The 72,089-nt window shown below is 35.3% G+C and overlaps 3 protein-coding genes across 3 annotated transcripts in view; 1 reads left to right on the forward strand and 2 right to left on the reverse strand.

Moving 5' to 3' along the window:
• ddx19a (DEAD-box helicase 19a) overlaps window positions 1-4,364 on the reverse strand; it is an 8,608-nt gene extending 4,244 nt beyond the window's left edge. The window contains exons 1-8 of the mRNA XM_079402536.1: window positions 4,198-4,364; window positions 3,640-3,694; window positions 3,057-3,089; window positions 2,695-2,830; window positions 2,098-2,190; window positions 1,690-1,792; window positions 902-1,016; window positions 642-819 (exon numbers count right to left, since the gene is read on the reverse strand). Coding sequence (XP_079258662.1) covers window positions 642-819; window positions 902-1,016; window positions 1,690-1,792; window positions 2,098-2,190; window positions 2,695-2,830; window positions 3,057-3,089; window positions 3,640-3,694; window positions 4,198-4,254 — 770 coding nt within the window. The 5' untranslated portion in view covers window positions 4,255-4,364. The remainder of the gene's footprint in view (window positions 1-641; window positions 820-901; window positions 1,017-1,689; window positions 1,793-2,097; window positions 2,191-2,694; window positions 2,831-3,056; window positions 3,090-3,639; window positions 3,695-4,197) is intronic.
• A 7,422-nt stretch (window positions 4,365-11,786) lies between these two features.
• LOC306860828 (von Willebrand factor A domain-containing protein 5B1-like) lies at window positions 11,787-46,270 on the forward strand (the record flags this gene model as incomplete). Its single annotated transcript, XM_079402774.1, has 21 exons — window positions 11,787-11,925; window positions 12,550-12,708; window positions 13,591-13,810; window positions 15,103-15,251; window positions 15,608-15,739; window positions 17,886-18,010; window positions 20,676-20,852; window positions 25,835-25,945; window positions 26,560-26,762; window positions 30,300-30,414; window positions 30,731-30,916; window positions 32,122-32,323; window positions 32,505-32,704; window positions 37,487-37,676; window positions 39,733-40,023; window positions 40,101-40,238; window positions 40,426-40,557; window positions 41,547-41,621; window positions 41,872-41,941; window positions 42,997-43,123; window positions 45,587-46,270. 21 exons carry the CDS (start codon window positions 11,787-11,789, stop codon window positions 46,268-46,270), a joined length of 3,825 nt encoding a protein of 1,274 aa, XP_079258900.1.
• Window positions 46,271-70,303: 24,033 nt separating this feature from the next.
• The window catches only part of LOC306860494 (calcium/calmodulin-dependent protein kinase II inhibitor 2-like), a 2,598-nt gene continuing 812 nt past the window's right edge, over window positions 70,304-72,089 (reverse strand). Inside the window, exon 3 of the mRNA XM_079402229.1 lies at window positions 70,304-71,388. Within this exon, the coding sequence (XP_079258355.1) occupies window positions 71,318-71,388 (71 nt within the window). The 3' untranslated portion in view covers window positions 70,304-71,317. The remainder of the gene's footprint in view (window positions 71,389-72,089) is intronic.

The raw sequence follows: 72,089 nt of genomic DNA on the forward strand, positions 1-72,089 counted from the left end.
TTCAATTGTTTTAGTTCAATGAAAGGCAAGATTTTTGTGATTAAAAAAAAAAAAAAATCTAAAGGATTAATAATGCAGGTTTATTTTCTGAGCCTTCTTTGATCATATTTACCAAGGGTGCCAATACTTCTGACCACGACTGTATATACACATATCAAATCTTTTAATCATGACTTTTCTTTTAAAAACTTTCGTATTTTTCAAGAATTGAAGTATTAGAACAAAAAATGTTTTTTTTAAAATATGAAATAATACACGTTCATCTTTGAAGAGGAGTTTTCATGTCATTGTACATTTCTGCCAAGGAGTAATTTTAGTAATTGCCACTTTTTCTCTCACAATTCAGACTTTTTCCCCCTCTCATAACTCAGTAATGTGAGATAAAAACGCAGAATTACAAGATACTGTATAAAATTCTGAAAAATAATTGCAAGATATAAACTGTCTTATAGAATTATAAAGATATAATTCTATCTTTTTCTTGCAATTCTGACTTTATATCTCACATTTCTGAAAAAAGTCTGAATTCTGATCTTGCAACAAAATGGCCAAAAGTTTTTATTTATTTATTTTAAATATCAACAGTACTATTAAAGAAAATAAAGCCTGTCTTTGTGTATTTGCTTGCAGGCTAAATTCACCTCTGAATGCGGATGCTCTGGTCCTGGTGTCCCTGTGTGGCGATCATCACATCAGCCTCGTCCAGAACAAACACTTTGATCTTTTTGGGGTCAATGAGCTTCAGCTTAACGCACCAGTCCAGAACCGTCCCAGGTGTGCCGATGACGATCTGCTCCTTGATCTTAACCCCACGCTCCACTGGCAGAGGGCACAGCAGCCATCACACATTTAAACCTGCTTTACACATCGTAAGATTCTGAGGCTTCATTTAACCACTTACTTTTATGTCCTCGAACCGCATATGCCAGTTTGACCTCTGGATAAAACTTGCCCATCTGCTCGATAACTTTACCCGTCTGCAGAGCGAGCTCATATGTGGGAGAAATGCACAAACACTGCAGGACAGACACAGATTGGGCACCAAATAATTAACAACATTTACATTATAGTTCACACTGAAATGAAAACGCGCCCTTGTGTAATAATTAAATTTAGAAGGACATGAGGCTGAGTAAATGGCAGAAATTTTTTTTTTGTTTGTTTTTTTTTTTAAACAAAAATTATGAACTATGGAATTAAATTAATTGCAACTAATTCAGCCTTTTTTTGCAGTTCAGAATTCTGACTTTTTTCCCTCACAATGCCATTTTTTCCCTCTAAATTCTGAGTTTACATCTCGTAATTCCACCATAGAATATAAAAGGTAACTGTGACTCTTTACCTTTCAATTTGAACTTTTTTCCCCTCACATTTCTGAGAAGTAAAGATTCTAAGATATGAACTCAATTCTGAGGAAAAAAAGTCAGAATTGTGAAAAAACTAATAGATATTAAACTAACAGCTATGGCTATACTTTCCCCAGTTGATTAATCAAAGTCCATTAAGGCAATTCTTTACTGCTTCAATTCTGAATTGTTATGTTTAAATATGCAAACGTTTCAATCTAATGAACCTAAAATCTGACCAAAATTTACCAGTGTCTGAAAAAACAAAGGTTTTACCTGCAGCGTCTTGCATGAAGTCAGAATGAAAGGGAACATTAGAGTGAATCTCAGTTTTCAAACTCACCTGAGGCCATTTTAAGCTTGGGTCCACATGACTGAGCATGGCCAGCACGAAGGCAGCTGTTTTACCAGTGCCAGACTGAGACTGAGCGATCAGATTCTGAGGTCTGGGAGTGAAGGAAACACATACAGCAAGGGAAACATACGAGTGTATCAAAACTCAATTCACGCATATACCCAGAGATTTCACATAAACTTTTTGATGGTCAAATATTGTTCATCAAATATTCAATCTGTGTGCTTTTAGTCAAATAAAAAATGTATTAATTCAATTAATAATAATAATTCCAGTTGCATATATCAAGGGTTTTAAGCCTCTATAGGGCTATAGTGCAATTCACGTTTTGCTCCAAACCCTCAATATGACCTCTTTATTCTATTAAAATTAAATTTACAAAATATGTGGACTTACGGTTCGGCGAGCATCATGGGAAGGGCGTTCTCTTGGATTTTAGAAGGTCTGTTGAAGCCCATTTCATAGACGCCTTTGAGCAACTGCGGTTTCCTGAGTTACACAAATTAAAACGAATATAATTGGCATATGCAAGCTATCTGAGAGGTGTCAACGCTTCCATATATAGTGAGTGTATTGTCTTTTTTGTATTTATTTCTCCCAAATAACACAATAACTGCTCTGAATGCTACCTATATAAAATTCTGTTCAAAAGTTTGGGGTCGACACAAGATACAAATAAAACTGTAATATTGCAAATTATTATTACAATTTAAAATAAATGTTTTCTATTTGAATATATTAATATATTACTGTGATGCAAAGATGGATTTTCAGCATCATTACTCCAGTCATCAGTGTCACATGATCCTTCAGAAATCATTCTAATATTTTGCCGCAATTTTCTAATTTGCTGCTCATCAAACATTTTTTATTATTACGAATGTCGAAAATAGTTGTGCAGCTTAATATTTTTGTGAAAAATTGACCTCAAACCTGAACGGTTGTGTAAATTCACAGATCTTTCCCCTCAGATATCACTGTTTTAAAACTCACAGTCTCAGCTCTTCGAAGGTCTTGACTGAATAAAGTGGTGAGTTTGGGTCCCTCTGAAGAACCTCCACTTGGTTTGTGTTGTTGACCACATTGCTTCTGATCAGCTTGTTTAGGAGAGATTGTGTGGCTCTGTCCTCTAAATAGTAGATTAGGAAAGAAACAGGCTACTATAATGGTCTTTTACAGTTAATCCATTAATCTTAGGTGTCATTAAGATGCAACCACACACTTTTTAAACTACTTAAGTACTTTAGAATGAGAATAACTCACAAAAATCTGTTACACTAAACACTAAAAAATTGCATTAAGCAAATAAATTGACTGTTTTGACTGTAAATTCAGACTGCAGTTTAAAAATGAACCTTTTTCCTCTTCGTCGGATTTGTCACCATCATCTACGGTACAGGAGAGAAAAAACAGATGACACATCAGAAAATGCTAAGAAATATTTTCATGCAATTATTGTTAACTGGTATGTTTTGTAAAAACAAATAGTAGTTAAAATAATAGTACACACACACAAACTCATTTATTCCCTCTCATGTCATTTCAAACATGCATGACTTCGTTCATTAGAAGGATAAATTATCCAAAAAAGGATATTATGAGAAAAGGACTGGTTGTTTTTTCCATCAAGAACCAGATAATGGCAAGGTGATTATTATGACATGATTTTGGTCTGTTCCGCACAAAAAAATTGGACTCGGAACATAGTGCACACTTATAATGAATATAATGACACTTTACAGTACTTTTACATTATTTTTGAAGATTGAACGCTCCAGTTACCATTTACTGTAACTGTATGGACAAAAAAGTAATTACAGTTTTCAAAGTTTCTCCTTTTGTGTTCCACAGAAGTCATACAGGTTTGGAACTACATCAACACTAAATTCTGAGTGAACTATTGCTTTAATGCAATATAATGATGCAAAACATGACTACCATCAGTCTGATGTAAATTTGCATCTCCTGCTTCCATAATCCGCAAGTTCCCAATCTGTTTTCAAACAACATAATTTACAGTTTTAATGCACTGCATAGAGTCAATATACAAATAATGATGAACATTCACAAATAACGTCTTTAAACTGATTAAACAAAAGTCGTTGATTTAAATTAAGCAGATATGTTTGCTGCTAGCCATACAGGTCACTTAATGAAAATTATTCACACTAACTTAGCTTTCAAACTAAAATTACGTACGTTAAGAGTTAGATAGACTAAGTTAACTTAGTTAACGTTACTTGTTCAAAGTGGTCTGTGGTCGCTAGATTTAAAATCTCATATAGGCCGTGTCTCAAAACTTAATTAAAAAGCATTTTGATGGCCAACACCTTGTTTGGACGTTTCAAACACGCATGTGACATGCAGAAATGCTGTCTATGTAACGTTACTGGTAAATTAGGCAGCTCACTAGGATTTGAGACGCGGCCAGCGCCTGACTCACCGCAGCTAGTGCGCTAATCCATTACAACACAATTAAACCGCATTTTCACTCACAGTCTTGGTAGTAGACTCTTGTTCGTCCACAGCTAGAGCCCACGAGTCGGTCGCCATCGCTTCAGTCGAAGATATTGAACTATTAAGCGCTCTTGATAAGTCTTCAGATGGGCTTCACTTCAACCGACTCAGCTTCACGAGAACGCGCAAACTGAGAGCGCGCGCACAGAACGCTGTCCGGCCGGAAGTTAGCACAGGACACTCAGTTCCAGCAAAGTCAAGGGACTTTGGGTTTAGTTTACTATTCATTGCAAGCAATTTCATGTGTAAGTATCTGGGTATTAGTTTAAACCAATTAAATGTTACAGTAAGTTAGTACATTTTTGTAATAGGCCATTAGTGCAGACAAATATCGACATTTGTCTATTTTTTTGTTTATTGTTGGTGTCTCAGGTAAACCAACCACATTTTCTACTTTTTATGCATTAGGTATAAAGAAATAAACTATTTTTATATATATATTTTTTGGTGAATTCTGTGCACCAAATTAAAATTCCAGTATTATTATATTTTTATTTATGTGACCCTGGACCACAAAACCAGTCATAAGGGTAATTTTTTTTAAATTGAGATTTAAGCTGCAAAGCTGAATAAATAAGCTTTCCATTGATGTATGGTTTGTTATGATATGACAATATTTGGTGGAGATACAACTATTTGAAAATCTGGAATCTCAAAATATTGAGAAAATTGCATTTAAAGTTGTCCAAATGAAGTTCTTAGCAATGCATGTTACTAATCAAAAATTAAGTTTTGATATATTTACAATAGGAAATTTACAAAATATCTTCATGGAACATTATCTTTATTTAATATACTAATCATTTTTGATGATAAATTTGACCCATACAATGTATTGTTGGCTATTGCTACAATATACATATATTGTTGTGTAAAGAAGTGAACGCAATAAACCACAACTAATTGCACATGTTATAAATTATATCAATTTGTACAATTTATTCATTGCAATAATTGCTGGCCAAAGCAATGGTTAGACATTTACTTAAAAATAAAAATTATGAGAATTAACAATGGTTTTGTTGTATTAAAATTAAAGTAACCATGTTTTTGTTTAGTTTTTTTGTTTCTTTGATGTATTGATTACCATTTGTATAACCACAGTTTTACTACAAATACCACGGTTAAACTATGATTAGTGCAGGAAAACAATGGTTAATTTGTGGTTACCATGGTTTAACTATAGTAATCATAGTTTTTGGTTTTATTTGCAGTAAAACCATGGTTAATTTGTATTGTGACAATTTATCTCATTTATTGTGACAACATGCCCCATCTGTGTAAACCATATGTTTTCCCGGGGAAATATTGTTGAAAAATTATTACAGAAATTGATTTTCTAAAATACATCTGAGAAATGTTAATTGAAGTAAAAAAAAAGTGTTACAACTTGCCCAATCTCCCCTGAATATGATCACGTTTAGTTTACAAATGCACTTAGATAAAAATATATATAAAAATCCTTAACAAACCTAAATAAAACATAATACAATAATCTCTTTTTAACACTGTGTAACACATGTAGGGGAAGGCATATACTGTACATAATGACATCATGTGTTTTGGCTACACATTTCTTGATCGTTACCTTTATATTTGAATACCTTCATTGCCATCATAGGAAACCATAGTTGATGTAACCATGGTAATAAAGAGCCATGCTTATTTTTTCCTGTGGTTACTATGCTCTTGCTAGAAATACCAAAGTTTGATTATGGTTACTGTGTAAGAATAATGATGACAGAATTTTCCATTAAAATATTTTAAATCTTTTTCTGATCTATTTAAAACCCAGTATAGATTTTATTGATGCTTTAACCTTATGTCGCACTATTTTGGAGCCATGCACTTTTTGTACATTTATTAATTTAGCAGATGCTTTCATCCAAAACAATTGATTAATACGACAGAGATTTATCCTGCTTGAACCATGCTTGTTTCTTAAACCTAAAAAAAAAATAATGCTTCAACCCGACACCTCAGTGCTAAGAATGATTTATTAAAATGTGATGTCATGCAATCTTGCATTTGTCTCAAAAGTCATTATGCATTATGGTTTTATTTATTTTTGTCTCAGATTTTCATCGTAATTGTGAGTCAAATGTATGTCCAAAGAATCTTTATTTAAAAAGATTCTGTAGCTGAAATGTATGACCATTCATAGCTTTTGATATATTTTCTTCTTTATTGCAGATGAAATAATCAGCAGCCGCTGCAGCCCTCACTAAATCCCAGCAGATGAGATAAGAGACATTCACAGAGAGCGAGCGAGCAAGAGAGGGAAAGAGAGACAGTAAATAGCACATGTTAATTTAATTGAGAAACAGAAGCTGAGGTTTAAGCCAAGGCAGCACATCACTAAACACACACACACTTTCTCCAACCAACCTGTTGTCTTTTAAAAAAGCCCTGGAGGCTCCATATTGATTGTCATGGTTACGTCCTCTGCAAAAGCAGATTAATCACATGCACCACGGCCACAAAATGCATTCAGAAAAAAAAAAAAAATACTAATAAAACCGTCCCTGTCATATTGAAATCAAGATAGTGAGCTTAGCACTCACTGGAGGGAAAAACATGAATGATGGGAAGACAAAAGTGGCGGATAACGGGACAGAAAAGGATGTGAGACCAAAATTCTTAATCTGAATCCTTTGCATGATCTGTGATCTCTTCCCTCCCCTCGTTTCCCCCATGCATGGTGTTGCATTTCAGCCAGTGGCACCCCTGGCTATCAAATAGGATACATGAATGGGCTCTCGTCACTGATTACGGAGAGACAGAGAGATGGGGGAGCAGAGAGGTGGGTGGTACAGATGCTGAGGGGAGAATTGAGCGTTGGTGGGGGGCTGGTGGGGTTCGTGTTCATCTGTTGCACAGGACAAGCTCTCGTTTCCAGCTCTGAGCTTCATAACCACATGTTGCTGTGCTGACTGACTGCATTAACGTTCCTCCAGCTGCTTCTGTGTCTGTCGGTCTGTCTCTCTCTCTTTACCTTCCTCCCATCCTCCCATCTGCTCAGTTGTTGTGTCCATCTCCAAGAGACAGAGAGCTTTTCGGAGTTGCAGCCTGATGTTATTTTGGACCTCACTGATTCAGGCATCGAGATGCAGATGTGAGGTAAGAGATTTCTGCTTTGAGAAAAGTGCATGAGGAACTGGTCAAAGGATTGAGATGAAGTATTTCAAGGTGAATTTGGGAAGTGTTTCCAAAGCACTAAAGAGGGATTTCATTAGCTCGTGGCTGCAAGTGATGCATGTGTAGTCAGTTTGCTGGAGATGCGGGATCAACAGGTGGTTGTTTCTGTGCTGTCTGCCCCGCAGTGTGTGTGGTGGCAGCCATGGAGTGCGTGGAGTGGGTGATTTGGCTGTGATTCACACTCTGTTGCTCCGGGGAGAGGATAGGAGGCGGTGTTTGATTATTGTCTGTCACTTTGGGCTCTGATTTGGTCCCCCTGGAATAGAACATGGAAGAAAGCTAGAATTATGTTTTATTTATGCTGAGGACAAACAAAATCATTAAGAATGAAATTGATTTTGACCTTTACCTGTTCTGCTAGAGTCATTTAAAATGTCATTTTATGAGGTTTTAATATTATTGCTTACCTGCATGACTTTGGTATCTGTTATTAATGTTTTATTAGCAGCATATAAGCATATGACAAAAATGACAGATAGAAACAGTTATTTTAAATTGAAATAATATTTCAAATTTTTTATCAAATAAATGCAGCCTTGCTGAGCATAAGAGATGATTATTTTGAGGTTTTAACATCATCGATTACCTGTATGATTATCAGTATCTGTTATAAATGTTTCTTTAGCAGCATATTAGAAAGATTTCTGAAGGATCATGTGACAGTGAAAACTGGAGTAATGATGCTGAAAATGCATCTTTGCATGACAGGAATAAATTACATTTTAAAACATATTATAATAAAAAACAGTTATTCTAAATTATTATAATATGTCACATTTTTGAACAAATGCATGCAGCCTAGGCATAAGAGACTATTAATAAGGGTTTATTATCATTAGTTACCTGCATGATTTCAGCATCTGTTATATCATGTTTAAAGATGATACTGACACCTTTGCTTTGTGCAGAAATGTCTCCTCTCAGGACACATGATGGCAGTGTTTGACCGGTTTGCCGTGTGTGACGATGGGGAAATCTATTGCACTGATCTGTCCAGTCTCATCCTGTCACATGGCGGCGGCACCCCACCAAACCCTGATCTATTACAGAGGGGGTGGCGTTTCTCTGTGTCTGAGAGTTATGACCATGTGGACACCTTGATGAAAGCATCTGTTTCTGTTCTGTGATAAGAAGGAGCTGTTTAATCTCAAACATTTATGTCCTCTGAGAATAGTTGCTCATAAATCTTGGGCGAAATGGCTGGGGATCAAGTCAAATTTCCAAAACACTAGCCCACTGTGGAAATTTAGCAAGTTAGATGAAAATAAGAGAATTAATGCCGGTCTTGAGATAAATGATAATGCAGTTTACTTTTTTAAATATTCATGGATATTTCTCAGAGGTTGCTCGCTCAGAGCTCAAGAGATTTATTAGAGTTCTCAGTTGTGTTTGCAAATAGGTGGGAAACCTGTTTGGAAACTACCATTATTTTTTCATGATTCTGTTTGATGGCTTATGCTTTAATTATGAGATATATCACAGATGTTTCTCCTGTACTTCATTAGATGAAATAAACAGAGACACAAATGCTGATATTCAGTAAGACATTAGTAGTCGACTGATGTGGGCTTTTCAATGCCTGATGCCATTTCAAGGCTGTGAACAGCTGATGATATAATGTAGATATATTATAATTAATTCAAATGATATGGCAAATTAATATTAAATATATTAATGTTAAACAATTCATTTCACAGTATTTTTTTTTTTTAAGTTTGGGATCAGTAAGGTTTTTTTTAAATAAAGAAATTATCATTTTTTTTCTGCACGAATGCATTAAATTGATCAAAAATGACAATTGATAAAAATAATTATATTTAAAAAAAAAGTAGCTCTTTGAATGTTATATTCTTTAAAAATTCCAGAAATATTTATAACAGTCTTCATAAAAATATCAAGACTCTTTAAAACAATGATGATAATAAGAAATGTTTCATTAGCAGCAAATCAGCATATTAGAATGATTTCTGAAGGATCATGTGACACTGAAGACTGGAGTAATGATGCTGAAAATCATCTTTGCATCACAGGAATAAATTACATTTTAAAATATTAAAATAGAAACACATTATTTTAAACAGTAATAATATTTCATATTTCTACTTTACTGTATTTTTGATTAAATAAATAAAGTCATACTGAGTATAAGAAACTTATTTTAAAATCATTAAAAACTATTTTACCAACCCCATATTTTTGAATGATAGTGTATAATCTCATAATATCATAATCTCAGAATGACCAAATATTTTCTACTACTCTAGTATAACTCAGGTAATTCATTAAAAGATTTAATACAATATTTGAGCTCATATTAAAATCTCAGATATTTGTAAACCTGAGCACAGTGTGAGGCATTTTTGAGATATTTTCTGAAACTCTATCTGAGAAGCAGATTCACCAAAAGTCTTTGATTGTCTTTGCTGTTTAGGAGAAACAATTGCAATATTTATGAATGTCATAATATAAGAGATCTCATTTGCGACATTTTTATTGTTTGGAGATTGCTTGATCAAACCTCAGGAAACGTAATGGAGTTTTCAGTTATGATTTATTTGTCAACATCTCAGATATGTCTTCTTATGTCTTACTAGAAATAAAAACAGACACAAGACATATGATTACTGAGCTCTAAAACTAATCTTTTGGTGGCCGACTTTGCATTTTGGCATATCTGAGTAGAGTCTGAAGACATTATTCAAAGAGATCTTTGGTGTCTTTTTCTAAGGAGAGAAATCTGTGACGCATTAGCTTTCCATTTCAATTCTATTACTGTCCAAGAGAATCAATTGAAAAGTTAAAGAGATCTCATTTGTGCTCTGAAAACTAGTTAATTTGAGTATTACATCATGTTAATCACTTTTTCTGGAACAATCATTAATGGAACTGAGAGACACAGACGCTTCTCTGTATCAGATAACAGCTCTGGTTTGGTATTCCTGTAGTCTGGAGTTCTGTGCGCTGACCTCAGGTAAAAACTGACTCGTCATGGCATCAGCACTGCATCTGTTACAGGCCCCGTGGCTTGTTTGATGTGCCAAGGTTTCTGTTCCCTTTGATGGCGCTGAAGCAGACCTGCGATTCATGTGCCAGAAATCCAGCCATGGGACGGGGTGGTTTGTGTGGACCTGTCAGAGGTCTTCATTCGGACACCAGAGTGACATCCAGAGCGATACGGATAATGCTGTTGTCTTCTCATCTATATTAATGCGGCAGGCATGAGGGCAGTGATGAGTTATGATGTGACTATATGAATGACTTGTTTTTTTACTCGGAGCACAGAGACTGGACACTTAAGCCACACTTAAAATGTGTGAATGTCACTGCATAGATATGAAATATTAAACCAGGTGGCATTTATCTGTAGGACAGATTTGCTCAAACACTTTTTAAACAAAACATGTCACAGTTTGTACGGTATGTAAATGATAAAATAGTAAACACACTTCAAAATTAGTTTTTGGTCATTTTCTGGTGGTCAAATGTTAACATGTCCAGTTAATGTTACGTTTTTATTGCATTTAGAACATCCTTAAAATGAGATCAGTTTAACTTGAGAAACAAAATATCATTAGATACTGCATGCGACTTGTTTTTGGAGAATATATTTTGAACGTTTTTTTTTTTTTTGACTAACACAACTAGATGCATGCTTAAAACAAGAAAAGCAGTAAAGAGAGAGAGAGAGGGATAGAGAATAATAATAATAATTCAGATCCTTTATGCATTTTTGTATATGTATCTTGATCATATTTTAATGTAAATAAAAAAATGAATAAATAAATACATATTGGCCTCTTTTATTTATTTGCATTCTGTAAGTTATATATTTTTATTGATTATAGCAAGAAAAAAAAGATAAAAACAATATTAGGCTATTCAAGCAGCTTTTTAAGTAAATTTATCTTGTTTTAAAGTTTAGATATTTTTTTCTGCACAATCTAGACATTATCTACAAAAGAAATGTAAGTAAATAAATATATTTATTTTTATGTTTATTTATTTATGTTTCTTTTGTAGATAATGTCTAGATTGTCCAGAAAAAAATATCTAAACTTTAAAACAAGATAAATTTACTTAGAAAGCTGCTTGAATAGCTTTTTAAATGTTTTATTGCATAAAGCAAGAAAGTTCAATGCATAATAATAATTATTAATAATAATAATGTTTATCTGGACTTTCATACATTGTCCACAAAAATAAACGTGAGTCCATAAATGTGTCCAAAAAAAAATGTGGCCCCAAAGAGGTATTTATTTATTTATAGGCATTCTGCAAGATATATTGTAAAACATGGTTTCAATGTTATCTAGGCTTTTTAGGGACACATCCCCCTCATGTGAGAAGCTGTACTGGACAGAACCACCATCATGCCTGGCCTAATCAACAAGAGCAAAGGGAGCGCTCTGCCTCTCAGCGTCTCAGACATCACTTCCTGTGTCAGGGGTTACACCCTGGCAGTGACAGCCTCCTTGACCTATGAAAACATTGAAGATCACCCTATCGAGGGTAAGTGCTGTCTAAAATAGGTGCATTACTTCTTCTGAAGTGATATCAATCATTAGTGGCTCTTGCTACGTCTTCACTATTACACTCAAAAAAAAAAAAAAAGATTTTTAATTTTTTTTGAGTAAGTATCGATCAAACCTAAACTTTAGCGTAAACCGTTGCCACTGAATGCACCGATTAACTATAATCTCAAAAGATGCAACATCATCGGGCCCAGTATTTATTTATTTTTGTCCAAAAGCACTTATCCTTTTCAGCTTTTGACAAAAACCACAATTATGATTCTCATCCTCAAAAGAAATTTGAGAAGAAATGCATTAAACTCTTTATAATCATAGTAATACTTTGACAAAATGCCCTGAAGGAAAGTGAAACGCTTGTCTTTCCCTCCCAACCTCATCAGCTATTTGTGTGAAGTCTAGAAATGTCACCGGCGGATTGCTGCTCTGTGGTCTCCAGTGTCGTATTGACTCAAACAAATTGGATTTTGCATTGATCAATGCTGAAAGCACTAAAACGAAGGATTTAATTTCTGTCAAGTGCAAAATTAGCTTTGTGGAAGGATCGTTTTTCGCTATTGTGTAATAAACAATGCATTCTCCTGTAATCCTGTGATTCATGCAGGAATCTTTATATACCCTCTGGATGAGTACAGCGTGGTGGTCGGGTTCGAAGCGATGATAGGCAGCCAGATAATAACTGTGCAGATCAAAGATAAAATGAAAATCGATGACTGTTACTTTGATTGCCGCAATGCCAATGGAACCCCGCAGAGTGGAGGTGGTAAGATTGTATGATCATTTATAATGCTCATCAATGATCTTACTTAGCTAATCCCTGATTCAGAGCTTAAATGTAAGGCCTGTCACAGTGACTATTGAATCCAGTTAAAGGAATAGTTCACCCAAAAATGAAAATTTGCTGAATATTTACTCAGCCTCATGCAATGCAAGATGTAGATGAGTTTGTTTCCTCATCAGAACAGATTTGTAAAAATGTAGCATTACATCACTTGCTCACCAATGGATCCTCTGCAGTGAATGGGTGCCGTCAGAATGAGAGTCTAAAAACCTGATAAAAACATCTCAGTAATCCACAGGATCCAGTTCATGAAGCAAAAAGCTGTGTGTTTGTAAGAAACAAATTCATCAAGACAATTTTAAATAGTTGCTCCTTGCTAAAATACAAGTCCTCTATTCATAATATTCTGTTAAAGTTTCTCCATCTTGTCTGAATCAGGAGAGAAACATGCACATGCACTGTTTACAAGTGAAAACGGTCTGAAATGGTTCTAAACAGATATGTAGGTGGACAACAGGGGATGGACTTTTTCACTGGAGGGAGTGTTATTACGGATGATTGACTTCTCTTTTGGTCAGAAGTGACAGTTTAAAGTTTAAAAGCTTTAATTTTGTAATTGTTTCAACAAACACAGTTTTTCCCTTCACCATATGTTAATTGATGAACTGTGGATTACTTGTGGATTATTGTGACGTTTTTATCAGCTGTTTGGACTTTCATTTTGACGGCACCCATTTACTGTAGAGGATCCACAAGTAGAGTAAATTTTCCACAAATTTTCTTTAACAAAACTTTTTTTAATTGAAGTTGACTGTACATTTCTGAGGCTTTACTGATGATCATCGACTGATCATCTTGTTGCAGGACATATCGTTTTGGATGAGGATCAGGAGAGGACAGTGCTGGTGGTCAGTCTGGGGGTCATTCCCCCTCTGGAGACCATTAATATACTGGTCAGCACCTCCTCAGAGCTCAGAACACTCCCTAATGGGGGAATTCGGGTGAGCTCACCACCCGTCTGCTCTCCAAGAGTCCAACGTTCTGTCAAAGAGGAGCAGGCGTTTTCGCCCAGCACTGCTAGGAGGTGTGTGATTCATTAGTATTTGCATGGACACACTGTATTTACTGTTTGATCTTCAAACATTCTGATTTCAGTTCTAAACTCCAAACCCTAGTAAAAGCAATTCATTGAGTCTGAACGTTTTAACATACAGACTCCAATTTAAAGCATAAAATGTATTTTGTAGATAAAATCAGCTTTATCTGTGCTGCCTATTTTGCATTTTGTGTTGCATGCTACACTTTTTAGGACATTTAAGATTAAAGTTTAAAAACCTCCCATTGACCTGCAATGACATGTTAGACTTTACACTGCTATTGATATCTGTGTAATATATTTGCATAATGATTTATAAAGATTGAAGGATTAGTTCATTTCAGTGAATCAAGAAGTTACAGGACAATCAGTGTGGTCCAATTCCTGAATGAATGACTCTTATGAGTTGCTTCTTTTTAGTGAATCAAAAACATACTGACTGGTTGTTCATATGACATGCATAAAATCTTTGATATCAGTGTAATTTTTGCATACTGAAATTAAAATTTGCTAAGAATATTCTCACCTGAGGCCATCCAGGATGTAGATGAGTTTGTTTGCGCATTGGAACAGAACAGATTTGGATAAATTTAGCATTATATCACTTGCTCACCAAATAAATCTTAATAATCGACAAGTAATCCACATGACTCCAGTCCATCAGTTAACGTCTTGCAAAGTGAAAAGCTGCGTTTGTAAAAAAACAAAAAACAAAACAATCCATCCTTAAACCATGGACTGCAGTTGAGTGGATTACTTGTGGATTATTGTGATGTTTTTATCAGCTGTTTGGACTCTCATTCTGACGGCACCCATTCACTGCAGAGGATCCATTGGTGAGCAAGTGATGTAATGCTACATTTCTCCAAATCTTTTTAGATGAAGAAACAAACTCATTTACATTCTAGATGGCCTGAGGGTAAGTATAGTTTCAAAAATGTTTCTTCTTTTGTTTGAACTATTTGTTTAAATCAGAACAGTTGCTGACTGGTTGTTCATATGGCATGCAAGATTAAAATTGTCTGATATTGCTCTAATATTTGCATACAGAATTGCGACTTGTCTTCCTTCTTGCATTTATTTGCATACAGAATTTTTACTGCCATCTGTTTAACCATCTCTCTACATAGCTTTCCAAAGATATTGTTGCATTATGTGTTGATTAAGCAAAATGTGCAATATGGAAACAGGAAATTAAACGCCAGACCCCACTGACTTCCATTGCATGGGCAAAAAACATTGAGCAGTTTATCAAAATATCTGCTGCTGATTTGTCTCAGGAGGGATCAGCATCACTGTGCAGTGGGAACCCACGAGCAGACGGCCTCAGGAGTGTGTTTGGCTGCTCTGTTGGAGGAAGAGACCATCAACTCCATTGACTATGAGTTTAATTTCCATCTTGAGATCAGAGGGCCGTATTTACTGGCAGGTCAGTTCCTCCATCCCCATGAGTCTAGAATTAAATATTATACCCCTGATTTCCAGAGAAATAAATATGAATACTTGTAAAATGTAATGCTTTATTTGTATTTAAAATGTCTGACAAAAGCATAAATGCAAAATATATCCTGCCATCTTTCTAGCCTAAGTGATTTTGATGCATTTATAGTTTGATGTTGACTTTTCATGCTGATAACATAGCTTAGCTGTACTACATTTTTTGATGCCGGTTGTTTTGCAGTATGTATCTTCCTGCTGGAGTTGCAGAACGGTTTAGTCCTCGCATGTGGTCTAACATCTGTTGTCCCTGCTTATTTTAGATGTTTTAGAAGTTTCTCTGTGCAGGTGTGGAAAGCCCTTCACATGCCATCCGGGCGGACGCTGACCCCTCGGCTCGCTCTGCCACCAGCATTGTGGTCACACTGGCAGACAAGTACACCTACGACTGCCCTGTGGAGATACTGATCTACCCCAGTGGTGTGTAACACACATAATTACATTAATTATACTGTATATCGTGATCTGAATATGCTCAGAAAACATACAGCATGATCAGTGTAGTCTGATTCCTGAACAAATGGCTCTGAGTTGGTTCTTTTTAAGTGAATCAAAAACATGCACATCAGCACATCCAATGTGGTTCGACTTCCAAATGAAAGACCCTTATTAACCGGTTTAGTGAATCAGACATTTTCAGTGCAGTCAATGTAGTCAGATTCCTGAACAAATTTTTCTTATAAACCTTTTTAAGTGAGTCACAAACATACATCGTAACTAGTGTATTCTGATTCTTGAGCGAATTATTCTTATGACCCAGTTCTTTTTTTAGGGAATCAAAACATACAGCACATCCAGAGTAGTCCGACTCCCAAAAGAATGATTCTTATCAGCTGATTCTTTTAGTGAATCGGAAACATATTCCCCTGGTTTCACAGACAAGACTTAAGCCTAGTCCCAGACTAAAGTGTAAGTCTGAGCTGTTTTAACTGAAAGAAACTTGCACTGACTGATCTTAAAATATGTCAGTGCCTTTGTTTTGTCTCGAGATGCACACCAGTAATGTTTTTATTAAGGCATGTTAATAAAAATGACTTAAATTTCCTAATTGAACAATGGCCTAATCCTGGTTTAGTCTAAGCCCTGTCTGTGAAACCGGGCCATAGCATAACCAATATAAGCCAGTATAGTCCAATTCCCAAGCAAATGACTCTTATAAACCGTTTCTTTGTAGAGAATCAAACATTTTCAGAGCAACTCCCAAATGAATGACTCTTGTAAGCCTGATTTTTAGTGAATCAGAAACATACAGCACAACCAGTGTTATCTGGTTCCCCAACAAATGACTCTTACGATCCAGTTCTTTAGTGAATTAAAGTGCACATACAGTACAGCACATAAACAATAGAATCTGAGTTGGTTGTTTTTAGTGAATCGGTGCAACCAGTATAGTGTGATTCCTAAACGAATGACTCTTATGAGCTTGTTCTTTAGTGAACCAAAAGTGTAAGTGAAACAAAAAGTTTACAGCTAACTCTGAGACTTAAATAAGTGACAGTAAATATGCAATAAATAAATATGCATGTTGTGTATGTATACTTAATCTCTAATAATAATCTAATTAAACAATGGGTTGCATTTATGCCACCTCTAAAAAGATTGTGAATAAAGTAATTAAAAAGTTAACACACCATTTGCAAGAATTGTTTTAGATGTATTTATTATTACTGAAATGATCTCATCATTTGGCAATGCAATTACATTTCTTACTTTCAAATAGTTATCTTTTACAAGCACTAAAATAATAATTAAAGAATAAGAATTGCTCTAAGGAATCATAATTAAATTCTGATTCCCATCCTTAGAAACCCTCTAGAAAGCTTAGCAACAATAATGCTAAAATCCACTCAGGGCAGCCACTAGCAACTAGCAACCACTTCTAATGGCAATGAGCAAACATTTTAGTCCCTTTATGAATTCATTTTCCTTGTGGACCTTCCCAGCAATGTTGCTTTTTTGTCAGGCCATTTGGTCCCCACATGGACAGACAAACAAGATCACAGCCACTCTGACCAGTGCTAACTGGACAATAGAGTCTGCCTTTCAGAGCAAGCCAGTGCTAATCTCTCCATGTGCCTGAAAGCTTGTCCAAACAAGGGGCGCTTTATTAAATCATAAGCTATTGAAACATCATTCCCAGGTCCACAGCCATATAACATCATTTCTCGCTCTATAAGCACTGTTTAGTTGAGCTCTATATTTCTTCAGCCACTCCATCATGCATCTCGACCTCCGTCGGCGTCTGGGAGGCATAAATGAATCCCTCGATGCCTCATAAGCTGCGGCGTAAGATTGCCTCACTCCGCAGGTGACCCGAGGCCAGTATTGTGCAATTGAATTGATAAGGCAGCCGAGTCAAAGGGGCAAACGTTCAGCCGTATTGATGGCGCCAACGCACTCTGTGTCTAATACAGTTGCTGTTTTTAAGAAATACCGCCACCGTGGGAGTCCTTCATGTCTGGCAGTAATGCATCTCATCGTCTGTTGTCATAATTCACTGTTGTGCCTCCACACGGAAAGGTTTTAATGCTGTACAGAGATAGTAATTCTTCCTTTCTTCACGTAGAGCCCCATCTGCCACACGTTCTCATCGAAGACGGAGACATGACGCCGGAGGAATATGATGAGCATCTGAAAGGAAGGAGCGACTACATAAAGGCCACCAAGAAGGACTGCAGTAATGAAAAGACCGTGAGTGAGACGGTGAATGAGGGATTACAGAAAACAGACACAAAAACAGATAAAGTAGGCTGTACAAGGAAGAAAAATATAAAAACAAGTAGTACAACGCTAGGACGCTTTTGTGGTGCTTTTTCTATATAATTGGTCAAATCTAGCAAAGGTTATTATTTTGCAGCCAGAATCATAAACTTGAAATAACGTTCTCAAGACATGTTTTTGTGACTGAGAAGTTCATAAGCAAACCAGCATGTAATATAACAGATTAAGATTTTTTCATGGAATGATTTTGTTCACTGACAAGAAATACCAAAACCTATAGTTTTTTGAACAAGGAAACCACAGTACTATTAGATATATAAACCTAGAGGGAAAATAAATAAATAAACACATGCATGAATAAATTAATAAATACATTTGTTAATAAATAAATAAATCTAAAACTGATATTAATAGCTGTTAATAGAATAAAATAATTTTGATTTAATTATTTCCAACCAGTCAAATTCAGTAAATTGTAACTTATTTTGATCATATTAAAATTGACAAAGGTGATTATTAATCAATTATTGTTTGTATATTTTTTAGTGAATATATTCAATAACTTTTAATTAATCATTTTTATATTTTGCACCATTCAAAAGTTTGGGGTTGGTAAGAAGTCTTTTTATGCTCATTTGTTTGATTATAAATACAGTAAAGAAAAAAAAAACAGTAATATTGTGAAATATAATGACAATTTAATATAACAATTCTATATTTTAATACATTTTAAAATGTAATTTGTTCCTGTGATGCAAAGCCAAATTTTCAGTAGTAATTATTTTTATTTATAGAAAGTTCAAAAGAACAGTATTTATTTAGAAGATAAATCTTTTGTAATATTATAATTGTCTTTACTGTCACTTTTTATTTTAGTGCATCCTTGTGGAATAAAAGTATTTTTTTATTTTTTTAAATAAATCTTACTGACTCCAAAGTTTTAAAGGGAAGTTACAGTATATATTCTTACAGTATACCTCTTTGTCCCAGATTCCAGTCACTCTCTCAAATATTCAGGGTTTTTAATGCCGAGCTGTTAGATTAAGGCTAATAACACTTATACTGAAAATCGAGTGTGAAATCAAATTTAGTTAGGTTATCGGTTTAATGCAAAATCCCTTGACAATTCTTGCTAATCGTCGCTTCAGGAAGTAGTTACATTAAGTGGGAATGTCAGAGCAGATCCATGTTTCTCAGCCGCGCAAAGCTTCAATTGCATCCTTAAGTGAGTGCTGTTCCTCAACAGGAGGGAGAGAACATTCAGCCCTAAAATCATCGGCAATGAATAGACGTTTCTATGGAAACCATCAAAAGTCTTCAGCTGAGTCTATAGTGTTTCTACCTACCGTGTAGCGAAATAAGGGTTAACTTCACCTCCTTCGGGATGTGTGCTCTTGTAATTAAATCTTTAGTTCACGAGAAGGAAATCCGTGAACCATAAAAGATTTTCAAAATGATGATCTTGACTCAGTTTCACATGCTTATGAGTGTCTGGCTCTATCAATCATTTGCTGACGTGAGCCGAATAACAGAAATGAAAATAGTATAAAAATTATGATATTTGTGCTCAGTTTTATACAAGACATTTAATAGAAGAAACGTGTGTGTATGTAGAAGAAAGCTATTTTGCTTAAAGGTTAATTTAGTAAGTGAGTCATGGAAACAGCAGATTTCTGAGAAGTAATTTAATGTACAATGGACTAACTAATTGAGACCTGATGTAAAGTGGTTGAAATGCATTGCTAATTTGAAATACTTTCTTCAGAGCAGTTCACAATAGGCTAATTGGCATCCTTCAGAAGAGCTTGAACTCACAGGATTCAAAGTTTTCCGCTGAAACTTCACACTTAACCACCTTACAATGAACTCTCAACCTTTCATTCAGTTTGCAGCAGTTTGCATACTCAACCTCCAGATTATTATTACCAACGTTCTTTGTGAGGGTTTTTTATTCTTCCTTTTTTCCCCTTTTGTTCTTTCCTGTGTCATATTTCAATAAATATATATCTAAATTATAATTTTTGTACATATAATTTGTCGTTTATATATACAATATTAAGATTTTATGTGTATTTTTTGTATTTTTTATCACACACACACACATACATACATAAACTAATTAAAATACTATATATATATAGTATTTCTTTTGCATATATACACAAATTATTTTATTGCGTGAATATAAATATAGTTTTGCCTAAGCCTATTTTATATTGTGAAATTAAGCATATTTTCCCATCAAATTGCCATTATATGTATTGCAATCTATAAAATATACTGTTATAAAAAAAAGGTAAAAAAAAATCTTATTTAGCATTAATTTGTGTTGATTTAAATAAAAAATGCATAAAATGTGCTTAATTGGTTGAGTACTTATAGAGTAGTATTGCAACCTTCATATCTGTACCCAACATGTTTGTTGAGACTTTGGTCATGTTTTGCATGAGAATCCAACTCTTTAGCGGTGTAAATAAGTCAGAATGCATGAAATAGCATTAGACATCCCCTTTAGTGTTCCTAAAAATAGGCTTTTTCATTTTGTTGTTATTGTGACATGTTTTTGTGAGATTCACCAGCTTTCCATTATAGCCTTTGTTAATGGCTCTTTCACTGTCTGATGTGTGGTGTGTAGGTGGACATCATTCGGAAGAGGCTCCATAAAGATATCCTCCACAACCCTGTGGTCATGCTGAACTTCTGCCCTGACCTCCGCTCGCCGACCTCTGACCTGCGGAGCATTCAGGGGGAATTCATCTTCCTCATTGACCGCAGTGGAAGCATGAGTGGGGTCAACATCAATCGAGTTAAGGTAGGATGCTTGTGCTTCTGTGTTAAACTAACTCTGGCCCTCACTCCCAATGCTTATTAACTTTTAATGACATCCTAATTTATTCAGCAGTTTAAAACCCCAAAGTGCGTTAGTCGTGTTGATATAGCAAAAAATGGCAAAAAAGATTTTATATACACACAGCAGTGCTTATTTAATGAAGAGAGTTCGCCCACGTGTGTTCAACAGTATAAATCTGATTGGACCGTTTTATGGGAGTTGGAGAGCACAGATATTATCAGTCCTTCAAGGAGTAATTCACTCAAAAATTAGCTGAAAATGTACTCACCCTCAGGCCATCCAAGATGTAGATGAGTTTGTTTCATCAAAATAGATTTGGAGAAATTTAGCATTACATCACTTGCTCAGCAATGAATCCTCTGCAGTGAATGGGTGCCGTCAGAATGAGAGTCCAAACAGCTGATAAAAACATCACAATAAGCCACAAGTAATCTACATGACTGCAGTCCATCAATTAAAATCTTGTGAAGTGAAAAGCTGTGTGTTTGTAAGAAACAAATCCATGATGTTTTTATCAGCTTTTGAACTCTCAATTCTGACGGCACCCATTCACTGCAGGTACTAATTAGCAAGTAGGGTTGCATATATTTAATATTCACAATATTTTCATTATGATTTTGCTGGAGAGCTTAAAATGAGCAACATTCAGTAATTTTAATCAACCTTTTTTTTTAAATAAATAAAATAAAATTTTCAGCAATCTAAGCTGTTTTAGAGTAAACTGTACATATACTGCCAGTCAAAAGTCTCAGGTTAATTACATTTTTTTAAGAAGAAATTAATACTTTTTACAATAAGGATGCCTTAAATTGATCAAAAGTGACAGTAAAGACATGTATAGTGTTATAAAAGATACCTTTTCCAAATAAATGTTGTTCTTTTGAACATTATATTCATCACAGAATCCTGAAAAACAATATATCAGTTTTCTACAAAAAATATTAGGCAGCACATCTTTTTTCAACATTGATGTTGTAAAAATATATATGTTATAAAAATATAACATCACTCAAACGTTTGAAGGATAGTCTACATGTTGAGATATTTATTTCCCTGAAATAAATACATAGTTATATTTTGTTTTATTTTATTTGAATCACATCAGAGATTTTGAGCAGCCTGTTGAAGGGGTTCTGTAATGAAATAACCAGCTTGTTGCACTGAATAGCTCAAGCAGCTACGATAATTGAACTTGGTAACTCTGCATGCTGAGATTGGATGGTTCGTGCGCGTGCCCCCTGTTGAAGGGTCTCTGCAGCGTGACGCATGAGCCAGCGATGACTCACTGCGGTTTTGATTGAGGATCTTCCCCTTCTGACCACAGACACCAAACTGCTCTAATGTAAAGGCTCAGGTCACTCAAGTGGTAATATCCTTCCCTGAATATCCTTGACCTTGTTCCATGCTGAAATGTCATATATCCAGCATGATCTCTCCCGGGCTGGAGGAGGACAACAACAGATGTATTTAATAACCCAGAAATGAACATTTTACTCACACTCATGTGACTTTATTTCTTCTGTGTAACACAAAAGAAGAAATTTGAAGAATTGTGCTGGTAATTTCTGCAATGTATTTAGTCAAAAATGAAAATTTGCTTAAAATGTATTTAACCTCAGGCCATCCAAGATGTAAATGAGTTTGTTTCTTCATCGGAACAGATTTGGAGAAATATAGCATCACTTGCTCTCACCAATGGATCTTCTGAATTGAATGGGTGCCGTCAGAATGAGACTCCAAACAGCTGATAAAAACATCACAATAATCCACAAGCAATCAACACGACTCCAGTCCATCAGTTAATGTCTTGTGAAGGGAAAAGTGTGTTCGTCAAACAAACAAACAAACAAATCTATCATTAAGACATTTTAACTTTAAACTGTCGCTTCTGGCCAAAATATGTGTCCATAATCCATACATTTTAAGCTAATTTTTATTTTTGCGGGAACTATTCCTTTAAATAATTATTTAGTGAGTTGACCTCAAGAACTGAATCAGTGCAATTTGTAAATGAATCATTTAGGCCCATTTCATAAACTTGATAAACTGATTCATTGCCAATATTTGACTCGAATGACATTTCAACTCTCATGAAAACATTTTAAGTAAATAATTTCTCGCACAAAGCTATCGTATGATTCCAAAACATTTACAATATTAATATTATATATTAATATTATAATAATATTATACTTTATGCATCTTTTGAAGCTTGAAAGTCACTATTTTTTGTAACTGCATGAAAATAAATAAAAACAATTTTCTCATTTTTTGCTCCATAGAAAAATAAAGTTTTTTAATAATCAATTTTGGTAAGAACTAAGTATAATTTCTCACTGTGTGTCAAGTTCTTTTTGAATTTGTGAGGAAGTATTTGCCGAAGGTAAACTTGTTTTATTATTAAAACAAAACTGTTGATTCGTTTTTTAATTAATTCAAAACGTTAACAGACATTATCATTGTAAAAACTAAAAATGCTGGAATTCTTATTTAATAATCTCATTCATATTTACAAACTTAATTATAACCTCATGCTAATTACTCGCCACTGTACCTACTGTCATTCTGTCAAGAAGCAGCATTATAAATTACATCTCTACTTTAGATGAGACAATATGGATATCTGACAGGTATAATTGTGGTGTTCAGTGAGTGCTGCTACACAGTTGCCTAATGGCTTCAGGTCTGCTAACAAAGATTGTTGGTTCAATCCAAGCAAGAGTGACACAGCTGAAATGCCATTGGCAATCGACCACCAGTTGAAACATTTGTGGGAACAGGTCACCCTCAGTGTCTAGTTACAGTACTTAACCCTGTAATTAGAGTTGCTTTACAGAAGCGATGGCAAACGACTATAATCTCTGTTAATGCAAGTAATATGTAATTAAATCACTATGAGCAAGTCAAATGCAATGAAAGATGTAAACTTGGTGTGAATTATATATAAGTACCTATAAAAAAAAACCTATAAGCACACAAGTACATTACAAATTGCTTAAACAATATTATTATACAACAAACGTTTTAATATATCAAAATAAAAGTAAAAACATGTTTATTAAACAATTTTTTTAAAAAATATTTAAAATATATTTTTTATAAAATGATATATTCAAATTATAATAATTATTAAGAGTTGTTACTTGTTCTCAGCAATGCTGAAAAACCTTTTGTAACTGCTTAATTTATTTTGTGGAAAATAAATCGTTTTAAATGAGTAATGCAAAATATAGCTTTATTTAATATTGTAATATTGCAAATGTGAGAATAAATAGCTACACATATATAAATATATAATATATATATATATATATACAACCCGAATTCGAGAAATGTTGGAACGTTTTTAAAATTTGAATAAAATGAAAACTAAAAGACTTTCAAATCACATGAACCAATATTTTATTTACAATAGAACATGGAGAAAAAAACTGAGAAATTTTACACTTTTATCCACTAAATTAGCTCATTTCAAATTTGATGCCTGCTACAGGTCTCAAAAAAGTTGGCACGGGGGCAACAAAGGGCTGAAAAAGCAAGAAATGTTTAAAAGATTCAACTAGGAGAACATCTAGCAACTAATTAAGTTAATTGACATCAAGTCTGTAACATGATTAGCTATAAAAGGGATGTCTTAGAGAGGCAGAGTCTCTCAGAAGGAAAGATGGGCAGAGGCTCTCCAATCTGTGAAAGAGTGCGTAAAAAGATTGTGGAATACTTTAAAAACAATGTTCCTCAATGTCAAATTGGAAAGGCTTTGCAAATCTCATCATCTACAGTGCATAACATCAAAAGATTCAGAGAAACTGGAGAAATCTCTGTGCGTAAGGGACAAAGCTGAAGACCTTTGTTGGATGCCTGTGGTCTTCGGGCCCTCAGACGACACTGCATCACTCATCGGCATGATTCTGTCATTGACATTACTAAATGGGCCCAGGAATACTTCCAGGAACCACTGTCGGTAAATAGAATCCGCCGTGCCTGCAGATGCCAACTAAAGCTCTATCATACAAAGGAAGCCATATGTGAACATGGTCCAGAAACGCTGTCGTGTCCTGTGGGCCAAGGCTCATTTAAAATGGACTGTTTCAAAGTGGAAAAGTGTTCTATGGTCAGACGAGTCCAAATTTGACATTCTTGTTGGAAATCACGGATGCCGTCTTTCCTGCCTTCGAGCGTGTCATCAGTGTTCAGTTCAAAAGCCAGCATCTCTGATGGTATGGGGGCGCATAAGTGCATACAGTGTGGGCAGCTTGTAAGTTTTGGAAGGCACTATGAATGCTGAAAGGTATATAAAGGTTTTAGAGCAACATATGCTCCCCTCCAGACGATGTGTATTTCAGCAGGACAATGCAAAACCGCATACTGCAGTTAGTACAACATGGCCTCGTAGTAGAAGAGTCCGGGTGCTGAATTGGCCTGCCTACAGTACAGATCTTTCACCTATAGAGAACATTTGGTGCATCATTAAACAAAAAATACGTCAAAGACGACCACAAACTCTTCAGCAGCTGGAAAACTATATCAGGCAAGAATGGGACCAAATTCCAACACCAAAACTCCAGAAACTCATATCCTCGATGCCCAGACATCTTCAACTGTTTTGAAAAGAAGAGTAGATGCTAGATCATAGTAAACATGCCCCCGTCCCAACTATTTTGGACCTGTAGCAGGCATCAAATTTGAAATGAGCTCATTTTGTGCAAAAAATTATAAAATTTCTGTTTACATTTTTTTTTGTCATCTATGTTCTACTGGGAATAAAATATGGGCTCATGTGTTTTGAAAGTCTTTTAGTTTTCATTTTATTCAAATTTAAAAAACGTCCCAACATTTCGGGTTGTAATAGTAATACATATACAGTAATTGAAATAATATACATATTTTTTATGAGTAATGCAGAATCATTCATGTTGACCTCTTTCTTTTGTGTGCGTGCACAGGACGCAATGGTTGTGATTCTGAAAAGTCTTTTCCCAGCATGCTTATTCAACATAGTGGGCTTCGGATCCAAGTTCAAAACGCTGTTTGCCACCAGTCAGAGCTACGATGAGGTTAGTCACCCGTAGGGACCCGCACTCACTGCCCTCATTAGATCCACAGTTACTGTCCAGAGGATCAATGCTTGTGTTTTTCTGCTTGGATCCAGTGGGAAAGGTCTGGGTTTATATAATGAACGTCTAGTAGAGTTTCATACTGATTTTATAATTTATAAAAACACTGCTTAATTAGTGCACTGCAAAAAATTATTTTCTTTAATATATATTTATATATTCTGATGAAAATATTTCACAGTGTAGGTTTTTTTCTTTATCTCTGTGGCAAATATTATTTTTTTCTTTTAAGCATAAATGTAATGAAATGTAATGAGGTTTTTGAAAATGTTTAACAGTGGACTATAAAAAGTGTGTGTGTGTGTGTGTGTGTGTATATATATATATATATATATATATATAATAAAAATATATTGTCTGAAAGTAATGTATTGTCTTATCTTACACATTTTTGCTGCTTAAGTAAATCTGTTTTGTTTTAAAGACGTATAGTTATATTGGATCTGTCAAATGCGAGATAAAAATACTGATTAACTGAATTATTTTTTTGCAGAAGTGTCACTATAGTTTAGTTTTTTTATAGTTCGTTATAACAAACCTCATTTATTTCACAGGAGAGCTTGGCGTTGGCTTGTGAGCATGTGAAGAAGATCCGGGCTGACATGGGCGGCACAAACATACTGGCTCCTCTCAACTGGATCCTACGGCAGCCCATGCAGAGAGGTCATCCTCGCCTCCTCTTCCTCCTGACCGACGGAGCCGTCAGTAACACGGGGAAAGTTATTGAGTTGCTCCGCAGCCACGCCAGGTTCACCAGGTCAGAGTTTGCACATTCCCATTCATGCATTTGCAAGATGCTTTTTTTCAAAGGAAGTTACATTGCATTTAAGGTGTTTATTTGATCAGTTCATGCATTCCCTGGGAATCGAACCATGACTTTGGCGTTGCAAGTGCCATGCTCTACTGCTACTGTATAATGTGCTGTTGCATTATAATCTCAGATAATAGTTAGCGTCCTTCAAATATGATTGTACTGTGTAATTAAAAGGTTGTGCTAATGTATTGATCGGAACATTTGGTGGATTTTTAGGACATTTGGAAAGTTTTCATCAACTCAAGATCTATTTTATTTTTTACTAAACAGCACACATTGACTTATTCAACAAGGTCATGAAGCATTTGCTAATGAGTTTGGAAGCCATCTCTGAGTCTGGCAGAATGTCTATTAAAAAGTAATAATAATATTGAAAACCAAGGAAACAGTTCAACCAAAAGGTAATATACACAAATGTGGCTCATCAAAACACATCATAGGTTTGACCGTATTTGTTCTTATTAGAAATGCAAATACTGATTCAATTATAATACTTTACCTAATTGTGAACAGTGTTTATTTATATACTATTGTTGAATTTAGTATATAGAATTTGATTTATTTGAATTTTTTCAGTTTTTAATTTTAATTTTAATTAATAAGTAATTTTAAGAAGTAATTTTATGTGATTTGATCATTTTATTAGTTTTTATTTTTATTCTATTTAGCTTTAATTATTTATTTCAGTTTTGGTAATTGTTGTACTTAAACTTATTTTATTTCAGAATAAGTTCAAATTTTTTGTGTCTAATATTTATTTTTTCAGCTTTATTTAAATTTATGAAAGCAATTTTTACTAGTTGTAGTTAGACAATAATTACAACACTGATGACTCAATTTCAATGGTTTTGGACAGATTTATAATTATTCTCAAACATAAATGTAACTGGAAAGACAATTTACTATATAAAATTGATTATTAATCCAATAAAAACTATAATGTTTCTGCAAACTAACACAAACAGATGTTAAAACAATAGTTCCCATGAAAGTAAACAATCTGTCATTCTTTACTCAACCTCATGTTGATATCGTTGGAACATAAAAGATATTTTGAAAAAGTTTTCAGTATTTTCTTTTAATGAAACTCAATGTAGACCAGTTTGAGCCCCAGAGCATCTTCTTATGTGTGCAGAAAAATAAAGTCACTCAGGTTTGAAACAACACCAAGGTGAGTGAATGATGACAGAATAATCATTTTTGAGTGAACTAACTCTGTTGAATATGCTAAATCACACTGAATAGCATTCACTATCATGACTTGGAATATATTGCTGGAATCAAACATCATATATGGTGCCTTTTTAGTGCAAACCAGCTTCTGATCATAATATGTTTTCATTTAAATGGAAAAGAGCAGCTTGGACAGTCTTAAAAAAATATCCTATTTTATATTCCACATATAAAAGCCATCAGGTTTTGGAACGATTTGCTGATTAAACGACTCATTCAAATCTTGAATTGTTAGGTGAACTAATCCTTTAATATCGTAGGTTCAAGGATACAGAGCTGCAGAACTATTCAGGTAATAAGATCATAATCAGATCAGTGCAGCCGCTAGCAACAGTAAATTGATGTCTCTCCGTCTAATCCTTTTAGATCTGCACTAGCCATAATATATATTGGGATTCACAGGCTTTGTTTCCGCACTCCGCTGCTTCCCAGAGGCTTCCATCTCCCACCTCCAGCCCATTTATCACCTGCCGAGATGTTCACCTCAGAGAAGCACTTTTTGTCTTCCCCGTCCTCCTAGAGCAGATGCTACAATAGCTTTCTTTCAAATGAATGGAGGAACCGTGGGTTTTAATAGCCGTTCCTGCAGTACAATAGACACACGATGGCTGGGAAGTGAAGCTGTGGTGTAATTTACTGCTTAAACACCACTTGTCCTCCACAGACGATCCAGACTAATCACAAATGTGTCTTGCTGCACTCCGTTTCTCTGCTGTGAGGACCCGACTCGGCTTTCTTTGCTTGTTAGGGAAGAATGTTTCTCAGCAAACTGATCCGATTGCCCAGCCACCCTTTAGTAAATGGACAGATGTGTTCCCTATTATCTCATATCTCACACGCGGTGAGCCGCAGATGTTGCTGCCTACACTGAAGGTCACTCATCTTCATTTGTAGAAATTTCAAATATAACTTCAATATATCAGTTTGGTTCCAAAACCTAGTGAGCTGCCTACCAACAGCATTTTAAGACATCACAGGAACTGTAGTAAACAGCGTATCTTCATGCCTGAAATGATCATTAGTGGCTACATTTTACTGACGTTGTGCACATCACAGAATTCAACATTCAACACAGAATTCAACATGAAAAATTTAGCGTGCATAGCTATAAGCATTTTTTTCAGGTTTAAGATAACTGTATATGCCAAATTCTAATTATTAATTCTTTGTTTTTATTTATATATAATTTATTTACTCACATAGTTATACTGTAAATACTTAAATATATATATATAAAAAAAAAATTCAATAAAAAATGAACCATTGTACCCAATGCTCATATGTAGTGTGCATGTGTATGTATGTATATATATATATATATATATATATATAGATATTAGTGCTGGGCAACGATTAATCATGATTAATCGCATCCAACTCGGAATTCGTGCTCTGCATTTATCCCATCCAATGTGCACACACACACAGCAGTGCACACACACACACCGTGAACACACACCCGGAGCAGTGGGCAGCCATTTATGCTGCGGCGCCCGGGGAGCAGTTGGGGGTTCGGTGCCTTGCTCAAGGGCACCTCAGTCGTGGTATTGAGGGTGGAGAGAGCGCTGTACATTCACTCCCCCCACCTACAATCCCTGCTGGCCCGAGACTCGAACCCGCAACCTTCGGATTACGAGTCCAACTCTCTAACCATTAGGCCATGACTTCCCACGCATGTATATATTTAAGAAAAATGTTATGTTTATATATTAAATATATTTATATATAATATAACTTATATGAATGTAAATATATACATGTAAATATTTTCAAAATATAATCAGTTTAATCAGTTTTTCAGCTGTAAGTCTCTGTCGAAGACTGTGTGCCGTATGCAGTTGCAGTCGATCTAGAATGTTCCTAATCAGTCTGTTTAATTACGGATGTTTCCTTAGAAGGCAGCTGCCTACAGTATGTAGGCGTCAGACAGCAAGCAGGCTCACTAGGCTGTGAGACAGAGAGTTGCACAATCTATGTTAGTTACTGAAGAAGATTTGATGCTTATTATTCAAATAAACAATATGAATACTGTATGTTCCTTACTGGCTTTCTGACAGCACGCTTGCCAATCCCAGAATTAATAAAATTCAGCAATAAAGCTCAGAGAATTAAAGTGATATTGTCTAGCAGAGCGTTATCCAGTAGAGGTGCAGTTTCTTCATAATGTGATGCTCTTCTGATGTTTTCACAGACTCACTGCACCTGTCGTGTCTGTGTGTGTGTGTGTGTGTGTTTGCATCATGGCAGGTGTTACACATTCGGGATAGGCCAGGGTGCATGCAGGAGGCTGGTTTTAGGACTGGCCGCTGTTTCCAGAGGCACAGCTGAGTTCCTGGCAGAAGGAGAACGACTGCAGCCCAAGGTCCTAATTTCCTCTGACATGCTTATCTTCCAGCGCAACAGCCTGCTATCTTGAATGTCACCGCAAAGCAATTACAGCAGCCATGTAAATTGTGGAGTGTCCAAATGTATTAGCAATTAACAATTCATTTTGTTTAGTCAAACATCAGTTAGGATAGTAATCATAGCTGACAGCACATTTAATTTTCTTTCCTTCTCTCCCTGGTGTTTAATATTAGCATCTATATAGTTTCCCTGTTTTATTTCTATAGACTGTGCTCTCTTGACAGAAACACTAGATAAGTGTTTGACCTGGCAGTTATTTGTGTCTTTGGCAGATGATTAAGTCACTGAAGAAGTCCTTGACATCAGTCCTGACTGACATCTCCATTGAGTGGCTGTATCCAGAGACAAAGGAGATCCTGCTCTCTCCGGTCGGAGCGACCTGTCTGTTCCCTGGTGACCGGCTGATTGGATACAGTGTGGTCTGTGATACCTCCAGATATCACTCCAACCCCAAATCAGTAAGTCATCCATAATCTGCAATTATTATTCTATATTTTTATATTATTTATATACAATATATAATTGTAATTAATTATTATTATTGTTATACAATATATAATTACATTATACAATAATATTAATATTGATAATTATTAGTAGTATTGGTAGTAGTGTTATAATAGCATTAGTTTTATTTAGATAATGCTATTTTACAATAAACTGTATTTTTTTATAATAATAATAATAATAATGTATTATTATTTATAAATATAAAATAATATATGTTTTAATGTGAATATGTAATGTTTTTGTTGTATTATTAATATTATTTAGATAAATGTTGTTATTTGAAAATATACCGTATTTTCATATATCAAATAGAAACAATAGTTAATCTGTAATTATTATACTATTTTGTACTATTATTTATATTAACAACAATAAAAATAATAATTAATAATATTATTATTATGATTACTGTTTTCAAATTTACTGTATTTTAATATGACATCAAATATACACTTATTATTATTATTATTTAGATAATATTGTTATATTGTTTAAAATATATTGTATTACAATGTATTACTTATTATGAATATGTAATTTTGTTGTTATTAATATTATTTAGGTAGATACTATTGCTGTTATTTGAAAATATGCATTATTTTCATATAATATCAAATAAAAAAACAATGATTAAGCTGGAATTATTTACTATATTTCTATACTACTATTTATAACAATAATAATAATAATAATTATTATAGTTGCTGTTTTCACATTTACTGTATTTTATAATTATATCAAATATACACAAAGTATTATAATTTACATAATATTGTTAATATTTGAAAATATATTGAATTTTGATGTATTACAATGTCGGATATATATACTAAAAACACAACAATACTTAATCTGTGTTCATTATACTATATTTTTATACTACTACTATTTCAGAATAATAAGAATAATAATTATTATTATTTAATATAACAATATATTATTCTTAATAATAATTATTAAGAATCATAATTTTATTATTTACAGTCATTATCTGAAAATACTACATTTTGATATATTATAACATCACATATATGTAAATATAGGCTTTTGTATAACAAGTATTATATTTTTTTGTATATTATTTTTGTTAATGCAAATATAGATTGTAGAGCAAAGCAAAAAGCTCTCAGATGTCTTTTCTCTGCTGTAACAGGACAAACGGAGGCGGTACAGCATGATGCGTTCCAACGAGTCGGCCAGTTCAGTGTTCTATCACTCTCAAGAGGAGGATGCTGGGAAGGTTTCCTCTGACGGTCAGGGGCCACACAGGGACAATCAAGTCGGCTCACTGTTTGACGGTTGCCAGGAGACCATGTCTGAGAGCAGTCCTATTGCCACGGAGCAAGATATTATGGGTAAAGCACAGCTCAAAGGGTAAACGTGTGTAAAAAAGTAGTCCATACAAGAAACAGAATTTTTATTTTTGGATGAACTATTCCTGATGTCTCCTGATCAAAGAGAGGTTTCTTCATGAAGTCAGCAAACATTACGATAAATTGAGATTAAAGAGAAAATAAAAAATCCTTTTTTACACAGGAAATTATATAGCCACCTCTCCGCGAAGACGTGCTTACAGCACCAATCAGATTGTAGATTACAACCCCATGAAGAAGGCCTACACCCCCAGTGACCCCAGCTCAGTGGTGGGCAAAAACCCTCTTAGAAGAGCAAAAGTCCAGGAACTCATAGGACAGACACATCCTGACCACGGAGCTCAGTGGAAAATGGACTACCAGGTTGGTAAATGCTTCAACTACAGTACACTACAAGCTACAAACAACAAGTAACTAAGTACATTGGAGCTAGATAGATTAATTAAATTATACTATCTACGGTTATTTAATCAGAGCTCATATTTGAAGTATGGGGTTTTGTACTAATGAACACTCAATTAGGATGACAGTATCTAACTTGAACAGCTACATTTATACAACCAAAATACCTTTACATAACTCAAAAACATTGGTGAATCATTTTTGTGAATCAGTTCATTAAAATGACTCTTCCAAACAAGCAATTTGACTGGAATGAATCAGACTTTCCTAAGATACATATGAAATAGTACCATTTAGGATGAACCGACTCACTAGAAAGCATCAGATTTCCCAACACTACATACAGTATGAAAGCGAGAGAACTGTTTAAGATGAAACAATTCATTTGAATGAATCAGATTTCCCAATGCTACATACAGTATGAACGCAAGAAAACTGTTTAGGATGAACTGATTCACTAGATTTCCCAATACCACATACAGTATGAAAGACAAAGAACCATTTAAGATGAACTGATTCACTAGAATGAATTGGATTTCCCAACACTACAAACCGAGAGAGAACTGTTTAAGATGAACTGATTCATTTGAATGAATCAGATTTCCCAATAAGACATGTAGGAGAGAGAACTGTTCAGAATGAAATGATTCACTAGAATGAATCAGATTTTCCTGCACTATGAGAGAGAAAAATATTTAGGATGAACCAATTCACAAACATTTATCAGATTTTCCAATACGACATACAGTATGAGAGAGAACTGTTTAAGGTGGACCGATTCATTTGAATGAATCAGATTTCCCAATACAATATATAGTATGAAAGCAAGAAAACTGTTTAGGACGAACTGATTCACTAGAATGAATCAAACTTTCCAGCACTTCATATGAGATAGAAAATCATTTAGGATGAACCAATTCACTAAAATGAATCAGATTTGCCAGTACCATATGAGAGAACTGGTCAGAATGAACTGATTCACTAGAATGAATCAGATTTCCCAATATAAAAGAGAGAATCATTTAGGACGAAGCACCCAATACCACATATAAGAGAGAAAACCTTGCAGAATGGACTTATTCACTAGAATGGTGATTCATAAACATAATGTGCCATTGATTTTTATGAATGATAATATCTTAAAATACATATTCTGAGTAAGCAATAAACAACATAACTTGGAAATAATCAGTAAACATTTGTATCTGTTATCCCCTTTGTGCATGTGTGTGTTGACACAAAGCAGAGGGCTTCTATTTAGGATGTAGTTGTTTTCTTCAGAAGAAATGTCTGTAGGCAGCCTTTGCCGTGCCATCTGCTATAGTCCAAGCATCTGCTATGATATGAGAAGAGCTGCATTGATTCATCTGTTTGTTCCAAAGGGTTATTTGAACTCATTTCTGAGATCTGTGATGAGGATGTAATTCAATCTTCTTACCGCCACATCCACATAAATAGAGTTTAGATCGCACAGTCAGCGGAAGATGAATTACAGTTCCCTGGACGATTAAGCAATGGAAGAATGTGCATAAAGGAAATATGTTTTCAGTTGGACACTTTTATGATGTGCAATCATGGGCGAAATATAAATGCACCCAGTGGGAGAAAAAAAGGTTGTTTGGCCATCACAAAAGACGTGCCAGTGTTTATACAATGAGGCTAAAAATATCCCTGACCTACAGACAAATTAGGATGTAATCAAGACCACAACGGAGAGGTGTGCATCCTTTGTGTGCAGACAGCATACAGAATTACCAAATTTTGCCATAAGTTAAATATATTAAGGTTCTGCAATATATAAATATATTGTGGAAACTTAATTTCCTGTAGAGCTGCTTTGCAACGATTTGTATCGTAAAAAGCGCTATACAAATAAACTTGAACTTGAACTTTGTGACTGATAATGATGGCCGTACTCGTTTCATGCATGACAGTTGAGCTGAATGACCGAGGAAAACCCTCTCCATTCACAACAGGCCTCCTGAGGAGACTTCAGGATGCTTGTATGCATATAGTATGGCAGCTTTCCTAATTGACTACAGTACATTTCTAGCTCTCTGTTTAGTAATTGCACTGCTCAACATTTTTGGTGGCCAACCTGTAATATTTTTGTCAGGTACTCGAGTTATAAAATGTAGTTGAAAGTTGAATTGAGTTTATTCAAACCGATAATATTGATATTTATTATTTAAATATTATAATATATATTTATTATTATATTATAACATATATTAATGTAATAACAACATATATAATAACATATTTAAATAATTTACACAATTAAGTATTTATTTAATTTAAATATGAATAAATTAGCAATGTTTTCATGTTGGTTGTCGCATTTCTCAACATTTTGGGTTGTCAGGCTACATAAAAATGTGGTTTATGTGGTCAAATTAATTCAACTGGGTTTATTGTTATTTATCGTTTAAATAGTATTATATAAATAGGAACATTTTTAAATAATATAAACAATTTATATAAACAAAATATTTTTTTTTTAAAACATGATTTAATAAGCAATATTTTTATTGTAATATTCTGAATATTGGCATATTTAAATGATAAAAACATTTAAATATTTGTTTAAATATTATTTAATAAGTGATATGTTTTCATGTTAGTAATCACACTCCTCAACATTTTAGTTCCCTGTAACATTTTTATCAGGTTACCTAAAAATGTGTTTACTGTACTTGAGTTAAACTGGTCTTTAAAATATAATAAAGTAATAAAATATTATTATTTAGTATCCAAAGACTATTTTTTTTTATTTAACATATTTAAATAATCTAAAAATATTTATTATTTAAATATCATTTAATAAGATTTTTTTAAGTAATTTTTTTGAGTAATTGCTCGTTCCTCAGCATGCTGGCTGACAAAATAATGACACGTCCTGTATTTATCACTCCTTTTTCATGACATTGTTTTTCGAATTCAATGAGTTGAATACTCAGAATATTGCAGTGATACTCCTGAATATTGCTGACACCCTGCCAAGAGACATATTACATCCAGACACTTGCGTTCGTTGTCCAGGGCACAATTAGTTCTGACAACTGTGTCAAAACCCTTGATGGCCACGATAAAATTTCCAATGTCACGCTCTTGGAAAGGAGAGAAGATATCAAAAGTCCGGGCGACACTCGGTACTGCAAGCAATTGCCCGTGGAAATCTTATCAAAAAGGGAGTGAGAAATATTACAGATTAGCTACGGCAATAACAAGAGTCCTTGATTTCCCCTCAATGCATGCAATAATGACTTTAATGGTCCTTATTAGCTCTTCAGCAGGCATCAATTTTTCATGAACCAAATTACCATTAGACCCAAGTGAACAGAGAGCCATGGCTATATCTGGCACGGTTACGCCGACTCAAAGAATCATTGTTTTCATAAACTCCCTCTACATGAGGTGGAATAAATTAGATTGTATTTATGAGTTAAACTTTCAAAAAAGTCAGAATAATATTAATTTGTATGTTTTAATATTTTATTTTTATATTTAATATATTTGTTGTTTTTTATTAATGTAATTATTTTAAAATATTTTTTTCAGTAATTTTTCCAAAATATTAACTACTAGTCAAAAGTTTGGAATAATTTCATTTTATTTATTTTTTGATTTCTGAAGAATCGTGTGACATTGAAGACTGAAGTAATGATTTTTTTTTTCAAATATATTACCCTTTAAAATATATTAAAATAGTAGAAAAATTGCAGTAATATTTCAAAATAATACTGTTTTTACTGTATTTTTCATCAAATAAATGGAACCTTGCAGAGCAAAAGAGAGTTCTTTCAAAAACATTAAAAAAATCTTAAAAAAAAAAATTCCGGTAGTGTATATTATAGTATTATTTACATGTTAACTGTCAGTCCTGTGTCTTGTGTTCCCCCTCCTCTCGTGCCCAAATTTGGTCAGTTTCCTGTTTCTTGTTCTAGTTTAGTTCTCATTATTTATTAGTCTCCAGCCTTGTGTTATTAATTATCTAGTTTACTCCTCGTTTAGTTTTAGTACTTAAGCCCTGTGCTTCCCTGCCTCTGTGTCCGGATGTCTATTGTCATTCCGTGTCTCCAGCGTTCCCTGAGTTTGGCTCATTAAAAGGATTTGTTTGAAGAGTTCCTACGCCTCCTCGTTTTCCTGCTCCTATGAAGTGTGACAGAAGTTGTGACATTAACATTGTTAACATTTGATATTTTAATTAATTTATTTTTGATTATCATTTAAATGTTAACATTGAAATAACATTTGCATTTTAATATTATAATGAAACTTTATAGTTTTATTTTTAAATATATGCAAATTAGGCATATTAAATCATTTTAAATATGTAGCATACTATTTAATATGCCTGTATTTATAATTATGTTTTTGATATTATAAACCTCTTTTCTATTTGTCTTGTATTGTTGTACTTTTTTCCCAATAAATTAACTTGCTTACAAATACACACAGCTCTCTTAAAGGGAAAGCAGGTTTCAAGAGACATTTGAGCGCTCTTAAAAGATAAATATTTGCCATTAATCTATAACTGTGCCTGAGTTATAACTAGATGATGATCTAAATCTTAAAAATAAATTAAAATACATTATAAAACATTGCAAAAACAATTAAATATTCAGTATTAGAAGATAAATGTCTACATCAAATGTGTCATTTTGGATTAGGTAATTGAAGTACAGTGGCATTGCAGAGTGAGCAGAAGGACTAATTAACTGTTGCTCGTTTCTCCATCAGCCACAGCTGGCCAGCCTGTGTGCCACATCCTCAAGAGGACGTCCCATAACTGCTCACAAACCTCCAGCGCAGCAACCAGAGGGTCTCCAGGGAGAGTCTAAGGTGGATCAGACCCATCCCGGCCCAATCGTGGAAGACGGCTCCAGGTCCTCAACTGACAGCCCTTCTTTAGGCAGCACCGGCGATGCAGGTTGGTCCTTTGCTGCAGTCCTCAAGTATGAGAACAAAGACATCAATGTCTGATGCATAATAATCTTAGCGCTGCTTGGGCTCAAGAGTTAAACCGGCTTTAAACACTGTAATTTAATCCCATAATCAGCTGCACAGTGTGGGCTGTGTGGACGCTTAACATTATACACTGAGCACTGACTGAGAAACTACTCCTGAATCTGCTAATCAGTTGTAGTTGTAAAAGCCTTATATAAAAGAATAAAATCAAATTAAGTTGTAAATATGAATTTTTCTGATTTCTTACTGCTCTAAACATTTTCATCAACTAGATATCACTCTTTGTTGAGTGTTGTGAGGAGTAAACTCCACAAGCCAGCGGTGATATTATCAGTCTGTCTGTTGAAGGACGTACTGACATTTGTACACGTCTAAGTATAAAAGTTTAAACTCTGAGGATTCAAACATGGTATATGCATGGAATTAAAAACTATTTTTAGACTGGAATTTTACATTTTGAAATTCGACTGGAAAGATCGTGGAAAAATCATAGAAATTCAATGGTCAAAAAATGTGGGTAAGATAACTTGATGTTTTCGAAAAATGTCTCTTTTGCTCACTCAGGCTGCATTTATTTGATTAAAAATACAGTAAAAATTTGTGAAATGTTATTACTTTTTAAAATACCTGTATTCGGTTTTTAATATATTTTAAAATGTAATTTATTTCTGTGATGCAAAGCTGAATTTTCCAGTCTTTCTTCAGTGTCACACAATCCTTCAGAAATCATTCTAATTTGCTGATCTGATGCTCAAGAAACATTTTTTCTTATCAGTATTGAAAACAGTTGTGATAAACTGTGATACATTTTTTCAGAGTTATTTGATGAATAGAAAGTTCAAAAGAACAGCATTTATTTGAAATCTTTTATGACATTATAAATGACTTAACTGTAATTTTTGATCAATTAAAATTGTCCTTACTGAATAAATACATATAAAAATAATCATACTGACCCCAATCTTTTGAATGGCATTGTACTGTAAGATGATATGAGTTGCCTATAAATTTATATATGGTTTTAGATGAGCAGATCTGTTATTGATTTAATACTGGTGTTTAATGTACTATAAAGTCTCTCAATTCATAACTTTTAAAGCACCACCATCAAAACACAGCTTATGTAACCAATCCACAGTATTCAACAATAAATCTCAAGACTGTCAGACTTCAAATCGCCTGCTGTGAGCAATTTTCTTGTCATTATCCATAGTCCGTAGATCTCGGTTTTTATGGCGACCATCAGCTAATAGTTTTGTGCAATAAAAAAGATATTCAACCTAATTCCCTGTTATTTACCATATTAAACAGCTACATGTTCTCAGATTCAGACATCTCACTCTTTTTCGGCACCATGAGAGTTGCATTTTTAAGACAGCGTGTCAAGTTTGAAATAATTTCAAAACTAATTTTTACAAACATTAAACGGGTAGCTCACCCAAAAATGAAAATTCTGTCATTACTTACCCTCATGTCGTTCCAAATCTCACTGTAAGAACTTTCTTCTTCCTCAGAACACAAATTAAGATATTTTTGATGAAATCCGAGAGCTTTCTGACCCGGAACTACCATGTTCAAGATCAAGGTTTGTCAAAAAAGTATTCTCGCAGCTTCATAAAATTTAGGATTAGGACTACATCCTAAATTTACTGATGTCACTTGGACTATTTTAACAATGTTCTTACTACCTTTCTGGGCCTTGAACGTGGTAGTTGCATTGCTGTCTATGCAGGGTCAGAAAGCTCTCGGATTTCATAAAAAATATCTTAATTTGTGTTCCGAAGATGAACAAAGGTCTTACAGGTTTGGAACGACACGAGGGGGAGTAATTAAAGGTGGATTGTTTCACTTTTGGGTGAACTATCACTTTAATGCTTTTTAGCCCCCTTTAGCTGTTTTTAAAGCATGAACATATCCTAAAAATGGCATTTCAACATAAGATGTGTTTCTGATGTTTTCAGCAGGAAAAGCATCTGTTAATACTCTGAATATTATGTTTACCTTCTGTGCGTTTTCAGATGTCTACACGCATCAGCTTTGTGAAGTCGAAACGCCCCAGGATCCCAACGCGCCACAATTCAAGGCCAGTCAAGGAAAGAGAGATTGCAAAGTGGTCATATCAGGACTGCTGTGTGGGAAACCCATGAGATGGGAGTTGGCCTTTGACATCCAGCCTTACCTTAAAGGCCGAGAGCGGGAGGAGAACGTTCACGAGGACCTGTGGAACGAAACCTTCCATCACCTGGCGGGACTCTCCATTATTCAAGACTTTGAACACATGGCGGATAAAGAGTGTGACATTGAGCATGGTAAGGTCGAATTACCAAATATTGAAACATCCAACTTGCTTGAATATTTGACCAAATCCCTCTGTCATTTCTTGTAGGTTCTGGGAGAAGGTATCAGCTTTACGCCATCCACACGAGCAAAGCCTGCAACATCTTGAGCAAATACACAGCGTTTGTGCCTATCGATCTGGACAGCAATGAATATTTACCCACCTGCATTGAGTACAGCCATCCCGGTAGGTCATTCTTCTAAATCATCTGACCTCACAAGGCCTGGCAGTTGCAATCATTACGTCAAAGACACTCTTCTCAGGAAGAAGAAAACAAGGAGGAGCACAGGGAAAACAGATGAAGCAGTCGCTCCTGGCTTAAGCACACAATTAGATTATTGTAATGACTTCTTGTGTATTTGTTTATCTCCAGGGGAGGATCATAAACGAAGTTCGCACTGCAGTTCTCGTTCCGGCAGCAGGAAGAACCGTGGTTACTCTGTGGGTCTGGGTCGCTCGCAATCAGGAGGTTTGCCTGGGCAAGATGATGCAGCACTATGCTACAGTAAGATTGATGACAAAGTACTGACAATTGGCTTGTCAGTTAAAAATTGATGGATCATAAAAGACTTGATTTTTATATTGCATGAAAAGGACTAATGCGTGGTTTGATTTCACTTATTCTTTCATTTCTTCTGGCTTTGAATCTATGGCAGTCCCTAGAAACATTTAGTAAAAAGTTATGAAATTTGGCACACTTATTGAGGAGAGTGTCAACTTTTATCATACCCCATTTTAAACTCTTGTGCCACCAACAGGCCAATGTTTGAATATTTTATTTTAAAACTAACAACCAGTCGTTAGACTTTAAGTCAGATAATCTTGAAACTGAAGAATTCTGATATATGAAACTGCTAAATGCATGAACATATTTGATGGTGAGGATGCCAAACAGGAAGTGAGACTTAGTTTTCCAATGCTTTGGTCTATTGAATGCATTGTTTAGCAGTTAATTGACAGTAACGGTGGTTAAATGTCACAAATGCTTAAAAACATCATAACTTTGGGATAACTTTTAATCTGACAATACAGTATCAGTTTGATGAAATGTTGGTCAAAAGATACTGTACACCGTAAGTCTGGTGTCAGTAATAAAAAATAAATAAATATATATATATATATATATATATATATATATATATATATATATATATATATATATATATATATATATATATATATATATATATATATAAAATAAGGATCCATTAAATTGGACAAATGTGACAGTAAAGACATTTTACAATGTTACAAAATATTTATATTACAAATAAATGCTGTTCTTTTGACATAAATGTAAAATCTCCAGCAGGGAGGGGTGCTATGACCAAACAAACGTACAAAGTGCATGTTATTGTCAAATCTTCAGCTCAGACCCATTTTCAAACACACTTGGATGTGATTCCTTAATGCTAGTTCAGATAACTGCTTTCATTCCAAACTGATTTCAAAAGGACTTGTGTCTGCACCCTAAAACGCTTCTTTGCTCTGTAGACGTAGATGATTCATCCCAATTCCCCTGCAAAACACCCTCATCCTCCAGCTGGGAACGATGTAGGTCTTCTGAAGGTACTTTTCTCTGTCTGCATTCACTTGGTTACGTCGGTTATTACAGTCTTGCAGGTGTTCAAGCATGCCAAACAAACACAGCAGCATTAATCACTCAAGGTTGTAGCTGCTGAATTCATTAATTAGATTGGACCTAGAGGAGCATAGGTGAGTTTATTGAGTGCTCTTTGCCTTGGAGAGCAGTGTATTTGTTTGTGTGTGTGTGCTGGGCAATAGAAATCATCAGAAACCAACCTGCTCTCTCTTTCAGCCTCTCAAAGGAGTCCGTCGGTGACCTCTGACCACTCGCAGAAATCAGTCGAGAGCCTTTTCTCCGTCAGGTGGGTGTAGACAGAGGGACAGGATGGGGAAAGAGCAAACAACGTCCACAAATCAAGTTACACTATTAAAAAAACACTAATTCATAAAACACAAATGAATAATTCAGCAGTTTGCATCGCTCCTGCGCCATTGTTTTAAATCGAATTTTAAGTCGAATTTGCATTTTGATTGCTTTTGGTAGTCTGTTGGGTGCATGTAATGAGTTCAACTCTCAGAGAAGACAGACATTCATTAGTCATTAAAAAAAATTAAGATAGGAGATGCATAGGCTGACAATACAACGAATTTGTGCAGGAATTCAGGCTATTTTGTAATAATTTTGTTGTGAAGGACGTAATGCTTTGTTACAATTAAATGAATCAGTGTGACAATTATCTTCTCTGGTAAGTGTTTGCTCTCTTGACATCAAAGGTTTTGAAAAATTTGCCTAAAAAAAAAAAAATTTGCCTAAACTTCTTGAGTTTAAGTGAATGTATGAAGTGAAGGATACTCCAGCCCGAAGAAGTGTGAAAATGAAGTTAGTCAAAACCACTCAGTTTCAGTTTTAATTAGCGCTTGGCTTTAAGAAACACTGACATCATGTGCAGAGGGTAAATGAACTGCAGGGTGAATAATGTATCACCGAATATTATGAATATGAATTATTAGGGCATGCACCAATGGTTTTACAGTGTAATGTATCAATCTTTGTTAACTAATTGGTTCAAATGCGGCCAGGATTATATCCTAACTCCATTCAAATTCCTATATCTTAAGTGCATAAAACCAAAATTTAAAACAAAAGATAGATGGTACTCCAGACACCAAAATAAACACTTCCTTTTCGTGTCTGGAATCTCTTTCACAGTTTTACCTCGCGCTGTCACTTGAAATGTCAGCCAAACTAATGACCAAAACGTGCGGAGTGGCGCTATCAGGGATGTGTACACACCTCACAAATTAAAGTATGTGAAGGGGCAGATTTCACCTAGAAAAAGCACTTTAGACGTGTCTGTGCATTTAATGACGACAGTGAGGCACTGGAGTAAAAGGTGTTGTTTCTTTTTGCCTCCAGCAAGCTGAGCCTGAGCAGGACACGTCTCCTGACGAAAGCCGCTAGGGGCTTCATGAGCCGGTCGCAGAGCAAAATCAGCAACTCAGTGGGAGAGAGCGAAAATGACAACAAGGACTACATCCCTCTGGTTTCTGTCGCCATATTCTGCTTTCAGGATGTTGATGCTCTGTGGTTTCAGTAGAACATACATTTGAAGTCAACATGAAATTGAAATTGCCCCATTAACTTTTGTAATGCAAGTTTTTTATATGTTTTTTATGCGCAGCACGGTAGGAAATATACAGCTACTGAATAAAGTTATCCTACACTTAATTTTAGATTGAATATAGATGAATCCTAAAAGCTACAACAGTTATTGATTTCCTCTTTTTTTTGTTCTTTTATTAACAGACATCACAGCAATTGGGTTATTAGGTTGTTTGGCTGCTATTACTTTAAGAGCTGCCGCTGCTAAACTTGATGCGGATCTGACATGCATTGTATTTTCTCAGAGCGAGCAGATAATTAACCTAATTAACACGAGAACAATTAACAAGATAAGAGCTGTATACACAACAGACTTACCTCTGTTCCTTGACAGTTTTCCAGCATCCCTCCACCACCCCATCTCCCCACTTACAACTCATTCTATCCTAACAAGTGGGGGGTGCACTCTGGGAGACCCTCACCTGCGTTGACATGCTTATATAATGTGTGTATGTATGTGCATATATGCACTCACTGGCCACTTTATTAGGTACACCTTGTTAGTACCGGGTTGGACCCCCTTTTGCCTTCAGAACTGCCTTAATTCTTCGTGGCATAGATTCGACAAGGTGTTGGAAACATTCCTCAGAGATTTTGGTCCATATTGACATTTGCTGCAGATTTGTTGGCTGCACATCCATGATGCGAATCTCCCATTCCACCACATCCCAAAGGTGCTCTATTAGATTGAGATCTGGTGACTGTGGAGGCCATTTGAGTAAAGTGAGCTCATTGTCATGCTCAAGAAACCAGTCTGAGATGATTTGTGCTTTGTGACATGGTGCATTATCCTGCTGGAAGTAGCCATCAGAAGATGGGTACACTGTATTCATAAAGGGATGGACATGGTCAGCAACAATACTCAGGTAGGCTGTGGTGTTTAAACGATGCTCAGTTGGTACTAAGGGGCCCAAAGTGTGCCAAGAAAATATCCCCCACACCATTACACCACCACCACCAGCCTGAACCGTTGATACAAGGCAGGATGGATTCATGCTTTCATGTTCTTTACGCCAAATTCTGACTCTACCATCTGAATGTTGCAGCAGAAATCAAGACTCATCAGACCAGGCAACGTTTATCCAATCTTCTGTTGTCCAATTTTGGTGAACCTGTGCGAATTGTAGCCTCCGTTTCCTGTTCTTAGCTGACAGGAGCGGCACCCGTTGTGGTCTTCTGCTGCTGTAGCCCATCTGCTTCAGGGTTCGACGTGTTGTGCGTTCAGAGATGGTATTCTGCATACCTTGGTTGTAACGAGTGGTTATTTAAGTTACTGTTGCCTTTCTATCATCTCTAACCAGTCTGCCCATTCTCCTCTGACCTCTGACATCAATAAGGCATATTCGTCCACACAACTGCCGCTCACTGGATATTTTCTCTTTTTCTGACCACTCTCTGAAACCCTAAAGATGGTTGTGCGTGAAAATCCCAGTAGATCAGCAGTTTTTGAAATACTCAGACCAGCCCGTCTGGCACCAACAACCATTCCACGTTCAAAGTCACTTAAATCCCCTTTCTTCCCCATTCTGATGCTCGGTTTGAACTTCAGCAAGTCGTCTTCACCACATCTACATGCCTAACTGCATTGAAAAAAGCAAATGAACAGGTGTACTTAATAAAGTGGCCGGTGACTGTGTATATATACTGTATATATACTGTATATACTATATATATGTGTGTGTGTGTGTGTGTTATTTATATACATGGATTATCATATACATGGATGATTTGTTATATATTTACAATACAGATATATAAATATTGTGTATTTATATACATATAGAAATTCTACATATAAATTATATATAATTTATATATATTCATTTATTTTGAAATTTATATTAAAATAATGACTTGTAAGCATAATAGTAATATAGTAATAGTAATTACAATACAAATATGTAAATATTGTGAGTTTCAAAAGGTCAGCATAACAAAATGTCTGACAAACTTCAACTAGTAATGACGTCATTGCATGTATTGCATCCACTTGCCTCATAACCTATAAATAGTCGGTCAATACTCACCCCGCACACAAAGGCAGTCTTCTTTACGTAGAGTGAGTAATAGATCTGTTGACATTTAACAAGCACGGATCAATATCCCATGATCTCGAAGTCTGGTTAAATGAGATGTACTATTTGAGTAGACTATATGGGTCATGGCAATTACTCAAAGTAAACAGTGATGAGGCGTAACAAAATCAGTAGAGCATATTTTTAAGGCTAATGTAATTGACAATGCCTAAAGACCTTAAATGGCTCATTGATGTTCCGTCTCTGAGCTTGTTTATATGTTTAAGCACTGATTAAGCAGACATTATGGCTTCTACTTCCTGTTGCAGGTGTCATTGCAGCTGTCCTGTGGGGCGTTCATGTTGAACAGTTCCTTGTGTGACGCAATCAACGTGCCCATGGACAAGCTGAAGTGGACGTCGCCCTTCACCAGCCACAGAATTAGCCTTACCCACGTGTCCCACTCTGGCTCCCGGCGCTCTGAGAGTCTGGAGGTCCACCACAGCCCCTCGCCTCCTCCAAAAGACTCAGACTTGAACGCTGAATGCAAGGAGTTGGTGTCCCGCACGTCTTCATCCTCATTTCAGGCCCAAAGCCCTCGGATGGAAGGTGAGCCCTCGCTGTTGAGCGGCTTCTCATCGATGTCAACCGAAGCCCTGCCATCACCTATCAACTCTTTGTACGACAGCGGACGGGGGTCTGAGTCTGAAATTGCGGAGACACTCCTGCCGGGTTCACCTGGGATCCTGCAAAGGGCCGTGCAAGACCCCGAGGGGATGGTGTGGGCAACCGCGGTTGCTCTGGCCTGGCTGGAACACAGTTCGGCCAGTTATTTCATCGAGTGGGAGCTGATCGCTGCCAAGGCCAGCATGTGGCTAGATGATCAGATCGTCCCAGAGGGCCGAGACCTGTCGTCGGTCAAATCTGCGGCCAATCAGCTCTTCATCATCCTCAGACACTGGGACGAGAACCTGCAGCTCAACATGCTCTGCTACAACCCCAACAGTGTGTGAGGCCTGATAGAGTTGGGACGAAACTTCAAATTATGCGAAACGAGGGTTTTACTCGCCTTGAGTTGTTTTAATGTTTATTCTGTGGGTTTTGTTTTAGTTTTATGAATAGAAATCATACCAGTATTTCATCCGAAGGCCGGAAACATACTCTGCACAGGTACATAGACGCCAGTGTATTGCAAGCTTATTATTGTATATATGTAACTTGTTTCTTGCATTACTGTAGCAGTAACAAACCTGTAAAAGACTGTATATGTCTCCTATTGAAAAAATATTACAGGAAGTTAAATTACTCACAGTTGTGAGTAAAGTTGTATTTATAAGAAATAGATGCAATTTAGTGTTATTTTAGTATTATTTATACACAGTATTATTACAGTTTTTTTTATTAGGGTTTTATATTTGTTAATTTATGTTTTTTATTTAAATTTACATTTTGTTTCATTTTTAGTCATTTTAGTTTTAGTAACTTTTGTCGGCTTTTATTTTAATCTTACTATTTAGGTATAATTATTATTATTTTTTATTGGTAATTTTAGTGTTTTTATTTCCATTAGTTGCCAAGGCAACATTTGTCTTTTTTTTTGTTTGTTTCCGTTTTACATCAAATTTTTATTTTATTATTTTAGCTTTATTTCAATGAACACAAATGTTTTTAAAGATTTTAGTTAACAATAATAACCCTGTTGCGACAACAAGAAATAGTGACAATTGTGTGATAAAATGTACAATTACAAGATATTAATTCAAAGTTAAGAGAAACAAATTTGCAATTGTGAGATATTTACTTAGAATGATCAGATATTATTTCATTTACAATTTTTTTTTCTTCAAAATTGTAAAATAAAATGGTACAATTACAAGAAATAGTCACAATTCTTTTTATAATTTTTGCATTCTGAGGTGGAAACAGACTTGCGTACAAACTTCAGTAATCGAGGGAAAATTTAGTTTTATTGTCTAATATTTGTACCATTAATTCAATCACTGTTTTATTCATTTGGAAGTAAGTAATGGGAGTAAATACTGTAGGTGCAATAGCACCCCTTGTGGCAACCTTGACAATGCAACTCGTACTTGTTGAATTTTGAATGGATACATTTCAAAACTGTGAAATCGAGTTAGCATGCTGTAGCTAGAAGTGTTTGCGTTCACATATTTGCGTATATGTATATTATACTTATAGTATAAGTATATTCCGGGCCAAACACCACCCAAAAAATGTGCATGTCTTTGCAAGATTGTGTTTTTTTTATCTTGTCTCTGAAATGATGACGTGCATATGGTTTAATAAACTGTCTGGTTGCTGCTTTGGAAGATTTTGTACCATAAACATTAATCGTACGAAGCCTTATAGTGACTTGTTCATTAGTTGGCGTGGTTGACTGCTACTGTATATGTGGCATTACAGGCTGTTTTAGCTGTCAGAGGATCCAGTGACTTATAAGATGCAGATACATGTATAACATCATGCAATGTACAATTGTTTGCCTTTTCGATCGTTAAAGATGTCAAATCGTCGCTGGAACGACACTTTCAATTGCTGTAAGTGCTCTCCAGTCTTAAGTGCCTAACCCTGCAGAACTTTCTGGACTGTTGATATGAACGTTGTACTGTTACTGCAATGCGTAATTGATTTTGTTTTCATTTTGCTGATTATATTTATCGCTGTGTATGTATTGTTATAGTACTTTGTTGATGTCAGTTCAAAAATTGTACAGAAAAATTCTAAAAGATTGGCTGTAAATATATGTTTAAAAAAGTAGCCTAAATGAGAAAATACAGAAGCTAGTGTATCTCTCGGTATATCGCACTGGTTTATTTTATTATCATACGTATTACTCCTCAGGTATTGCTCTTGAGTACAGTTGTCTAAGTAGATAAATGAGAGGTTTGTGGAAAGATCTTTCATCTCAAGGATCTTTTCAGATCCAACCTCTCTTATGCTCTTGTGACAGTGGCAGCTGGTTTGTGAAAAGTGTATTACGTCAGTCAGTTGTACTTTGTACTTAAGTGTCGAATTCACTTCAAGTCATGTGTACTTGCTAGTGCAATGCTGGACTCTAACTGCATGTAATAAAGTTAATTGGAAAAACTGGGTCTCTTTATTTCCACTATATACGACAAAAATATAAAACAATAAAATCAGTAGAATTCTGGCTCCATTCACACTGACAGTGATTTGCACACACGAAACTATTGGACGTCATGCAGTTTTGGTGTGAATTGATGGTTTGGGATGTCAATAATAGTAACTGAGTTTTATGCAGTAATGATGATGCAGTGCAGTCTACCTAGCAACCAAGCCAAAAATTACAATTCTGTCATCATTTATTCACCCTCATGTTGTATGTTATTAATAAAAGCTATAATAGTATCTCAATGATATTAAAATAACACTGGTTATATTGAAAAATGCTTCAGGTGGTTTCAGGTCCCATTGACTTCCATAACATGAACAAAAAAACATATGTGACCCTGGACCACAAAACCAGTCGTAAGGGTCCATTTTTGAGATTTGGTTTGTTAGGATATAGGACAATATTTGGCTGAGATGCAATTATTAATCTGGTGTCTGAGGGTGCAAAAAAAATCTAAATATTGATAAAGTTGTCCAAATGAAGTTCTTAGCAATGCATATTACTAATCAAAAATTAAATTTTGATATATATATATACCAGGAAATTTACAAAATATCTTCATTGAACATGATCTTTACTTAATGTCCTAATGATTTTTGCCATAAAAGAAAAATCAATAATTTTGACTCATACAATGTATTTTTGGCTATTACTACAAATATACACCAGTGACTGGTTTTGTGCTCCAGGGTCACATACAGAAGAAGTCACTGGGACCCAAAGATGTTTGGTTACCCACATTCTTCAAAATAGACAGAAATGCATACCAGTTTGGAGCAACACAAGGGTGAGAAAATGATGACAGAATTGTAATATTTGGGTGAACTATTCCTTTAAAATTCATCTATATTATATAAACTTTCTTAAACTGGCAGTTTTGATAACATAGGTACTGTAGCAGCTTGTGGAGTTGCATTGTAGGGCTTTTTTTCCTTTTTGTCATGCCTCTAACCTCACCAAAGGCAATACGTTTTGCAGCCAGTAGATGTTGCACCACACTTTCAAAATCAAGAAAGGAAGGGTGCAGTTTTTGTCAGATTGCCGCATTTACAAACCGTACGACAGCTTGTTTCGGCTCTGTTCTCTCTCTTTCTCTCAGTAACACTTTGTATAGTTTAAGCCTGTTAGTCAGGCATTCATCAGGGAATTACACTGCAACTATAGCAGTCATCATGTTTGTGCAACTCAAAACAATGAAATCTATTGTCTCTTTGTTACTTGTGAAATCTCTCTCTTTTATGTGTCATGTCTGTCCTGCAGCGTACGCCACCATTTAATTATATCAGTTACCACTCCGTGCAGTAAAAATGGCTTCAGGCATAAAGTCAGCATCAAAGGATTTTAAGGAGCTTGCTTTTGATGCTAATAATGCACAATGGCTAGAGAGAAAGAGAGACAGTGTGATAGGGATGTAATTAGGGTTGGGAACCATATTTTTTCCAGTCTATTATTTAAAAAACACCAGAACCAAATTATTTTCATGACATTTAATTACGCTAATGGTTCTTGAATGTTCAGCATCATACTAAAATACTGAGTGTTTCTTGGATTCACAGTGCTGCCAATGCATCCATGAAGCCTGACACATGAAATAATAGTCAGAATTGTTTTAATTATTTTTTTAAATGGGAGAGTTTTATGATCAAATCTCTATAGTTTTAATTGTCGTTTTAATTGATGAATGAGAGATCTCAAAAGACTTCTGTATCATTTTTGGATACTTACGTTTTAAAATGATTTTTCTATAAAATAAATAATGTATGCAATACAATAATGTAACCTAGACTTCTGAGGGTATAAGCAAAACTTTGGGGGTGCATGTCAGTGTGTTCATTGATCTAATATATTGACAAGCACAGATCTAATAAATTGTCAAGCATTCGATTACTTTCCCAACTGTTTGTTCACTTGGGACATAATTTTCTGTGTTTAAAGGGATAGTTCACCCAAAAATACAGATTAGTTTGGTGGTATGGCTCTGTTCTGGCCAAAAACTCCCTGCCCATCCATGCAGTCTGTCATGAATGAGCAAGGAGAGGAGCAATAATAACCCCCTTATGGTAAACAGAACAGAACAAAGAATAATAATGAAACATATTGAATAAATATCTTATTCAAGATATTTATATTGAATAATGTAAACAAATAACACATTATTCAAGATAAAAGGAGTCTGATTCCATGAGGAATATCAGAAAGCCAATTCCTGACTATGGTGAAAGGAGGAGTTGGGGATGGAGGGGGGTAATTTGCTCCTGAGCAAGCGAAAAAGCTGCTGAATAATACTGAATAAAGCTTATATAGGAATGTCGTGATAGGTCATATTCCTATAGGTGGATGTGATCAGTTGAGTCAGCCGATGCAAGCTTGACTCACCTGACCTGCCAGAACTAACACTATACGCATTAAATACTCAACGTCACGTTGTACCAAACCAGTTAGATCTTCGTTCATCTTCAGAACACAAATTAAGAAATTTCTGATGAAATCTGAGAGCTTTCTGACCATGTATAGACAACAACACAACTTAAATGTTCCCAGGCCCAGAAACGTAGTAAGGACAACGGTAAAACTGTCCATGTGACATCAGTGGTTCAAAGAAAATTTTACAAAGCTGTGATCATTTTTGTCTGCAAAGAAAACAAAAATAACAACTTTATTCAACAATTCGTTTCCTCCAAATCACGAGTACCTCTGAGCCTGGTTTACATGCAGAGGAAAGCACACACATGCATCGTGGTACTCGATAATGGCAGAATATGTGATTTGGAAGAGAAGAATTGCTGAATTCAGGGGCAGTCGTGGCCTAATGGATAGAGAGTCAGACTTGTGTGTTGCGGCTTGTGTGTTGTGTCCCATGCTACTTGCGTACTTCGAGTATATGGATGACTGGCACTGAATGTACAATCAATTAAACCTACATTAAGATGCTTCAGTCCACATTATTTCAGTTTTTCCAGCAAAGTTGTGATTATGGTGATCATTTACAGGCCTTATTTTTGATACATGAATTTCTAGGCAGTAGGCTTAGGAGAGTTAAAATATGCGATCAGTTATTTTCCAAATACTAAAAGAAATGTCAATCAAATGATTAAGGAAATGGAATTTTCCTCCAGTATGTTTATAAGCTTCCCTTCAAAATTAGTGAGTTAATTCTACTTTGTATTTTTTCTTTTTTTCTCCATATTTTCTCCCTGGGTATTATCGTAGTGTCACGAACCTGCTGCATCATGTAATGAGACCTGTAGTTGATTGTGTGAGGACTGTGGAAATTTAATTATGCTAATGTCTGTGTAGACTATTCTTGCAAACATGCTAATGAAAACCCATTATGATTGTAAATGCAAGGCTGAGAGAAAACAATAATCATTGTAAGAAACAAACAGCCACTGACCACAAAGAATTACACATTGACATATCATTTCTTATTTATGAATCAGATGTTTCTCATAAAATTCCTTGGGAGAATTAAAATGAGACTATTGTTGAGCTGTAACATTTTTTGAGGAATCTGGCGAGAAATGTCTCTGACGTTTGATTTCAAATCTGAGCACAGTTTGAGACATTATTGAGAAATCTTTCTGAAACAATGTTGATGAGTTTTCTTCATCGGAACAGATTTGGAGAAGTGCAGCATTTGCTCACCAATGGATCCTCTGCAGTGAATGGGTGCCGTCAGAATGAGAGTCCAATCAGCTGATAAGAACATCACAATATTTATTTAGTACTATTTTGGTTTATAAACAAGGTTTGATCTGTGCATATTTCTCTCCTGATTCAGACGAGATGACTTTTACACTGAAAAAGGCAATATTATGGACTTTTGGAAGTAATGTTTTGAAATTAAAAACACCTAAATCAGGCATCCTCAAGTCTGGCCCACTCCTGCTGAGTTTAGCTCTAACCCTAATCAAACACACCTGAGCATGCTAATCAGAGTCTTCAAGATCACTTGAAAATCACAGGTAGGTGAGTTTGATCAGGGTTGGAGTTAAACTCTGCAGCAGATTGGCCCTCCGGGGAAAGATTTGAGGATTATTGTGATGTTTTATTTGTGACTCTCATTCTGACGGCACCCTTTGAGATCCATTGGTGAGCAACTGATGTTATGCCAAATATCTCCAACGCCGTTCTGATGAAGAAACAAACTCATCTACATCTTGGATTGCCTGAAGGTGAGTGGCCTGAATTCATTATCGAGTTAACTATTTCTTCAACTGTAAAAAATAATTATTGGTGTACATTTTACAAGAAAATACAATTTCCCTAAAAATTGTTTTGAAGGAAATCCTACACCAAATTTTGCACAAACTCGTTAGCATACAGGAAGTTAGGTTTACTGTTCAGAATACCGCATTCATCAAACATTTATCAGCTGTGCATTATCATCAATAAACCACTGATCCCAGGAAATAGGAGTAGGCTATGTCACCGATGGGAACTTTTGAAGTGTTACACTGATAGTCCCACTTGTATTACCCAACATTTTCACACGAGCAGCTACAGAGCTGACGGAGTCACCCTTGTGCTTCATTACAGGTATTCTTCTCTTGTGTAAAGCCTCTTATTTAGAAAGGATTCATTGTGTGGAATGGGCGCACTCTCAGCTCGACTTCTTTCACACTTTTGCACACTGTTTTTAATCAGCGCCGAGGTGTTATTTGATGTTTTCATAATGATTGCCGAGCATAGGGGGCAAAGATAAAACTGAAGCGGAATGGTAATGACAGGTCTGTAGTTAGCATATAAGAAATTATAGACAGTACTTTTACGCTGCACAAAAACAAGAGATATTTTATGCCATATTGAGCTTGTTTCTATGGCAACTATAAGCATTGTTAAGCAGGCCTTGAATAACATACTTGACATAAGAGATAAAAAATGAAAAGAAAGTCATAGTCAGACTTATTAGTGGTGCATCACTAGTACTATTGCCTATAATTGTTATTGTCAGAGACTTTGTCACCTGGTGGAGTTTTCATTTTGTAAATATTTTTCATATGAAAAGTTTAGTTTAAGTTTGGATTTATGAATTTGAATGACTGAATTGCATTTATGCTGCCAAAAAAATCTGTATAAAAAGCTTTTGCTATATATAATTTAAATCTATATTTTATGTTTATGACGTTTTTGATGCATATGCATCAAATATATGACCATATATTACCATTGATGAGCATTTCTTGCACATTTAAGAAATATTTTCTATTTGTTTCTGTTGTGATAGTGAGTTTTACAGTTTTATTATAGTATAATTGAGATCATTTATGTTTTATTATTATAATAAACCTTTAGGTGTTTTCTTAGATTTTCAGGTTTCAGTTTAATTTGAACAATTTTGGAATTTCCTTCAAGGGACAATCAAAAGTGGACCGAGATGGATCACTTTGAAAAACCATAACTGATTATGGATGTTATTTTGGGCACCACTATCATGGCTGACGATAAAATCAATGGCTGTCGTGTTGTGACCTACTTCACTGACATTAACGGTGCCTCCTCATCTCTAGCGATCAAACATCAGTTTTCTTATCTTCCATACATTGCCATGAAACATTAGTTCATTCAAAATTGAATTAGTTAAACTGCTATTAGCAGCTCGTCAACTGCCTGGTCTGTAAATGGCAGCTTGTTTGTGATTTCCAAGGACTGTGAAACGCCGTAAATGAGCTTGCGCACGATGTTTGGTTTTTCCGAAAACACGGCACTATAAAATGTCATCAGTCCCATTAGGTGAAGCTCAATTAGTGGAAGTTCTCTCAGCGGGTTCCTCAGCATGACAATACAAGTAATCTCAAAGCAGCTTTAGTTTTGGACCCTTGTGCTCGTCAGGGGATCAGAGCGGAGCTTTAGCTCTTAATTAGCTGCAGTACTTTCAGCACAGCGAGGCGGACGCCTCAACCGAGGGACATACACAGGGCTTTAATGATGTCCGACAAGTTTGTTTCCACTGGGGTACAGGGCTGATGAATAGCTGCAAACCAGCCATTGATTAAAATAAAAGCTATAGAGGAAACAAGCCTGCCCGAAATGACTCTCAATAAATCCACCTTCAGACCTGTAAATGGCAGTAATGCTGAAATTCACGTACTCTTTGTTATAACCTCCAACTCCACCTTTGAATCTCTACCTGCACTTGAGAATTAAGTAGAGCTTGAAAGTTAAGTTTTAAGATTTAAGTAAAGTCTATGAGACATACATAACTTCAAACCTGACCAAAAAGTGAGTCTATAATTCATAATAATGCTTCCTCCAGTGAAAAAGTCCATTCGCTGTTGTCCTCTCACATACAAATTCACAATATATTTGTTTAGAAATGTTTTGGACTGTTTTTGCTTATAATCTGTGAATATTTCTCTCCTGATTCAGACGAGATGACTTTTTCATGACGAGATGAATTTGTTTCTTATAAACACTGGACTGGAGTCGTATGGATTACTTGTGAAGTTTTGATCAGCTGTTTGGACTCTCATTCTGACGGCACCCATTCACTGCAGAGGATCCATTGGTGAGCAAGTGATGTAATAAGAAACACGCATATGCCTGAGATTATTACAGACCTGCTTAACTGAAATACATGACTGACAGAGTATTAAAATGTAACACATTGATAAATGCAGGAGTGATTGCGATTTGATCTTCTTTAATCATAATTAAAGGGAGCCTTTTCCTTTCACGGTTGGGATAATAATGATTGCCATGGGTGAATTTGTTAGTGGTGGCAAAAAGTTTTTACACTTTATGAAGCTATATGGAAGATCGGACTCATCTAAACAGCTCATTTAGACTTTGAAGAGTTATTCAGTCTAATATGAGAGTGTAGATTAGGCTGTGCTGTATGGAGTGGGTGGTGTTTTTTGAGCTCCATGTAACATTTAACAAAAATATACTAGCAAACGGCTTTATCTGTAAATGGATAAGCTATTGAAATTTTTATCTTGTTTCTAGGCAACCATTTTATGTGCAAGAGCTAAAGCCTTTTTTGAGTAACTCTTTGAAGAGCCCTTTTCTTCTCGAGTGAATTGCCTCTATGTCTTGTGTCTTTGTGGAAACATTCACATGGGTTATGACCCCAAAGAAATGGAGATATTTTATTTGCCCCTTTGATCCAAAGGACATTTTGATCAAGCAGTCATCTAATAGCTATGTAATTTGAGGGGGAAAGTTGTGGTGAACCACAGATGAAGTGCAATTTCCCTTACACAGATTAAAGGAGGATTTGTTGCAGATTAAACCGTACAATGATTCAGAAGGACCATTTTCTCGTCTGCCTTTATTGATTTTCACAACATCAGTGCCCAGCTGAAACAAACCCCTTAGGACAGGTTAAGAAAACAATTTCCGATTATAACTAAAAGTAATGGTTTTCTTAAGAAGATACCCTGTTGAAATAACCAGCATGTGCTGGTTTGGCATGTTTTGAAGCATGGCAGCTGGTTTGAGCTGGTCCTAAGCAACTAGCTCCTGTTCAGGACCAGCTCAAACCAGCTACCATGCTTCAAAACATGCTTAACCATGTTTTTTTTTTTTCTCCAACACGGTAGTAAACCTAAAAATGAAAACTATGTTATCATTTATGCACCTTCAAGTTGTTCCAAACTTGTAAGAGTTTTGTTCTTCTGTTAGGCACAAAAGAAGATATTTTGAAGAATGTTGGTGACCAAGCCATTTTGGTTTTCATCAACATCCATTGTATTTTTTGTCCATACAGTGGAAGTCAACTGGGACATTATTAAACTATTTACTTACCATCATATTTCTAAATATCAAATTTTCTTCTCCAAAGTAGAAAAAATGCCATACAGGTTTGGTAAATGTTCATTTTTGAGTGGCGAATCCTTTATAAAAGTGAATGAAGACTGCAACATAAAGCTAAAACAACAATAAAAGTGGCTCAAGAATAGACCAAAACATTAATATTGACAAGTAATTTTGACAGCAGCTCTAGATCTTCTCACTGAGAAGCAGGAATGTCTGATTCATTAGTGAATCATTTTTGTTTAATCTGGTTTATGCAGTTCTGAATTATCCATTCTCGATTCGGTTCTCGTGTATAATTGGATTGGAAGATGAGTAACGAACTACATTTCTGTTTTTCTGGTCAACATGCACAAAACTATCAATTTAAGAAATCTTGAGATACAGTATAACATAACACTCGAATGGAATACTTTTATTAAACTTTATTTTTGTTTGTTGTCCTTTTTGAAGTCTGAAGGCCTCAGTCTCCATTGCAACTGCATTGAAAAAAGCGACCAGGATCGTTTCCTTTTTGTGTTCAACTGAAGAAGCTTGATGTTTTGAGAGATTCTTTTTATTTTTGTGTGCAACATGATCAGATGGTTGAGGAATGGTTTGTGGGCGGTTTGTGGGTGTGCCGCCTGAGGCTGAGACTAGCTCCAGGTCTGCTAAGTAGTGAAACTGTAAAACTAAATATCTGGAACCATGCATAGTGAAACAAATGAGGGCGTATTTATTTATTATTTATTTAAGTTTCACACTGTAGTTTTCAGGTAATACGTAAGTATAAGGCTTTAATCCAGTTGCTCCATAATTAAATAACAGCTCGTCTGTATCTGTGAAGCATGTTTATCAAGTGTCTCCCATGAGCCTGAGCCGTGGCAGTGCATTAACACTGTTCCCTACACAGATGAATATCTGACTGATCAGATGGGCCACAGGCAGGTGACAGCTCTAAATGAATCATGTAGGACACATGAACGAATACATTGGGATTTGCACTTGCAGTGGCTGAGGATCAAGTGTCGGTATGCTGCTTTTCAAGAATGCTTCATGATGTTTGATAGACTATTATTAATTAGCAGTCTGGTTGTGTTATTGTAGACAATGCAAGAAAACACAAGATGTCTGCAAAGGGGAGTTTCCAGTTTGTTGTCGCCGGCGTTAGATGATACTGCTGTTTACTGTTTCGAGTCTTTTTGTCAAAATGATTCACAGAACATTAAATGCCGTTTAATGGTAAAATCAAGTGCACTGAAACAAGAAACAGAAATGATCGTTATATACATGCAGGAAAAAAACTAAAATCTAAAATAGGGTGTTTTTATTCATCGCATTAACTCTAATCTTTTGAATAGTTCAGAATTTGTTTAATTTAGTTTTAAAAAGAATCATTCTGATTCTTTTAGTGGCATTTTTTGCAGTTAACAACGTTTCGCCAGCCCACTCGAACACTTTTGGCTGTGCTTCCATCAGTCTTTAATGGCAGGAAAAGCACTTTACAAAAGATTTTAGAATCAAGACACTGTCAGGATTATGGACCTGTTTTGCCCCGGTTTCTGTTCAGTGTTCCCTTATTTGGTCATGTTCCTGTCCTCGTTTAGTCTAATTGGTTCATTCCCTGCACCTGTGTTTAATTAATTATCTAGTTTATCCTGTGTATTTAAGTTCCTGTCTGTGTGTTTTTCCCCTGTCAGGTCTACTCATTATGTTCGTGTGTTCCAAGTCATTTCCATTGTGGCTGATCACCTGTGTTTGCTGGATTAAAGACTATTGTTTATTATTACTATTACTATCATTGCTCCTCTCTCTCTCGTTCCTCCCAGTGCAGATCGTGACAGATAGTCTGTAATGAACTGAACACAATTATTTAACTTCATCCACCTTCTTTTTCAGAGTGTGAATGTGCGAGACTTCTGTTTCATTAGCCGCTGTAGCGAAATAACGAGAAGAATAGCAAAGTGCAGTAAACGGTGAAACTGCTTGCACTATAAACCAGTGTGTTCATAATTAAGATAATACATTAAAATAATATGGTAAGACACACCAGTTTGCAATATCTAATAGCAAAATGTTTTGTACAGCTAAAAATAGCTTGAAGCGGAAGACACTGGAAGCCAGACCCATAAAATTGACCATGCCCACTCTTATGGGAAAAATAAGGTGGATGCAAAAATGAAAATTCGACATTTATTCATTCTAATTCACATTTTTGCATAGGATTTTAAGATATTCCTAGGCTAGTCAGGTTTTCCTCACTGTGGGCTGTAATTGGTAGTGAGAACTGGACTTATCCAATGTTCAGTCTGCAGGAAAAGAAATGTGGTGAGCACCATGGCAACCAACAAGGTCACAGCGGGCAAAAAATGAGAGGGAAATGGGACCACTTCAGGCATCCACAGTAAGACGAAGAGCACAAATAAAAGGAACGAGCTGTAGGGGCTGAACAGAAGGTACCAACCACAGTGGAACCCAAACAGTCATGCGGAGGTTTTGAGCAGTGGCGCGGTGACCTGAGCAGCAAATCTAAGTCAATTTGAAGCCGCAGTTTAATTTCTACATCACAGAAGACAGGGGATAGAAAGGGAACAGTATTTCAGATAGGAGCTTTGAACTTCCCGCTAAGAGCTGTATGGGTTTTAGAACGAGAGGAACAAAAGCTACAGATGTCAGAGTCTCAAGTACTGCGGCAAACCATGTTTCATGTGATTCTTCTCATCTTAACTCGGCAAGTTGGTGCAGCTCCAAAGTGGCAAACAGGTTTACGGCATGGAGAACTTTGGGTGGGCGGATGGAGTTTGCAAGCCATCTGAGAAAACTAAAGCTGATACAAAAGTTGAGCTCTTTGGCCTGAAAATGAAAAGTATCATGTACTGTATGTAGTCGACTGTTAGGTAACACTATCCTAAATAGCAGTGGCATTATTGACCGATTTTAAACAGCGGTATTGAATAGTCTGTATGGTGTAAATTCTCTAGTAGAACCAGTTTCACTCAGCTATCGATTGGAGAAGATCCACTTTCTAGTAGGACAATGAGCCGAAGCACAAAGAAAAAATAATAGAAGAATAGCCTGGAAAAAAAGAGCTGAAAATCTAATTGAAAATCTGCAGCATGACCTGAAAAATGCTGTCCAATGGCTCTCTCTGTATAATTTGGCTGGAGCAAATTTGTTGGGAAAAATGGGCAAGAAATGAGCAGAGCTTCTACAGATTTACCCAAGAAGACCTTAGGCAATTCTCAATTGTTTGTGTATGTGTGTGTGTGGGTGGGTGTGTATGTGGGTGTGTGTGTGTTTTCTTCTTGGATAAGTCTGTATGAGCTCTGCACAAGTCTTGCTAATTCTTCTCAGCAAATTTGCTAATAATAATATATGAATATTTATATACATTTTATTTATTGATAATAAAATATTAAAACATTATAATTATTATTTTTTTTATCCCAAGCAGACCTTTCCAGAGACTTACCCTGCTCAAGTGTAAATGAGACATTAATATTAAAATTATGTTTTATGAATTTTTTATTTATTTATTGTGTTATTGAAGATATTACATAGGTGAGCATGATACATATAAAAAAAAAATTAATAATTGAACTTTAGTTTTGGGGATGCTACTTTGAAACTATTTAGAAAAACTAGACAACCTAAGCATATATTGATTGACATGAACAGCAGCATTCATTAGATCATATTTTTTCTGTTTTTGCTGGACACATTCTACATTTGAAACTTTCTTAATTTTTATATTTCACCAGATGTCAGTTGAGAGCCCATATACCTATTTGTGTCGAATAGCGCACTGCGTCTTCATCTGAAATTGCATTCACTCGGAGTAGGCACTTTGATAAGCAATTACTTCATAAACATTAAAAAAGCCGTAGGCCTATACAGTATATACTGAGCTCATTGAGGGGAATGGTGTATATTTACAAGATGATTAATTAAGTTGCCTACCAATTGCAATAAGCTTAGAGTCACGAATGCACCTATGCTTTCTTAAAATACTGCCTCCGTAGGTAGCACACTAGGTTTTGTAACAGCTTATATCTCCCAAATGCCCTCGTAGTGTTCGGTTTTGTAAATAACTGCACTACAGTGAAGACTTCCATGACCTTTTCATGACAAACTGATGCTAGAGCTATAAACTTTTTTTGGTAGCGCAAAATTACATAACAAAAGACTTTTACATAAAACACGACTGCGAAAGGAAACAGAGTAACGCATCTGGCTCTAGCATGACTACATTACAGTATCTGTCACGGAAAGTCAAAATATAGACACGGAGGCTGAAAAATCACTGTCGCTCACAGAAAGCATGTCTGCGAGACACATGCTTCATGCTTTGTGTGGGAGACTCACTGAGCCACGATAAAAAAATAAAGACGGCCTCATCTTCCCAGCACAGGCGGCAGCTGAAGCGTGAGAGGCTGTGGGGTTACTATGGCAACAGTGCTGGCAATCCATGTTTTGTTGCCCTGTTTCACAGCTATCATGCCAAGAGTATGTCAGCATGTGTTATCAGAGGATCCTAGGGAACGGAGTGACAAGCACACACTGATTCTTCAGAAATGTGTGCATTAAATGCACATGAAGCAGAGGTGAGCTCAGATGATGAGTCATTTATGGTTGAGTGAACAGATGTTATGTAGTAATATTTTGTTATTTTTATTGTCATTTAGAACAGGAACCTCACCTCTATCACCTTAATCTTGGTTGTGAGGCACTATTCTCTGTTAAATTGCTTTGGAATTATAGTTAGTGTGAAAAATGCAATACAAATACATTGGAATTGAAAATGTTTCTCTTAAGATTTATGCATCTCATTTTCTTCTAACACTGTTTGGAAAAAAATCTTCTCAACCTCTGTGAGCTGTACAGAATAAATATTTTCTAGATAATATTCTAATAATTTCCTTTGGATTCAGTGTTGTGACTAACATTCTTTCTTTAAATTCTAGAACTATTGTCTTTATAATATCATGTTTAATATTTTCTCACTATACAGTAAATTGGTCTTTTAAAAAATGAGATAATGATTTGTTAACTTCTTTGACCTGTCGACTTGATTTTCTCTTACTCTTTTTGAAGTCTTTTTCCCTCAATATGTGTTTTTCAGAGACTTATTAATGTCCATGACATCCCTGACTTTGATCTGAACGATAAGCTTGACACAGACTCTTCTAATGATTGAGTTGTGAATCAGATTTAATTATGACACAGCATATGTGCTGATGGGAGTGACTCACCCTTTTACTGCCTTCATCAGTAAAATGAATCAGGGATCCATGAAGCCATTGGACGTAATGAATTAAATTCTTCTTTCATTCTCTGCCTGCACTGTTGCTAAAACACGTGTCTCCCAGAGCTAATTACAGCCACACTGTGCTCTCTTAAAAGCTGAAGCCTGTTTTTGTCCTAATGATGATAAGCCGAGGGTCTTACAGGTTTCTTTAGGAATAAATGACTTTTGACTTACTATCCGTAATTTTCAGATTCACAGTTTCTTGGAAATCTCACTTGTGTGGCTATGTGTAAATGCTATTTTTAAATGTTCTCATTTGAAGTTATTCAAATTTCATATCATATTTAATTTCATATTAAATATTGCAAAACAACTCAATTATATACAGCACATTTAAAACATACGTTTTAAATCTAGGAATAATTCAAAGATTTTAAATTTTTAATTATAATATTTTTGATAATCCGTTCCAAATTCTTGAACATGATATTTTGTTGTGGATTAAAGCAAACAGGGTTATGATGTCAGATTTTAGTCAAGCACATAGAGAATGCATTAGTGTGAATCAAATTAACCTTGTGTTTCATCAAATGCAATTAAAAATACTTCTGCTCATTAATTACTCAAACTCTGACATCTATAATGATGTTCAGCTTGGTTTTGAAAGACTTTTTGTTTTGGCTTCATAGCTTTTACCCTTACAAAAACACTTTGATTGTATCAAATCACAATACCTTGGTATTTTCATATACCATATCCATATACCATGATAATTATATGGTACTGTAAAGTATTACAAACATAATCATAATCATTTCCATCATGATAGTGTAATATAGTGCATGTTTAAGCCTTTTCCAGTGATTGCTACTTTATATTAAAGGAATAGTTCACCCAAAAATGAAAATGAGCTTGAAATTTAGAGATGCAGATGAATTTGTTTCTTCATTAGATTTGGAGAAATTTAGTATTACATCACTTGATCACCAATGGATCCTCTGCAGTGAATGGGTGCCGTCAGAATGAGAGTCCAAACAGCTGATAAAAACATCACAATAATCCACAGCACTCCAGTCCGTCAATTAACATCTTATGAAGCAAAAAGTTGTGTGTTTGTAAGAAACAAATTCATCAAGACAATTTTAAATAGTTGCTTCCTGCTAAACTACAAGTCCTCTTTTCATAATATTGCTTCCTCCAGTAAAAATGTCATCTTGTCTGAATTAAGACAGAAATATGCACAGAATAAGCACAAGCAAAAACAGTCCAAAACTGTTCTAATCAAATATGTTAGTACTGTGGATTATTGTGGTGTTTTTATCAGCTGTTTGGACTCTCATTCTGACGGCACCCATTCACTGCAGAGGATCCATTGGTGAGCAAGTGGTGTAATGCTAAATTTCTCCAAATCTGTTTTGATGAAGAAACATACTCATCTACATCTTGGATGACCTTAGGGTGCCAATTTTAATTTTGGGGAAACTATTCCTTTAAGAATAATACAAGTTTTAAATGAGATGTCACATATTTTAATACCTTCTGCAGCAAATTTAATTGAATAACCTTTTAAGTCAGTCTATAGCAGATTAGATGACTCACAGTAAATTTTTGCAAGATTTTAATCATAAAGAGCCCACCAAAATATATAAACCCTTAATTTATATTGCAAACTTAATTAGTATACTTGCATCATACACTCACATTGGTTATTAAAGTTCAGTGTGTAACTCATCCCATAGTGTTTTTTCTATATGAATGAGGACTTGTGTGCTGTTACTTTTCCGAGCAATTTGAAATCACAAAAGCACAAAAATATCATAAACGCATCATCTCAGAAAATGTGAAAAAAATCTAGGAGGTGATTAAAATTCAAAATACGAATCAATGTGTTTCAAGAAACCAATTAAATGTGATGGAAATCGTCCAGTTCACATTCAGTTGTATTGCCATAGAGCAATAATGCATGAAATCTAATACAAAACAGAGTGATCGTCTTGGCTTTAGTGGACCAAAAAACTTATTTTCAGCTAATCTCAAACCAACAGTATTATCCGTTTCTTATGTATATTGCTGAAGATGCCAACCCTGAGATGTTTTTTCCTATTATTTTCAGCCAAACAGTTTTGCCATGTCAAGATGCTGTAAACAGGCACACAATCTCCTGCGATTTGGTGTCATGTTGAAGCCTAGTTAGTTCAAAAAGGCTCATTTGCAAATATCTGACATTGCTATTGGATCATTGACATTTTTACCATTTTTAAAGAAGCACAGAGGTGAGCAAACAATCTGTAGAGTGGGCGGAGAACGTTTAACTGTGCAACCCTCTCAGAAGCAAATGGGAAAAGTATGATTTTTTATCACAATAACAATTTAGTCATTGTGCGATGACCTGTGTTGTTGTTGAAAATGCATCAAGGAGAATTAATGATAAGACAGGAGCATTGTTCTCAAGCCTCCTACGGATCACTGCCAACACAAGCGGTGCACTAACTAGGACAACTTCCCTTCTCAGCACACATTTCCATAGCAACCATTGTGGAACTTTCAGATAAACATGGTCCCAAAGCGAAATCAGTCTTTTACTGTAATTAGTGGCATGATGCCTTGCAATGAAGCAGAAATTAACCTTTCCATCAGTATCTGATAGTGAAAGATATATGGCAGTTAAGTAAACAGCAAGTCTCCAGGGAGCAAAAATGAACATGAAAGACCCTTTTAAGCTGTTCAGGAAACAATTTACTCATCCTCATGTTGCTAAACCCATGATTTTCTTTCTTCTGAAGAAGGTGAAGGTAGGCCTACAGCTTAAAAGCACCTTAAAAGTATAGTCCATATGAATTGTACGCTATATTACTAGTCTTTCAATGGCATAGGCCTACGATTGCTTTAAGTCGATATTCATAGAAACACTTAGCCTACTCTTCAGCAAAGCTCCAAGATGGAGTACACAGTCATGCGAACTACAAAAATGGCTGACAGCATTTGATACAAAAAGTGATGGCGAAACACTATTGTAAAAGACATTTCTCAGCATAGTGTACACTGTAGCCATCTAGTGGTCAAAATGAATTGCAAAACTGCTGGTTTTGCTTCTGGTTCTTTATTAAACTGATGATTTATTTTATTTTGAAATAAAAGAGAAATAAAAGTCGTTTGGGTGTATTGACACTAAAATGCCTACATGAAACATTAATCCACAAATAGGCCTGTGATCTGTCCGTTTTAATGTTCAAGTCCTTTGACTGTTATTTTCAGACAATATTCAAGTGAGCTTCATTTATAAATATTTAATCATGATTAACTTCCACATTTCGCATTCAACACCTCAAGTAAATCACGTGATTTACGCGAGGCGTTGAACGTAAAAGATCATGTGGTACTAGAAAATCAAGCGCATCAATAATGTAAAATATGTTGTTTTTTGACATAGGCTAATTAACACAAAATGCCATAATGCTTCATGAGACTTCATAATAGCATAAAGGTGAGTAAGTGCTTTTGCGTTTTTGGTGAATTATCACTTTAAAGATACATTCTGATGTTCTTATTCGAATAGTGACACGCAGTAAGCAAAATACAACAACAAAAGATTTCATCCGAACCATGTGGCTCTTGAGAGCGATATCATTCAGAGCTGATGCTCGCCAGCTTAAGTGGGGAATAATAAAACACATGGCTTTGATGCAAAGCTGTATTATTTGCATAGAGAAAAGGCGTCAATTGGGGCTTTTGCTCACATCGCTGCTCCAGGACAACACTGAGCATCTGTTGTCATGGCAGCCAGCCGTACCATTAGCACTTCTGTGTGTACAGAGTGGACAGAATAGTGAAGGAGAAGTGGATTCACGTGCTGCTCCGCATCTTCTGCTGGAGCTCTAATGAGATGCCAACACACAATAACACTTTCGTTTTTTTGTTTTTGTCCCCAAATTGGTAGTTCCTCAATAAGCCTGTGAGATATAATTGTTTAATTAAAGACATTATAATTGTATTTGTTGACACCCCAAGATTGATTTTGAAAATGTGATTTTTATGATTCACTAGTAGTGGCCTAAAACATTACCCTGCTTCAAACGCTCCATCATCATCCCCGTCCCAAAGAATCCAAATTTACTGGACTTAATGACTACAGACCTGTGGCTCTAATGTCTGTGGCCATGAAATAATTTGAAAGACTGCTTTTGATTTATCTGAAGGCCTCCACTGGACCCTTACTGGACCCCCTGCAGTTTGCCTACAGAGCAAACAGGTCTGTGGATGATGCAGTCAACATGGGACTGCATTACATACTGCAACACCTGGACAGACCAAGGACTTATGTGAGGATCTCTCCCCACTGCTCTTCTCTCTGTACACCAACGACTGCACATCTAAAGACCCCTCTGTCAAGCTCCTGAAGTTTGCATTTGAATCGGATTAGACTATTAGCATCTCGCTCAAAAATGAACAAAAATATTTGATGACCAAATGCTAATGCTCTAATCCGATTCAATGACCTATGCTAAGCTAAGCTAAAAGTGCTACCGCCAGACCCGGAGATCGGCTGAATGCATTCAAAAACGATAAAACCCAACTGTTTAACTCTAGGGAGTTGTAAAATGAGCCTATTTCCAAAAAAAGTGGAGTGCTCCTTTAAATCTATAGGGGTGGTTGGATTTATTCACGCACGTTAAAATATTTATTTAAAGCTTCTTTCTTTTCAGATTCTTATTTACAGCGTTATCATAATAGGGTGTATATTAACTTATTGGGAGAAAACCGGTGGTCCTATGTGAAATCAGACATTTGAGCACCCCCACATAGCCAAAATGACATGATCATAACACCCTGCGAATATTCGACTGTGAGATTGGGAGTCGAATCAGGCTCCTCCTATCGAAGCATCGAATCGTCGACTATTCGGGGTCACCCCTAATCTTATCCCACTCAATCTTCTTTAAATCTTTGTTGTATTTGAAATTATTCACATAAAGCATGTAATAAAATACAAATGCTAATAAAAATGCTGCTGACAATAATAATAATAAGCTGACTTAGTCATTAATCATGATGTTAGATCAAATATCCTGATTAATGACTAATAGGCCTACTATACTAGAAAAAAGTTGTTGTTGTTTTTTAACCATGGACAGATTACAGATAAAATAATAACAGATTTATTCAACATTTTTAAAAATATTTATAATTACTTTTGGAGTACATTTTAAGAAACTACACTATCTTTGTCGTGCTTAAATATTTCCCAAAAAATCCTATTAAAATAATAGATAATAATAATAAATTATCAATAATAATCCAATGTAATGCATCACACAGACAAGTTTCTATTTGCTGTGAATTATGAGTAGATCCTTTTAACAATATGTACATAATTTGTATAATTTTAATAATATTTTAAAATGTAATTTTAATCTAATTTAACCATAAATTGAGAATCCTTTTTTTTTACTTCCAAAAATGTATTTTACATATGCTATGGCTTTCTTTTATTCTTTTTCCATTTAAATCACTAACATTTTACAGAAATTGTACAGTAAATTGTAATACACACAACAACATATTCACAGACCTAAGTATCACATTGTCTCAGATCTACTCTGACTGATTTATTCGGTGCTGTTCAGTGAAAACCAAAATGTGTTTACAAGTAAATCATTTCAGCAGCATAATGTGTTATAAGTGTTATGAGGGCATGTTCAGAGAAGGAACATCACATTCTTGCTTCTCTTGCACTCAGCAATTTAAAATAAAAATGAAAGTAAAAAAAGCTGAACTTGTAAAGTCATTCTAGTGCTTTCTGAGTGCGTTCAGCTCACTTCTGACTGTAGAGAGAGTTCAGTAATGTGGGAGAGAGAGCAGATACCGCACAGACTTTCAAAGCAACACAAAGACACTGAGTACTTTACTTTCTTCATTTCTTTGCTATTTCCCCTGCAGCCTCATGTTTTCTACATAAACCATTTATTTGAGCAGCTCTGCTCCATTTCCTTTGAGAAAATAGGGTGGAAATGTTGTAATTGAGTAAGTAAACCCAGTTCTCATGTTGTCCAAATGGTGCCATTGAAGCTTTTAAGCGTAAAGAGAAAATGAACTGTTGTGACGTTCCTCTCACCCGATTACCTGCTCATCTGGGGGTCCTAATGAGCTGGTATAGGGAAGAACTACAGGTTGCTTTCAGGAGATTCTGGATTTAGTGGCTCAACAAACTCAGTTCTCAGAAAATAATCTGTAGGTTTGATTGGTTGGCCATTTTGGTGAGGATAAATCTGAATGTCAATTAGGCATTCCCCGTTTACACTAGTGCGTTTTCCTTGTAAAACGCAAAACTTTTGCTACGGTTACGCCTATCGTTTATGGGTCATTCCACCGAATGGGTGCCATTTGCTTCCAAAACTCTTCAAAATTTTTTTTCATTTTCTATATTTTTTAAAGACTGAATCTAGTAATACACATTTAACTATTCAAAATCTGTATTGGTCCATCTCCGGTAACTTTATTTAATTTTTTACACAATTTTTAAGTGGAAGATGGATGCACTTTTCTCAGTCTGTTACCAAAACTCTAATCATGTCTTTTAAAAAGCATGTTTAACCCTCTGGGGCCTGAGGTGATTTTGGGGCCCTTGAGATGTTTTGACATGCCCTGATATTTGTGCTTATTTCAGCTACTTATAACATACTATTGACCAACATGTATTTTTTTTGTATTCAGCACAAACTGTGCTACAATAATATGTGACCAAGATGGATGTACATGTTTGCATTTTTTAGAAAAAAATAATATTATGCGTGGTTAGTAAATTTTGGGGAAAAAATGTAGCTGAAATAAGGCCATAAAAGCCACACTAAATCGTCCTGAATAAGACTTTAGGGTAATCAGTCTTCTAGGCTAGAATATTTACTTCACAATTATGTGAAAATCATTCTGCTTAATCATGCACAGAAAACAATATATTGATTTAAATTTTTAAAGACATGTTTTGTGATCGAAAGCCAATATGCGAGAGAGTGATAATGGGCTTGAATATTAAGTGATTTTCACCTGAGAGACAAAGGGCCCTCCCCTAAAGCTGCTAATGGGCCATCAGTGTGACTGTGACTGAGGCAAGTAAGACAGAGAGTGAGGAGACTGAAAAAATGTTTTTTTTAAATTATTATTTGTATTTTATTTACAACCCAGTATAATCAAAACATACATAATGAAGGTCAAAGACACATTATTGTGCACACTGATCTAACCACAGAGATGTGAACAGACTTTGACTCATTTCTGCAACAGATTCTGTTCAACAAGTGAAACAAGTACCTGATATTTACTTATTTCCATGGATTCAAGAAGAAAAAAACAATCAGTAGTCAAGGATCTTGTTTTACCATAGAATATCAGTGTAGTTGAACATCAAACTGTGTTCCTCTGAGAGCACTACCAACATCAGAAGAAAGTCATCAGGATTCATCTGTGGTTCAGGTACCTGATTCAATAAAATACAAACAACCAATATATATATATTGCCCACATTCGCTCTGCGTATCCTTGTGATGACCGTGTAAACAGTAACATCATGCTCATTGTTGAACCCATAGATGTGTATGGGTAGATTCCCCATTTGACCGCTCCAAGCACGCAGACGCGTCCGCCATCTAAATAATAGGGAATCTATGGTTGTACTTGCATGAATGGTCACGTGACATGCGTTTTCAGTTGTGTAATGTAAATGGGGAGATCGTTTCTGAAATGCAGTGGAAACGCCAATGTAAAATGCCATTTTAAAACGAAAACGCACTAGTGTAAACAGGGCCTCAAAGTGGAAATGTTACATTTTTCATTACAGTTAAAAAGTTTGGGAGAAGGCTTCTCTTATGCTCATCAAGGCTGCATGTATTTGATAAAAAAAAACTGTAAATATTGTGAAATAGTATTACATTTTAAATTAATATATTGTAATTTAGTATTCCTGTCATTACTCCAGTTTTCAGAGTCACATGATCCTTCAGAAATTTTTCTAATATCCTGATTTGTGGCTCAAGAATTTCTTATTTCTAATTATTATCAATCTTTAAAACAGCTGAGTTGCTTAATATTCTTGTGGAAACTGTGATGCATTTTTCTTCAGATTTATCTGATGAACTCTAAGGAATATAATTTATTTGAAATTGAAATCTTTTGCAGTCTTTACTGTCAGTTTTGATCAATTTAATTTGTCCTTGCTGAATGAAAGTATTCATGTCTTTAAAAAACTTTCTGACCTATTTAAATGGTAGTATACATTAATTAATCTGTACAGAAATGTGATTTATTTCAGTTGTAAAGCTCATCATCATCATCTTTTAAGTATTGTGCTTTTTCTTTTTTAAGCCAGACCAACTTTTAGTTATGAAATATATGTGTAATTCCTGTAGGTGGAGCTTCGTGAATCCTTTACCAGGTTACCAGGTTTAAATGCGTTATATGATCCTGATAGTAGTTGAAACTCATGCTAACAGTTTAAATCTCAAAGTTATCTTTAGAAACTGTGTATTTTAACATCAACTTCAGGGCAGTGCCTGGCTTTAATATACTTTTATGGCAAAATAAATAATTGTAGACACATTCTTTGTTGTTGTTGCTCATTTTAGGGTCAATATTTAATTTGTTGAACTATTTTACACTTATTAACATTTATTAACTTTTTTTGAAAATAGGATATACCTTTTAAGAGACTGAAGCACATGCTTCGGGTTAAAAAACTGAAATGCATTCCTCGTTTCTGACCTGACAACTCAAGACTGTTATATCAGAACAGGCCTGTTTTAATAAGAGAAGCTCCACCTTGTAATTGATAAAAGAGGAAATCAAGGCCGAAGCTTCATCTTCAACAAAGGGAAGAAATTTCACATAGCGTACAGTGAGGGTGGTGGAGTTCTGTTATATAATCACATTTTATTGGTCATACATTTCATTGCAACTATAGCCCTGTTTAACAGTATAGAGAAGTGCAACATACACAATATTCAAGAGTCTGAGGTTTGTCATTCAGAGCAACATTAATGTAAATATTTAAGTAATTCACTGCCACAGAAGGAGGCGTTTGTGCCTGTCTCATGCAAAAAAAAATAAAGCCATTAAAAAGCCCTGACACATATATGAGAGGCAGGCCTGGAAAACTTCACATTACTCGGGTGAACGGAAACACAAGTCGACTGGCATATTTTGCAAAATTTTGGCACAGAAGTGATCAAAATCCATTTAGCTGAGAGTTGTGACAACAACGTTTGAAAGTGCTACCACTATAACTCAAATAAGCGTTTTTTTTTTTCCTTTTCAGAAATTGCACTTTGATATAAAAATAAGCTTTTGAATTCAGGCTAAGCAGGCAGTTTGCAGCCACATCAAAAAATTACAATATGCAACATGAAAAAATTGATTTAAAAAAAGTAGTCTTTCCTCTCTCGTCCTATAAAAAAAACATTTGCTCAGTCTGTCGTCTCTGCAAAAGAACAAAAAATGTCTCCAAGAGATCATAATTAGGATATTTAAAGTGAAAAACACTTTCATTGTGCACGAAAAGATACGGAGAAACCAAGTGCTCAGTCTCACAGCAAAATAAAGAATGTTGTCATGTTTGTGCTTGTGAGATCAATGCATTCCTCTCACAATATAAACTGAATCTGGACCACTACAGACCAACTCCACATGTATTAAACAACATAGGACTTGTTTGTCCAGTGTAGGATGTCACTTTATAAGAAGGGATATGAAACATGCCCTTAAAGAGAGAAAGCAGACAGACTTCCTCCATTTGGATGCCCGCAGCAGGTACGTTCTCCTCGCCTGCTGCTGCACCGTGTAATTCAACCCATTCTAAGAGGGACTGCAAAGTGCTTTCGATGCAGAATGCACAGAACCCACGATTTCCTGCCGCTTTAACAACGTGCTTGTGCGTTACACTCCCGCTGATGACTTCTCTGCCGTGTTGTTAAGGACTTCATCAATTCTGTCGTCTTCTATGACAACTGAAAGAGAAATCACAAGGGGCACTGGGGTCAAACGTGATACCCTTGAAGAAATGACATAAAAAAATAAAACGATTATAAATAATGGATGAAAACAGAATGGCATGCTATAATTCATTTATTTTCTAATTCTGGGGCAATTGTTAAGTATATTGTTTGGTATGACCTGATAATACTGGATGGACTAAGATTAAATATAATACTTTTAACATTTTAAAAACTTTTAATTGAACTGCAAAAAGTTACAAGGTGATAAAAAATAACGAAGAACCCATAGCTTTATTTATTTATTGGAATAAGAACAAGATGAAAGTAAAATACAATTTAAAAAAGCAAATAAAAAATAAAAATAAATTATTTAAAAAATATATTTATGCAGTAAAAACACAGCAAACCAGCTTAGATTGTAGTGTTTATTTATTTTAATTTTTTTTTGCAGCAGCAAATCTGTGAAATTTCACGGATAATGTTCCTGAAGCTAGTTTATATATATATATATATATATATATATATATATATATATATATATATATATATATATATATATATATATATATATATATATATATAATGAGTTACATTTCAGCCCCTTTAACAAAAATATTGTGCATTTGTTTTTGTTTTTTGGGATAATTTTTCAATAAACATTTTGTGTTATCAATTTCAGCACCTAAAATGTAGGCTACACTTTAGACACACAC

Source organism: Barbus barbus (genome assembly GCF_936440315.1).
Source record: "Barbus barbus genome assembly, chromosome: 41".
Classification (NCBI taxonomy): Eukaryota; Metazoa; Chordata; class Actinopteri; order Cypriniformes; family Cyprinidae; genus Barbus; species Barbus barbus.